The sequence below is a fragment of the Neolamprologus multifasciatus genome, chromosome 17 (genome assembly GCF_963576455.1).
Source record: "Neolamprologus multifasciatus chromosome 17, fNeoMul1.2, whole genome shotgun sequence".
NCBI classification, from domain to species: domain Eukaryota; kingdom Metazoa; phylum Chordata; class Actinopteri; order Cichliformes; family Cichlidae; genus Neolamprologus; species Neolamprologus multifasciatus.
Window position 1 is genome coordinate 2,512,325 of NC_140455.1, and position 72,089 is coordinate 2,584,413.

Below are 72,089 nucleotides of genomic sequence, written 5' to 3' on the forward strand. Positions count from 1 at the left end.
AAACTTGAATGAAAGCAAGACTGAAGTCATGATACTTGGACCCACTGCCATGTGTGGCTGGCAGTTAGAGGACCCAAACTGCAGACTCAGAGACAGATTCTAAACTCACAAAGCTTTATTACTGGAGCTCAGAAAACTAAACAAAACAACAGAACATGCTGTCTAAATAAATTAATAATAATATTTAAATACACAGGATAACAAGAGGATGGGAAGCAGGTGGAAACGGCATGGAACCAAGCTGGTTTTTTCATCCCGCAAATGTCATGGTTTGGGTGGCAGACCGTGGGGGTGTGAGGAAAAGGAGGACCCAGGCGCGGAGCTCTGTGTGCTAAGCAGTGCGTTTATTTACAGTGGTAAGGAAAATAACAGTAAATCCTCTGTGCAATCCCGACTCCTGTGACGTGTCCTCTTCCCAGTGTCAGTGTCCCTTCTCCCCGCTCCTTGGTGTCGTGCTCGCTGTCCTCTCGTCTCCCCGCTTCTCCTGGGGAGATAACAAACAGGCAGCCGTAAGACACACACAGTGCGGAAGAACAATCGTACTGACTGGCCGAGAGACTGACGTGACGAGACTGACGCCAGGCCTGATCAGCTGCTGGTGTGTCAAGGTCTTCAGGTGTGACCAATCACCTGCCAGGGCCACACCCACACACCTACACATATGTCTACAAGCAGGGAGAACGAGGGACAGCAATACAAAATACATACATTATAATATTAGTCCATAACTGCTCAGGTAGTGCGCATGATGTAAACACTTGTCGAATGCTGACTGGTTGACAAGTGTGTGTGTATATATAGAATATACCAAAAATATAGCAGGGGTCGATAGCAGGGGTCGATAGCAGGGGTCGATGGGAGAACAGTGAAAGAATGCTCAAAGATGAAAAAACAAACAAACATATACTTTCACTGTTTCTTTAAATCAGCTCTTAGATGTATCATATACCTTCAGTCCTCTCTCTGGCTGGTTACCTGATCAACAACAGCACAAACAAGAAAAGCCCACAGACTGGATGTACCAAAATGTTGCTGCCACACTAAAGAAACTGTTTGTTTATAGGTTGAGAAACACAAACAAACAGGACCAGATCCAATCCATGGAGCCCAACATCCTGGTTCCAGTCATCACATCACTAAGTTCAATGTCATTCCCCCATCAGAGCTTTAGCTTACCAGTACATATAACAGTGGATGCCTCTTTTGAAAGTTTCAGCTGCTTCAGAGAAAAGCTGTTAGAAAACAAATCCCATGCAGAGACACAACAATAAGAAAGTGCGCCAAGTGCTGGCACAGTAATTTATTAATATATTCATTAAAAGATTTATCCTTCCGAGGACTGAACCACGTTTGACTTGCAGAAAGGCAAACAGAAAGATGTGAATCTTTTAGTACTCTAGCTCTGTGATGTCTGAACTTGACTGAGTTAGAACTGCACATGGAAATTTAATTGAACTGTCATAAAGGAGGCTAAAGGTTATTAATGTGACTAAACTCATATTCCAAACAGATATCTCTAAATGTTGCCAAGCACATTTGTCACCCACTTTTATGTGTGATGCATGAAGGATGAGTCCTTGCTCTCCACACTTGATACTGTCTGTGTTGTGACAGCAGCCTTGTCTTTACTGAAGCACGACACACACCTGATTGCTCAAGCAGACAGAAGAACAGCTCAATACTGAAAGTTGGAGGGAGCTTTTTTTCCCGACCTTTCCTAACAGCTATTGCCTGTTAAACTCAACTACACATAGTTAAAGAACATCCCAAAGGATAATACGCTTCAGATAATCATTAATCATTCTCACTTTGTTCCACACACTGTGCATGCTGTATATGAAATGAGAAAATAAAGGTCTGTTCAAATGATCAGGGAAACCTAATGTGGGGTAATTTATTGAGGATTTTTTCATCTATTGTTTTTTATATTTTTTTCTTACATATAGTCATAATAAAGCTGTCTATTTTTCCATGTTGATGGGCTAAATTGTTATGATCTTTGGTGTCAGTGCTAACTGACACCAAAGAATCATTGCATCATTGTAAGGATGTATTTCAATATCGACTTTATTTCCTGTCAGAAGCACACATTTAGAGAAAACTGGGAGGTATCACCGTGGAAACCATAAAAAGAAAGTTTTAAAAGATATGGCTGTTATGTCCAGCCGGCTCGGAGGCAAGTGGACTCCAGCGCTAAACCCAAGCAGGAGCATCAGGAGAGTGGAATAGTCTTAAACTGTCTTTATTTGAGTATTGTGGCAAATAAAGGAGGAGGGGACATCTGGGGACAGTACAGGTCGTAAGGAGGACATGCTCTGAGGAGGAAGAGAGAAAAGTTAGTCCGGCCAGAGTTTTCCAGAAGTTTTCACAAAGAATTTTTCCATAAGTGATCGGTGAACAGAGGTAGGATGCTTACTCGTGAACTCTGTGTTATCCCGTCACTGAGCATGGTTGGTCACCATTGGAGGATGAGCAGTGAACAGTATTGCAATCTTTGCACTCATGTAAATAACCAAAACAGACAATAACGGCTGCATTTTACTTGCTGTCATAACAATGAAGGAAATGTTTGTATGGATTCCTGTTTTTTTAAACTGTTATTTTTATAGTTCCTTTTATTGCTCCTGTGCTTTTGTCTTTATTTTAAATCTATTTCTATCACTTATCATTGGTTGAAAGAAAGTGCATCCATCCATCCATCTTCTTCCACTTATCCGGGGCCAGGTCATGGGGGCAGCAGCCTAAGCAGAGAAGCCCAGACCTTCCTCTCCCCAGCCACCTCCTCCAGCTTGTCCGGGGGAACTCCAGGGTGTTCCCAGGCCAGCCGAGAGATATAATCTTTCCGATGTGTCCTGGATCTGCCCCGGGGCCTCCCCCGAGAGAGTCACCAAACACAATTTTGTGGTCTGTTTCTACAAGGACAAATAAAGAGTCTTAATCTTAATCTAATGTGGATTTTGTTCTGAGATGTGAATCATTGATAGAGCATGCCATTTTCAAGCCTGAAGGTATTGTTTTAGGCTATGAGCATCCTGCATGTTTTAATTCATAGTACATTTATAGTAAATGCTATTATGTGCCTGCTCAGCACGTTAAATCTACGGGCCACACAAACCTCTGAGCAGGTGTGAGCTCTGCCTACCCAAACATGTATGTTGCCCATCAAATCAAAAGTTTAAAAACTTCTGAATATCGTCTGTAGCTTCTGTTTAGGGTGGCAGTCTCTTTACCACTGTTCATGCCCTCCTCTTGCTGTATCACGAAATATAAGCAGCTCTAAAATAGGCAGAACTAATGAAACCTGACAGCTCACACTGAGCACACACTCCTGCTGCACATTAAAAATCACACTCAAATTAGTAACCTGTTCCAACTTCTATAAGAAATGGGACAAATCAGGCTTCTAATTATTTTCTGATTTAATCTTATGCATATTTCTGGATTTATTGGACAAACTGAAACCAGACCTCTCATCTGCAATTACACCTACCCCTCAGTTTTCTCACCTATTTTTTGTACAAGCACAGGCTATTACAGCTGGCTAAAATTGGCCCTGAAATGATTTCCATGCAAGATTCTGCTGGGTTGCTATGGGAATGAAAGGTGAAAAATTCATGGTGCGGCCACCATCATCCCCTGACCTCAACAATGCGAGAGCCTGTGGAGGCTCATTATAAGGAATATCAATGAAGGTGGGCGGCAGCGCTCTTCTCAAATTGTCATTAACCTTCAGCTAATTGTTTGTGAAGAAGGAAACAATAATGGCATCTGATGGGATAACAGTTTTAGTATACAGCACACAGAGCTTGTTGGTTATGAGGAAGCAAATACAGAATATAGTCTTGGCCTTTATCATCTCAGAAGTGCATCTGTGTTTAAAGAGACCTGATGCTTTATGACCGATAAAAGGATTTGTGCTTTTTGTAGTTGAGACATAAGCAGAAGAGGATAAATGGTAAACAGACTGGTTCTTATACAGCGCTTCTCTACCTGAGCACTTAAAGCGCTCTATACAACAGCATACTTATCTAACATCAATGTTCTCATGATTGCATCAGGCTTCAGTATCAATTCAATGCACTTTTATATAATAAATAAGCAAAGATTCTAAGCTGTGATTTTTTGATGGGGTTTTTGCTCTTAATGAGAAGTTTTGTGATTGGTTTCTGGGTCAGGGTAACTTGCATACACAGCTGCTATGTCTGCAAGGACACACTAAATGACTGGCCACTGCAAACACCCATATGCGACCACTGTATTTATATAGATGAAAGCACAGGCAATTAATGGAGCTGGTATCCATGGGTTAGAGGTGAAGATATCATGCAAAAACGTAAATACCCCTTTGGGCTTCAGAGAAGGCCAGTGTGGAGGTGATCCATTGCTATGCACAAAGCGCCTCTTGGTTTTTAATTAACTGAAACTGCACTGGAACGCGCTGTGCATTAAAACCCCGGCCTAACCTCACCCCCTCGCCTCCCCCACCATCATCAGGGAAGAATGATGCAATTCCTGCAATTTTATGATCCACTGAATGCAATTACTGGACCTGTCAGTGTTTTGGGAGGGGTTTTTCCTGTGATGTATGCACCACGCAGACTCAGCCTCTGATAGGCTGCCTCTCTGCCACTGATTGTCAGCAAAATGTGGAAATGCATAATGAGCACTATGTGTGCTTATGTGTGAATCAATACACGTTTTGTACGGTAGCTCCAGATTGTATTTATGTGTTAGTGATGTTAGCAGGAAACACTGATGTGAAAAAATCCTTTTTTGTAGTGACTCTCAATTCTCTTGAGACATAATTCACCAGGAGGGTGTGATGGACTAGCTGACTCGTATGGCATCGGTACTGGACTGGATTGTTTTGATTAATCAAACCAACCTCCAGTTCAACCATTGTCTAAGGTTATGAGCTTTTGGTAAAGTCTGGAAGAATGAAGCAGCTGAAATAAATATGTTTTCTCTGTAGGGTGGCAGAGATCAGTCATAGCGATAGAGTGAAGAGGATTTTTTAAAACCATTTTACAAGACTGCTACTGTACATTCAGTGGTGTGAAAAGGTCGTTGCTCTTTTCCTGATTTCCTATTTTTGTATGTTTTTCATACTTAAATGTTTCAGATAATTAAACAAATGTGAATATTATGCAAAGATAACCATCAGCCCTTCCTTGTTTGTCAGTGTTAGCGAGTGATAACTTGAATCAAATGATTTAGGTACAACATCGGTCACCAATCACAAAACTGCCTTTTCAAAATCAGGACAGGCACCAAACCATGAGATGTAAACAAAGGGCTGTTATTCAAGTGCCCAGAATTTTTTATTGAGCTCACTCAAATAAGAAAGATTGAAGAAGTGTAATACATTTACACGGAGTCCCATTGTCTACCACAGAGGAAAACATTGATTCACACATAAGCACACAGAGTGCTCATTATGCATTTCCACATTTTGCTGACATTTACCATAGGCAGGGTGGCAATCTGTGGCAGAGAGACAGCCTATCAGAGGCTGAGTCTGCGTGGTGCATACATAACAGGAAAAACCCCTCCCAAAACACTGACAGGTCCAGTTAACTTCATGTAAGAAAATTTTTTATATAAATGTTTTAAAATACATTTTTTAAGAATTTTAATTTGAAGTTCTCTGGTAGAGTTGGACTTCCACATGTCCTACAAAATAAAACTTTTTTTTTGGTTTGTTAGAATTCTATTATGAAAGAAAACAAGATTCTCTGCTAAATAGATGACATACATCACATCCTACAGTTTATTATTTAACATTACATTTGCCGTTTAAGGATCAAAGGGAACTGAGCGACGACATCATCCTCAGAAGGTCAGAGGGTATAAACAGGAGCATAGTGTGCTCTCAGTATTACCGCTGTCCAGCCTAAGAAAAGAGGGATGCAGCAAAACCCAAACCTTTGAGGGAAAAACCGGGCACCAAATGACACTGGGTGCTGGCAAACCAAAGGGTAAAAATATACAGAATATGCAGGGCCTTGCCAACATCAACCGAATCCCCACTTTATATCAAATGATGGAATACCTCCATCTAACACGAGAGATGAGATCGCTGCACTGAGATTCCAACTGGAGGACTATCAGCACATGCAGCAAACAAGTCACTACAAAATGGTAGCTGCAAATCCCAAAGTTGCCAAATACAAAACCCAGAATGATTAGCTTCACCTGCAGTTAAAGTGCTGCAGAGAAAATGTAGAAAAAGCCATTCTCGAGCTCCGAGAACAGCTGGATCAGGCTCACAGAAACAGACCCGAGTCCAGCACAGAGGACAAGAGCCCTGAGGCAAGTGAAGACAGCAACACAGCTGCAGAGCTGAGTGTGGAGGCTTCAACACATCTGAGCTACTATCTGGATCTACTATGTGAACATCAGTACAGATAGTAGATCCAGAGAAGCTGGCCATTTAACGTTTGGACTATCTAACGTAAATGGTCCAAACATTATTTTGTATGTCAGACACTTGACAAATGAAGTTTTCTACTTATACAGTGCTTTTTTATTCTACTTGAATTTGATTTTATGCCTTTCAGTACTTTCTAAATATTGCACACTCCAATAGCTGCATTGAAGGCAATTTGTGATTCAGCATCTTGCTCAAGAACCCTTCAACAAGCAAAATGGAGGAGTCAGGAATTGAACCACCAACCTTCTGAATCATAGAACACCCTTAAACTCTGGCTGAATTGTAAGATCCTGCATCTCCAGACTGATACTTATTTTATATTTCCAAATAATCGCACAAGCAGTTGTCACCTTCTCACCAAGCTTCTTGCTGATGGTCTTGTAGCCCATTCCAGCCTTGTGCAGGTCTACAGTCTCGTCTCTGTTCTCCATGGACAGCTCTTTGGTCCTGCCCATGGTGGTGGCAAGATTAGAATAGAAGAAACTGATTCTATGGGCAGGTGTGACACATAAGGAGTTGAGATCAGGATTGTGTGTGATTTACTGACTGATTGACTGAAATCCGTGTTTCACACAGCCAGTCGGTGGAATACCAGAATACTGCGCTTTGAGTTTTCCGGGTAGAAAAGCCCTATATATGAGTCCACATAAATCCATTTACCATTTATATATGGTATATATAGATATTAAAGACATTTAATTTCACACAAACATACCATATCACCATCACAGAACAGAGTAGGCATCCATAATACTGGATCTTCCATCGTTTAACTCAGTGGTTCCCAAACTTTTTTTGCTAGGCCCCCCTTTGTTTTACAAGAAAAATCTTCAATTCTGCAGGGAGACCTACCTCGGCACTTGTGCAGGTGAAGCCAAAGGGAAGATGCTTGCTATGCTTCACCATATTTTCTAGTCTTTGGCTTGGAAGTTGGGTTGGAAACATATTTAGCGATGGTTCAGCTCCTGCTTTGCGTTTGTGTGAGAGCCCTGTCAAGAACCTGTCCATGATGCTAGCAGTGTCCAAGTGTTCCTTTTTTTTTTCTTTTCATACCGCGCCCCCCCTGCAATGGCTCGTTGACTCATTTTCCTCAAAATCAGAAAAGTACACCAGAAAAGTAATTGTGAAAAAACGGGCCCAAGTGGACGCGCTGTTGATGTTTACTGCTCTTTTTATTGAGACCGAACACACTGCTGACAGTTCTTGTTCTCTGGTTTGGCACCCACGCATGCAGCTTGTCGGCTGCTCTCCGACATGCCTCTCCGTTCTGGGCTATGGCTTCACTATATATCCTAATGGAGAGAGAGAGAGCTGTTTAATTACATCCCGCATACCTGTTCCGCCAAGCTCCCCGACACTGCCCCTTGAGGTCACTGCACCACCCCTCCCCTGCAGCTATGCCCCTCCGCTACACACCCCGACTGTCCGACTGAGACCGAGGAGCCCTCCGGCCGAATCTTCTCCCCCAGTTGCAAGTGGGAGAGGAAATCTGGCACAGCCATCTGCGCCCCCAGTCTATGGACCACCTTGAACGTAAATGGTTGCAAGGCCAGATACCACTGGGTGATCCGGGCGTTGGCATTATTCATGCGGTGGAGACACTGTAGTGGAGCATTGTAAGAGCAGAGGGTGAATGAGCGTTTCATGAGGTAATAATGAAGGGGGTCAATCGCCCACCAGATCGCCAGGCACTCCTTCTCTACGGTGCTGTATCTCTGCTCCATTTCTGTCAACTTCTGGCTGATGTAGAGCCCTCTGTTCGAGGTGTCAGTCTGCAGGACAAAAGGGAGGGAAAAGTTAGGAGCGTGGAGCCAGCAGCTCCCTACAGAGAGATTTCTTTACCTGCATAAATGCTGCCTGGCATGGCCCCGTCCACTGGACCAGATCTGGAGCACCATTCCAGGTGAGATAGTAACCCGCCAATCCCAGGAACCGTCTCACTTCCTTTTTGGTCTTGGATGTGTGCAGGATGTGATCACGCACCTACCCGCCCCAAGTGGTACTCCTGATACTGTACCTCCCTCCATCCAACCGCACACTTCTTCGGGTTGGCCATGAGCCCCGCCTAACTCTGGAACTCCAGGACCATGGCCACCTGCTGCACATGATCCACCCAAGTGTCACTATAGATGATAACATCATCCAAGTGGTTGGTGGCATATGCAACTTGCAGCAGCAGCACCCAGTCCATGAGACGCTTAAAGGTGGAAGGCTCCGAACGGAAGTGTAACAAACTGGTACAAACCATACGGAGTGGAGAAGATCATTTTTTCCTTGGACTCTGCAGATAAGGGAATCTGCCAGTAGCCCTTGGTTAAATCCAGTGTTGTGAAAAACCGGGCATTCACCTTGCAATATTCGACACAGAACCATACAGACCCATCTTTATTCACTACAAGAAATATGAGGCTACACCAGGTGCTGTGTGACTCTTTTATTACTCCCATTTTCAGCATTTCAGCCAATTCCCTCTGAACAATTGAAGATTATGTATCGGAATTTCAGGAGCGAGACCACACCTCCAAACACGCTACCTCCGGTTCTCATCTATATAAGTTCCCCCAGTTCTGCAAGCTGTTCATTCTCGTTTACGTGCAAACAGGGTCCGTTCTCAGCAAATACCTTTAACACAGCTTATCTCTCAGGAGTATTTCCATTCACTTACAATTGCCCTCTCGTCTGTCGTCTTCCCTATCCGTCATTCACCAACGCAGCAACAAGCTTCCTACCACCGAACGGCCAGTTTCTCTGCAAGGGGAAAAAATTAAAATATAAATGGCACTGGGTTGCCAGGTTTTCCTTTAACCCTCATTTGCAAAAGCAGCACCAAGCTTTTCTACCATCGGGTTGCCAGTTTCTCAGCATAGACTGGGGAAGAAGAGAGAAAAAAGAAGGCACAGAGTTGCCAGTTCTCCATCCCTCTGTACCAAAATGCACCATGCTTTGGCACAGTGTCCAGCTTCCCTCTATATGACAAAAGGCACTGGTTTGCCAGGTTTTCCTTCATTCCCCATGTGCAACGCAGCACCAAGCATCTCTGTAGCCAATAAGAAGGACTTCCTGTTGAAGCTGGAAGAAGACTTTGGCATGCCTCACCCAGCCTGAGAGGGAGACCATGGAGAATCCTCCATCGACTCCTTGGCGGCCGGCATTATCTGTCCGTCATCATCTCCGGTGGGGGCATGTTTCTTTTTTGTTGACAAAAAGGACAAGACTCTTCATCCATGTATTGATTACCGCGGCCTCCACAAGATCACTGTTAAAAACAAGTACCCTCTTCCCCTCCTGAATTCCACTTTCGAACTGCTCCAGGGAGCCACTGCGTTCAGATCTTCGTAACGCTTACCATCTAGTGAGAATTCGAGAGGGGGGTGAGTGGAAGACCACATTCAACACACACCTTGGACATAGATTGTCATGCCCTTTGGATTAACCAATGCTCCCGCTGTCTTTCATGCTCTAGTAAATGATGTGTTGAGAGATTTCATTAACCGATGTGCATTCGTGTGATGACATTCTCATTTTTTCTAAGTACCAGGCTGAGCACGAGAATCATATGAGGCAGATCCTTCAACACCTCCTGGAGAACAGACTGTTTGTCAAGGGTGAGAAATGCGAGTTTCATGTTGACACTGTGGCCTTTTTAGGTTACATCATCATTCGAGGGGATCTGAAACCTGACCCGGAGAAAGTCCGAGCCGTGGTGGACTGGCCTCAACCTCCTAACCATCTACAACTCCAGCATTTTCTAGGATTTGCCAACTTCTAGCGGCATTTCATCAAAGACTACAGTAAGACTGCTTCACCACTCACCAAACAGACCTCTCCAAAGGTTCCTTTTCAGTGGGACTCGCCTGCGCAGGTGGCCTTTTCCCTGTTGAAGGAGAAGTTTGCCACAGCTCCCATCATCCGTCAGCCTAACCTCAAGCAGCAATTTGTGGTGGAAGTGGACACATCGGACACGGGGGTGGGAGCGGTACTATCCCAGCAATTTGAAGGTAAACTTCACCCGTGTGCCTTTTTTTCTCGTCACCTCTTGACAGGGGATTTCTAAAAATCACCCCGCAGTTCTTCAGCTGAGACACCTGAGTTAGAAAACACAAACACTGCAGTTGTCTTTTACTTGCGAGGACGGTCATAGAGCGCTCGTACTCCAGACTCGCGCTGTATCACTGTCTGCGTTCTTTATTTATACAAGCTTATGTCTGTGTGTACAAAGATAACAGAGTTATTCTAAGAACTCAGAGCTGAGGTTCCCCTTTTCTAAGTCTGTATGTTCTTAGAAAAGAGGAAGCTGTTAGTTGTTTATCACACAAGAGTTCATGTCAAAAGTCAAGTAGACATTTGCTTAGTGATCAATAAAAGAACACATTTCATAAAACTGATCACACTGTATACAATTTTCTTCTGACACCTCTCTTCCGCAGAACAAAATTATGGCATTGGAGACAGGGAGTTGATATTGGTCAAACTGGTCCTGGAGGAATGGATGCACTGGCTAGAAGGTGCAGAACATCCTTTCATTGTGTGGACCGACCATAAGAACTTGGAATACATCCGGTCTTCACTAGATTAAATTCCTCTATTACCTACAGACCAGGGTCCCGCAATGTGAAGCCCGACGCGCTCTCCCACCAGTTTACTAGCACTGAGGGATGCTCCGATCCTGAACCACTTCTTCTGGCCACCTGTGTAGTTGGAGCTGTCACATGAGAAATCGAAACCCTTGTTCGGGAAGCCCAGGGCACTGACCTCGATCCTGGCATGGGCCCACCCCCTGGTCAGCTGTTCATCCCTGCATCCGTCCGCGCTCAGGTTCTTCAATGGGGCCACACTGCTCAGTTCACCTGCCCGGGGTTCGCCACACCATCACCTTTCTCCCGCGTTACTTTTGGTGGCTCTCCTTGGAGAAGGATGCGAGGGAATATGTCACTGCCTGCGTGGCGCAGGCAGTGACATATTCCCTCGCACCCGGAACATATTCCCTTGCACCCGGAACAAACTTTCCAACCGATCGCCATCCGGACTCCTTCAACCTCTTCCCACGCCTGGTCGGCCGTTGTCCCACATAGCTCTGGACTTCGTTACGGGGCTTCCGCCTTCTTCAGGTAACACCACAATTCTAACCATTGTTGATCGTTTCTCTGAGGCAGCCCATTTTGTTGCCCTCCCGAAGCTCCCTACAGCCTTAGAATCTGCCCAGTTACTTACCACCCACGTCTTCAGACTCCACGGCATTCCAGCAGATATTGTCTCCAATAGAGGACCACAATTCACCTCCCGAGTTTGGAAGGAGTTCTGCACACAGATTGGTGCCAAGGTTAGTCTTTCCTCTGGCTTTGTTACCGTTGAGGTCTTGGACCTTTGTAAATCACAGTTATTACTGCTTCTAGGGGATGTCTTCTTTGGGGATCTGCCATTGCCAGTCCCCTTCAAGGCCTACCCCAAACTGCAGCCCAGTTCATGTCCAAGCATTCACCTTTACCTACTAAAACCCTGTCAAACCTATAATAAGGACGTGGGCCCAGCTAGTGAATTGGAGATAATGTATCAGAATTTCAGGAGCGGGACCACGCCTCCAAACATGCGCTTTCCAGTTCTCATCTGTTTAGGTTCCCCCAGTTCTGCAAGCTGTTCATTCTCGTTTACGTGCCCCACCCTCAGTCACCCTTTTCAATTCTTTAACTTCTTCACTTCTATTTAGTACACGGGGATCTGCCAGGCCCGGGAACCGTCACCAGTGCCCTTCGAGGCCTTCCCCAAACCGCAGCTCGATTCATGTCCAAGCATCACCTTTACCTACTAAAACGCTGTCAAACCTAAAATGAGGACGTGGGCCCAGCTAGTGGATGTTTTGTCCTGCTCACTTTATTTGGTTGAAATGAAAGATACTATATGTAGTTATTTATTAAGGCCTTCAGTAAATACATTTTTGTATTATTTTGTTGCTGGAAAACTGTAGTTCAAAAAATAGGGAGTGATGTCACAGTGTCTATGTCCATCTTTTATATATGTCACACTAAAACTGGGCCCTTCGACATGAAATACATGCTTTTCATCAGTGGCGGTCCTAGCCAGTTTGGCGCCCTCGGCGAACACTCCCTCTGGCGCCCCCCCCCACACACACACACACAAAACATATTAAGGATTGTACATTAACATAAAACTGTTGTACACACACACACATATATGAAGAGAGAGGGAGTATGCATAGTATGCAAACGGCTACCAAACAGCCATCATAATATGTCAATGAGAACAAGACGAATCAACAATTAACAATGACTAATTAATATTCAAATCTGTAACATAATGTATTGTTTGGAGTTTAGTCTGTTACTGTTACTATTGCTATTTTTACCATTTCTTCTTAGAGCAACTGTAACCCACATAATTTCCTTAAGGATTTCTAAAGTATTCTGATTCTGATTGTTTCAGGATACATAACCTGCCATTATCCAATGACACATCTGCTTACCTGCATCTTTTGCTCGTTTCTCCTCTTCTTCTTTTCTCTTTTTGGACCTGATGGCTTTTCTTGTCCATCTTCCATTGGTTTTAATTTTGCACTCCAGTATGAACACCCATCCCCCAACTCGAGGATCACCACAACATAACCTAATATACCTACACCTTAGTTCACAGATTCACTTTGTCTAGGGTGCATTTCTGAGATTTCAAACAACCCAGGATTCAAATCATGAATACATAATGGGCTTGGATCCACATCATTATGAATGAAATGTGCTCTATTTGGAAGCAGCAGCCCCCCCCCCCCTCCCCTTTCCACGGGTTGTGTGTGATACTTTAAATCATCAAACTGTAAATTTTAAATTGTTATTGATCCTTTACCCCGAGTCCTAAAGTGTATATTTATTTTCTTACTCTTCTTATATATATTGTTTGTTTACTTGCACTGCTGTAACTGGAGCCTCGTCGTCTCGTCTCTCTATATACTGGACTGTATGTAGCGGCGATGACAATAAAGTTTACTTTGACTTCAGCAGCGAGCAGGCACACCGAGGAAAAACATCGGTGCAAATTATAAGTCTGTATCATGATGTCTGGTGTTTTTGTGTTAGTTGGTTTGTTTTTATTTTGTTTTACTTTGCGAGTTGGTTATTAGATGCTGCTCCAGCCAGTCAGAAAATCCCCCGCCGCCCCGCCCTCTCCTCTCTGCACCGCAAGCAGCAGGCGCACCTCGCAAACGGAGGGCGCCCTTACTCCCAGCAAATGGGCGATAGAAAACCGATCTGTGCCTGTGCCATTCCCAATATGCGCTGGCTGACGTCGGGGCAGCATGAGTACGAGCATTTTTTTTTTTTTTTGTCGATGCCCGTGATGCCGCCCCCCACCACGATGCCGCCCCGGGCAACCGCCCGTGTCGCCCGTATCTAAAACCGCTACTGCTTTTCATTAAGGTAATAACTGTTTTATAAAATCAAACATAAAATTTCAGTTGTAACCTGTGCACGTGCTCTCTACTTTACACTCCAAATGTTTCTGAAATTATCCCAGCCTTTTTTATCAGTCCTTCCTGTCTGCCACTCATCTAACATTGCAGTGTGTCAATTGCTTTCCCTGAGAGCCATTCTGCTAACACACCATGACAGTCCTCCATTAAACCTCCACCTGTCTCATTAAAGTCACCCAGCTTTGGACAGTTTACTCTGGGGTCAAGGGGTGATGACTCCTCTGAGCTTTAGGTGTCCTTGTGCCTAAACTTTTCTTAGATGTTGCTATGGAAACTGTTTGATAGGCATGAGTGTTGGAGGCTGCCCTTCTGACACACACACAATCCCAGCAGGGGAGAATCAGAAGAAAACTTTCTGTACTGAATTCAATATCTTCAGGCAGAGAGGATGGAGGAGGGGCAGAAGGGTGGGAGGAGTGGGCGCTTTTTCTGTCTTTTTTCTTTCTCTCATTTTCACACAATCTGAAGTGTGAACACACTTGGAAGCAGAGCAGACTGGAGCAGCTGCCAAAGCCGCCCGTCACATCAACGCTTCCTTCTCGTTCTTCCTCTCTGTTGGGAAAGTGGAAATAAACCAGTGTGACAGAGTTAAGGGGATAAGGAGGAGGTGGGAAGTGGAAATAACTTGTTACTATCCATTCGGAAAACTGCAACAGAGTGACATTAATATTATACACAATGCTTTTTGTTGAGTTTATCCTCTTACTTCGTCTCTGTGTCTGACACTTCATCTCTGCCAAGTATGTCACTATCTTGTCTGTCTCTTTGATTTGTATGTTTCCTTGCACTCTGCAAATGGAAACCTGACAAATCACTTTGCAGCTGCTGAGCCTTTGCTGAGATTGAGCTGTGCTGCCCGCCTCATCTGCCGTAACTGTGGCACAGAGATTTTTCAACAGTCTCTAAATACACCAAAGGGTTTTATTGTTGTGCAGTTTCCTCCCTCCTCTTAATGGTTTCCCACCAGTATAAAATTTCAGTCCCCAGCTACATGTGTGGGGGTGGAGGTATTAAGTAACAAGGTAATGGATTGTGTGGTGGATACAGAAGCATAGGTGACTTCACCTGCAATCATTATTGTCTATCACTGTGCACATGCAGATCACACAGCTGTTTGGAGCACTTTGTAGGACTGACCTCAGAGTCAGGATTTACAATTTAGAAAAGTAAAGGCCTTCTACCATCATCTGGGCAATCGGGGCAGCCGCTCCTAGCTGTCAGGATCACTCCACCAAATGGCTTTTAGCTCTTTAGAGGAAAAGAAAACGAATAGATGCAAATTCTTTGAAATCATTGGCACATCTTATAGAATCAAGAAATTGTGTTAAACTGCAGCAAAAACATGAATGAAGGTCATCATTATAGTATCCCATTTGGGTATTTGTGTTAAAGAAGAGAAGGGAATGAATGACCAGTAAAGGATGGCTGCTGAGGAACTTTAAAATAAGGGGTGATCAAGTAGCAGGTTGTAAAAGACTGTGGTCTGCAGCTGTCAGCTTTCTGACCCCCCCAGGGAACCTTGTGTGAAGGAGGAGACAAAGAAAGGCTGTTGTTCACAGGAAAGCCACTTGGTTGCAGAAGGAAACATAATAATGTCTGCTGCTGTTTCTTGACTTGGAATGAACTTGGCTCATTTACATCAACACTTCAATTACCAATGTTTACTGTGGACATATGAACCTCCTGTGTTAAACAACTGCTCGGAGATCCTCAGCATCTCATCAGTAGCTCTTCAGTAAAGAGATAACAAGCACAGAAACAAACTGTAACACGACAATATTGTGTATGTTGTTAACCACGTTCACCTAGCATGTTCATATGCAAACAATATTAATTTAGCACTCATTCTAAAATTCTGTTGAGCTGAATAAATAACATTGGGTCATTTGTCATGAAGTGTGAACTGCTGCTTTATTACAAATTGCTCCAATGAAGGTCTCCACAAATGTTCATTCGATCCCTCTTTGCTGTATCTGAAGGTGGAACTATCACAGCCTATCCATCTGTTTGTCGTATATGATATCTCAGGAATGTTTCAAGGGAATGTCATTTAGATCGGTGTTCCGGTTACCGGTGTTTATTAAGAATAGTAATGGGCCGTAGCCAACGCCAAAACAACAAGGAAAAGTCTCTCCTATACGCAGTTGTACCCTATACACAACTTACCCCAGGCGTTCAAGAACTTTACAGGGTCCAACCCAGTCACTGTCCAGCTTAGGGCATCTGCCCTTTTTCCTCTGGGGGTTGTACACCCAGACCAGTTCCCCGACGTCAGAATGTCGGCCTCTGGAATGGACGTCATAGTTCCTCTTCTGCCGCACCGACACACTTATCAGTTTCCTCCTAGCAAAGTCATGAGCAGACTCCATGCGATCCAGGAGCTTCCTTGCATAGTCAGTGAGTGTCCCAGTCACGTTGATGTTTAGCCGTCACTAGCGCCAGTTGCTCTGCCAGTGTACGGTTAAATCTCTCAACAAGTCCATCACTCTGTGGGTGGAGGGCTGTTGTACGGGTCTTATGGGAGCCTAGTTTCTCGCACATGGCCGCAAACACACGGGACTCAAAGTTCCTGCCCTGGTCCATGTGGATTACTTCAGGCACCCCAAATCTGCTGAACATCCCCTCCACCAAAGCATCCACAATTGTCTTGGCCTCTTGGTCAGGTAAACTGTATGCCTCTGGCCACTTTGTGAAATAGTTCATAGCTGTGAGGAAATAGCAATTTCCCCTTTCTGTGCGGGGAAAAAGGACCCAGGATGTCCATCTCCACCCTCTCCATAGGGTACCCTGCCAGAAACTGTTGCAGCTGGGCATGGGATTTGGCTGTGGGCCCCTTCCGTGCTGTACAGCTGTCGCAGCAGCCGCAAAAGTCCTCTACATCCCGTCTATGTTGGGCCCAATAGAACCCCAGCCGGAGGCAGACCCTGGGGCCCCATGCACTGCGCGAAGCACCATCTCCTGCAGGGCCCGTGGGACCACCAACTGCCACCTCATCTCGCCCGCAGCTGGTTCCTTCCAGCCCCTTTGCAGCACTCCATCGTACCGCCGCAAGGCATTAAACATGGACCAGAGTCCCTTTTTGCCCCGTGACAACATGGTGATTTCCTCCCATTGGGGTTGTCGCTGTTCCTCAATCCACCCAAGCACTGGTTTGATGTCAGCATCCTCCTCCTGTTGATGTCTCCACTCTGTTGCATCCACAGCAACCAGCCTCTGACTGGATGGCCGTTCTTCTACCCCCATCACAGCACACTTTACATCAGTCCTCCTGCTGAGCTTCGTTCCTCTCACAGTAGTGGCATCTGTCTTGGGCACAGGGTCTGCGGGAAAGCGCATCTGCAGTGCCAGGTCTGTGTACAACCTCAAAATCATAAGCCTGCAGCTCCTCAATCCAGATGCTTGTTGCCCCTCTGGCTCCTTTAAAGACACGAGCCACTGCAAGGCAGCATGGTCAGTTCTGACCGTAGGGTGGAGGCCCCCGAGGTAGGACTTAAAGTGGCGTATGACACATACAACTGCGAGCAGCTCCCGCCTTGTGACACAATAGCGGCGTTCAGCTTTGTTGAAGACCCGATTATGGTATGCCACCACTCTCTCCCCGCCGGGTGTCACCTGGGCTAGCAATGCACCAGATCCGACACTGCTGGCATCTGTGTCAAAGACAAAGGGCAGATAGGGGTCAGGCGGAGAGAGCACTGGGGCCCCCACTAGGGATTCCTGCAGTGAGGTGAAAGCTCCCTGGCAGCCTGCTGTCCACTGGAAGGTCACACCCTTTTGGAGCAGGTGGAACAGTGGCACGGCTATGCAGGAGAAACCCCTTACAAACTGTCTGTAGTACAATGCCAAGCCCAGGAAGCGCTTTAACTCATGCACATGTAACCACGGTGACTTCTGTCCCCACTTCCGCCAGTCCCTTTATTGTGGCGGGAATGAACCCCATATAACTTCCGGGTCAATCAGCTGCATCTTCCCTGCTTCCCTGGCTGCTGTTGTCCCTGTGGTTGGCGTACTTGTCAGATACTGACAAACTTTACACTGCATACTAGTTGACAGCGTGCAATAACCCGGCCGATTCATTCATCTTTACACTACCTCACAATCGACTCAACGGTGAGTTATTTGTTTGTTTTGTTTGGTCGCAATCAATGTAAATGCGGAGCGGCGGTCGCACATCCTAAAACGCCGGTAAGCTGATGCTAGGCTAGCGACAGTAAGTGCAATTACTGGTTTTATTTATTGAATATTGTTGTTTTGTTTATTCTACTATGGCCGAATGTTGAATTAACGTATCTAGAGTTGAACGAGTGATTTGATTTCTGTAGTTTTGTCCGTTTTGGATGTTTTTTGTTACTTTTCTGATGAAATGCCAAAACGGCCTATGAGATTTTGCATTGAGTTTAAATTCCATTTAGATTATTGAATCTGTTGTGCAACATCTGTGATTAAATGAGTTTTGTAAATATATTTGAATAACTTTGGATAATGTTTATTAGCTTTATTGCTGATATACTTTGATGGGACCCATGATAATGTTTTTCTATAATAGTATTTTGAATGAGATTCATTATAAGAGATGATGGTTTATTGATTGTTGTATGACGCATGGCATTAATTACTTGACTTTGTTATTTATGGAGTTATGGATTTATTTTGTCACAGCAGTAGAATGCTGTTTCATTTTCTTCTGTGAATGATAATTTATGTTTTTGACCTTGTTTTAGGTCAGGTTTTTTTCCCCCCGCGATCAGCCCTGATCAGCGCGGGATGGCGAGCCACCCGACCACCGCTACGTTGCGGTAGGAATCGTAAACCTATGGACTGAATTAAAAAAACTGTTGACACATGACCTATCACAGGTCCATGGAACTGAAATCTCATACTGGACTAAACCTCATCCCACCTCCTTTTGGAACATAATAAGCTGTTTTGTATTGTTAGCTTTATTTTGTTTGTGATATATATACATATATATTTTTGTATATCTGTCTCTATATTTATCATAACATACACAATATATATATATTTTTGAGCTCTATTTTTGGTTTCCTGTGTTTTCTTCACACACTCAGGCTCCATAGTCGAGACTACTTCTGAGAGCTCATTGTCTATGTAGCTGCAGTCAGGCGCCCTGGTCCTTCAACCGCGTTACAAGTGGCGAGCCAGCCATGAGCCTTTGTGTGTGAATATTTTGGGGTCATGAATACAATTTTTCTTTACTTAATTGCTTCGTTTTGGCTGAAAATCAGGAATGGATTCAGTTGCACTTTCCGGCATAAATATATCACAGTCTGTGATGATCTCCGGTGTGTCTAACACAAAAGCTGATAACGAAATACTTGATTACTTGTGGTACTTATGGTAATCTTAAGCGTCATTTTTACGTAAATGATCCTGCGAGTACTTTCTTTAAAAACCTGATCGCTGAGTTTGTGGATACCTCTGCTTTTACAACTCTAGAGCCGCTTCTGCCTTACACCCACTGTTCTAAAATTGTTGCCGACCTTGTCTTCCGCGTCACAGCTTTGGCCTGTGAGTACACCGCCACAGAGGACAGCAGCAGCCCCCCTCCCAACTACCTCAAGGAGCTCAGGCATATTGCTGATCGTAGCGGGCACCGGTTTGAGGATGTCTTGAAGACAGTAATGGGGCAGATTGGTCAACATTTGCATGACGCAGGAGCAGGTGATGATGGAAAAAGTGAATATGATGAGGAAAATGGAGCAGACGAGGACATTGGCGTAGAGGAAGAAGAAAGGGAACTGGAGCAGCAGAAATTGTCTTCACCTCCTGCCAGACAGGTTTCCACTGACCAGCAGGGGGCACGACCTCGTCAAAGCCAGACGGGACCAGCTCCAAGAGTATCACTCACAGCACATGATCTCAACCCACCACAAATACAAAGGGTTGTTGTTGAGCATGTGGTCCGAAACCCAGACATAAGCGCCACAACTTCACTACGTCTCCGTGCTTTATCAGGAAGGATTCCTAAGCCAAGTAGTGAAGCAGATTTTGAATCATGGCATTCCCAAATTGATCTACTGCTTGCCGACCCCAGTTTGTCAGCTCTATACGTCACCAGACGTATTATAGAGAGCCTGTTGTCACCTGCTGCTGATTTGGTTAAAGGTCTAAGTCCCAACACATTGCCTTCAGTCATACTCAGTGTACTTGACTCAGCTTTTGGAACAGTGCAAGATGGTGAAGAATTGTATGCTCAATACTTAAATATTCTTCAAAATCCAGGTGAACGACCATCCGCTTACCTCCAAAGACTGCAGCTAACCCTCAGCACTGTTGTAAAGCAAGGAGGACTTGCAGCTGCTGACATGGATAAACATCTGCTGAAGCAGTTTTGTCGTGGGTGTTGGGATAACACTATACTAACCAAATTACAATTAGAACAGCAAAAGGACAACCCACCACCTTTCTCTGACTTATTGTTGTCGTTACGGACAGAAGAGGACAGACAAATTGCTAAGGAGTCACTTATGAAAAAATACATTGGTTCATCAAAACAAAAAGCCAACATCCAATCCCAAAGTACTTGTTCTTGTGGGCACTCTACAGCCAATGAAGAGCTAAAAGAAATGAAAAAACAACTCCAAACCCTCCAACAGCAAATGTCCCAACTTTTGTCCCGAAAAAGTCCAACTGAGTCAAAGTTTAAGCCACGACAAAACAAGTCCTGTCATTCTTCACCTCAGTCAAATACCAAACCCAAGCCATGGTACTGTTTTAACTGTGGAGAAGATGGCCATGTTTCTTCCACCTGCAACAACAGAGCAAACCCCAGTCTCGTTGAACAGAAAAAGAAACAATTAAGGAAAAAACAGCAAGAATGGGATGCTAGAAATACTTCATCTTTAAACTAGAAGGAGCTTCTGCGGTGGGACACACAGGAGCTGCGTGCACTAACAGTCCCAGAAACCACAAGAAAGTTCCATTGCTGCCAAAAGGGCTTGTGGGGACCAAAAGCACAGGACAAATTCAAATCAAGGGCAACCATTTCAGCTGTCTTCTTGATTCTGGCTCTCAGGTTACTACCATTCCTTATTCCTTCTATAATACTTATCTTTCAGACCATCCAATCAAACCATTAAATGATCTGTTGGAAGTAGAAGGAGCAAATGGACAAGCCGTACCTTACCTGGGATACATTGAGATTAACATGACGTTCCCAGCTGATTTTCTTGGTTCATCCATTAATGTTGATACACTTGCTCTTGTCGTGCCTGACGTCCAGCAATCACACCCAATGATACTTGTTGGTACCATCACTCTTGACGTTGCGTACAGCAAACACTGTGATACCCACTCTGAGCAGTCATTCCTGCCAACTGGTTCCGGTTACATTGCAGTTTATAAAATCCTCCAGTGTCGCCATGTCCAGAATTCAAATGACCAGTATGCTCCTGTGATCTTGAAGTCAGACCAACCACATACCATTACTGCCGGCCAAACCACTGTCCTTGAGGGATCCCTGGTCACAAGGCTATTCCAAGGCGAGAAAGCGGTTCTTCTGGAATACCCCACCTCCAGTTCTCTGCCTGGTGGACTCCTAGTAAAAACCTGCCTTGTGGACTTACCTAAACGTCGGCCATGTTTTCTGCCTGTTGTAGTAAGTAATGAGTCTGACCATGAAATCCACATTCCAGCTCGAGCTATTATTGCAGAAATCAGCACCTTCCAGGAAGTCATTTCCAAAGAGCAACACATGCATTATTCAGACCCGTCTACAGAGTCATTACCTCCATCTCAACCACAATACAACTTTGGAGATTCCCCTTTAACTCCAGACTGGAAAGAACGCATTGTTCAAAAACTCAACAGTATTCCTGAAGTATTTGCCAAACACGATCTGGATTTCGGCAGGACCGACAAAGTTAAACACCAAATCAAATTGTCTGATCCAACTCCTTTCAAGCAAAGACCACGACCAATTCACCCTCAAGATCTTGATGCTGTAAGGAAACACCTGCAGGAACTTCTTGACTCTGGCGTTATCAGAGAATCAGACTCCCCATTTGCCTCTCCAATTGTGGTTGCACGTAAAAAGAACGGCAGTGTACGTCTTTGTATTGACTACCGCAAACTCAATCTGCAAACAATCAAAGATGCTTATGCTCTGCCCAAACTGGAAGACACCTTCTCCGCACTTGCAGGATCAAAGTGGTTCACGGTGCTAGACCTCAAGTCGGGATACTACCAAATTGAAATGGAGGAGAAGGATAAAGCAAAGACTGCCTTTGTCTGCCCATTAGGATTTTGGGAATTTAATCGGATGCCTCAGGGGATTACCAATGCACCAAGCACATTCCAACGGCTAATGGAAAAATGCATGGGAGAATTAAATCTAAAAGAAGTCCTGGTTTTCACTGATGATCTCATTGTTTTTGCACCAACTCTTGAGGAACATGAAGCCCGCCTGATGAACGTTCTCACCAGACTCAAAGATTTTGGCTTGAAGCTTTCACTTGAGAAATGCATGTTCTTCCAGACATCTGTGAAGTATCTGGGCCATGTAGTGTCCCAGGCTGGTGTTGAAACTGATCCGGACAAGATTTCCACACTCACTTCTTGGCCAGTGCCGAAAAACTTGAAGGAATTAAGATCTTTCCTTGGTTTTGCTGGGTACTACAGACGTTTTGTCCGGGGATATTCAGCCATTGTCAAGCCGTTGCATGATCTCACTGCTGGTTATCCACCTTCCCAGAGGAAACTGAGACGAACAGTAAAGCCAGAGAATTACCTCAACCCCAAAGAGCCATTTGGAGGACGATGGACGCAAATGTGCCAACAAGCTTTTGAGTCCATTATTGACAAACTAATTTCTGCCCCAGTTCTGGCATTTGCTGATCCCAGAAAACCATACACACTCCACACTGATGCCAGTGCCACAGGTCTTGGTGCGGTGCTGTATCAAAAGCAGGATGGAAAAAACAGAGTTGTAGCATATGCCAGCAGAGGTCTTTCCCAGAGTGAGTCAAAGTATCTCGCCCACAAATTGGAGTTTCTTGCTTTGAAATGGGCGGTGACTGAAAAATTCCACGACTATCTTTATGGTGCTCAGTTTACAGTTGTGACAGACAGCAACCCATTAACATACCTCTTATCATCAGCAAAACTTGACGCTACCGGTTACAGATGGCTTTCAGCTTTGTCCACTTTCACCTTCAAATTAATCTACAGAGCAGGAAAGCAGAACTCTGATGCTGATGGTTTGTCTTGCCGACCTCATGGTGAATTGTCTGATGATCCTCTGTCACAGAAAGAACGTGAGCGAATCTGGAGATTTGCATGGCAATATCTCAATGAACCAGATCATGTTTCTATTGACCAGCATACCATCAACGCAGTTTGTGACCGTCATCTGGTGTACAGTTCAAGCACTGATCCTGATCTTGCTCTGGTGTTATCCATGTCTGTCAATGTCAACAGTCTGCCTGACAGTTTCACGGATGACATCCAGTTCACCTCCATGGTACTCCCCCAAATCTCAACAGCTGACCTTGCAGCCAAACAACGCCTTGACCCTGTCATTCGGCATGTCATAGCTCAGATTGAGCGAGGAGAGTCACCACCGCCATTCCTGAGGGAAGAACTTCCCGATCTACCTCTATTACTGCAAGAAGTAAATAAACTGGAGCTCCATAACACCCTTCTCGTCAGGAAGAGACAAGTGGGAAGTGACTTCACATACCAGCTAGTGCTACCCGAGGAATATCGACCAGTTGTGCTACACCACCTACATGATCAAATGGGTCACATGGGAATTGACAGAACGCTGGACTTGGTCCGTTCCCGGTTTTATTGGCCTAGGATGACTAGTGATGTGGCCAATAAAATAAGACACTGCGAAAGATGCGTGAGACGCAAATCCCCATTTGAACGAGCCGCACCTCTGGTCAATATCAAAACCTCTCATCCCATGGAACTGGTGTGTATGGATTTTCTCTCTGTGGAACCAGATCGTGGAGTCAAAGACATACTTGTCATAACTGACCATTTCACAAAATATGCCATTGCTGTGCCAACACCAAACCAGAAAGCCAGGACTGTTGCCAAATGTTTATGGGACAACTTTCTTGTGCATTATGGTATCCCAGAACGCTTGCACAGTGACCAAGGCCCTGACTTTGAATCCAGAATCATCCGAGAGCTTTGTGAAATGGCTGGGATCCACAAAATAAGAACCACTCCATACCATCCAAGAAGCAATCCTGTTGAACGGTTTAACCGAACATTACTGGATATGCTAGGAACACTGACAGCTCAACAGAAATCTCATTGGAAAGATTTCGTAAAACCCCTGGTGCATGCATACAATTGCACAAGAAATGATGTTACAGGTTTCTCACCATATGAGCTTATGTTTGGCCGCCAACCTCGCTTACCGGTGGACTTGGCCTTTGGACTACCCCATGCCAAAGAAGGAACAACCTCCCACACACAATATGTGGAAAAACTAAAGTCCCACCTGGAAGAAAGTTAAAAGCTGGCCATCGAAAACTCAGAAAAGGTGACGAAACGTAACAAAAACAGATTTGATAAAAATGTCACTGCGTCACAGCTGAATGTTGGAGACAGAGTTCTTGTAAGGAATGTGTGGCTAAGAGGCAAACACAAGCTTGCAGATAAATGGGAGTCATCTGTGTACATTGTAGTGAAGAAAGCCGGCACTCTTCCTGTGTATACAGTTCGACCCGAAGGCCAAGACAAGCCCCTGAGAACTTTACATCGAGACCTCCTACTGCCCTGTGGGTATTTACCACCTTGTGAAAAGGACATGCTTACTAAGCAGAAGAGAAAAATGCCTGCCTTACCTGTGTCTCCTGTACATGCTGATGATGATGATGACAAAGACGAAGAGGAACCCATCTCATACCTACCTGTTCCTGTCTGGGCTGAACCTGTTACCTTCACAACAACCATTGACTTACCCAATACTCCGCAACCTGTTCCAGTTATCAACCAGCCAGACGTCCCTGTAGTATTGGCTACAGAGGAAGAGAACGCTATTCCCTCAGAGGAACCTATACTTGTACCTGTTGAAGAGGAACAAGTTATTGATAACGAAACATTGGAAGCTGGCTCTGTGCCAGTTACTCTTGCTGAAACTTCTCCCGATGAAGAAAGTCTGTCTGCTGATTCAGAAGCATCCAGAAATAACTTGTCACAACACTCACCTACTGAATCAGAGCCTCTCAGTCCTGAGGCAGAACCACCCTTGAGGCACTCAACCCGCGCCAGGAATCCTCCTGATCGGCTGCAGTACATCAAGCCTGGTAAGCCTCTGTTAAAGAGCGTTCAGACCTTTCTGCATGGGTTAAGTTCTGTCTTCTCCTTCGCTCTTCAAGACGATGAAGAAGAGGAGACGATGCCTTCGCACCCCAGCCAACCAGTCATTCGCTGCCAGCCTAGTCCATGTACGAGGACGTCCATGAGATTAGGAGGGGAGAGTGTAACCACGGTGACTTCTGTCCCCACTTCCGCCAGTCCCTTTATTGTGGCGGGAATGAACCCCATATAACTTCCGGGTCAATCAGCTGCATCTTCCCTGCTTCCCTGGCTGCTGTTGTCCCTGTGGTTGGCGTACTTGTCAGATACTGACAAACTTTACACTGCATACTAGTTGACAGCGTGCAATAACCCGGCCGATTCATTCATCTTTACACTACCTCACAATCGACTCAACGGTGAGTTATTTGTTTGTTTTGTTTGGTCGCAATCAATGTAAATGCGGAGCGGCGGTCGCACATCCTAAAACGCCGGTAAGCTGATGCTAGGCTAGCGACAGTAAGTGCAATTACTGGTTTTATTTATTGAATATTGTTGTTTTGTTTATTCTACTATGGCCGAATGTTGAATTAACGTATCTAGAGTTGAACGAGTGATTTGATTTCTGTAGTTTTGTCCGTTTTGGATGTTTTTTGTTACTTTTCTGATGAAATGCCAAAACGGCCTATGAGATTTTGCATTGAGTTTAAATTCCATTTAGATTATTGAATCTGTTGCGCAACATCTGTGATTAAATGAGTTTTGTAAATATATTTGAATAACTTTGGATAATGTTTATTAGCTTTATTGCTGATATACTTTGATGGGACCCATGATAATGTTTTTCTATAATAGTATTTTGAATGAGATTCATTATAAGAGATGATGGTTTATTGATTGTTGTATGACGCATGGCATTAATTACTTGACTTTGTTATTTATGGAGTTATGGATTTATTTTGTCACAGCAGTAGAATGCTGTTTCATTTTCTTCTGTGAATGATAATTTATGTTTTTGACCTTGTTTTAGGTCAGGTTTTTTTCCCCCCGCGATCAGCCCTGATCAGCGCGGGATGGCGAGCCACCCGACCACCGCTACGTTGCGGTAGGAATCGTAAACCTATGGACTGAATTAAAAAAACTGTTGACACATGACCTATCACAGGTCCATGAAACTGAAATCTCATACTGGACTAAACCTCATCCCACCTCCTTTTGGAACATAATAAGCTGTTTTGTATTGTTAGCTTTATTTTGTTTGTGATATATATACATATATATTTTTGTATATCTGTCTCTATATTTATCATAACATACACAATATATATATATTTTTGAGCTCTATTTTTGGTTTCCTGTGTTTTCTTCACACACTCAGGCTCCATAGTCGAGACTACTTCCGAGAGCTCATTGTCTATGTAGCTGCAGTCAGGCGCCCTGGTCCTTCAACCGCGTTACACACAGATTTTGGGGTGGGCCAGTCCTTCACAACTTGGATCTTATCATCCATGGTGCCAACCCCCCTGGCCCCCGGTTGGTGGCCCAGGAACGTGACCTCACGGCGCATTAAGCAGCATTTACTTGGGTTGCAGTTTAGCCTTTTAAATGGCTTTTTAAATGGCAAGTGCCATTTAAAATTTCCTCAGAGGTCAATGTGCCATATGATTGCATTAGCAATAAATTTAATAACGCTCTATATGAAGTTACACAATATAAACAAAAAAAATACACTTTTTATCCATAACAGCAAATGAAGTGTACAACAGAAAATACAAATGCTATTTATGGTCTCCTCACAAGAATGATAAGAAAAATAAACTGGGCCAATTTGGCATGTTTGTTAATACAGAGACACACATGTTAATGTGATCTCTGGTCTCCCAGAGACGCAGGTCTCAGAGTGTCCAGCATTCAGAGGCTACCTGAGGACACTCATGTGAGAGAAAATCTGCTCACACAGATATGTAGAGCCAAATACTGTCAATAAGGCCTCTGCAATGTTCTGAAGACAGTTAAACTTGTCAGGTAGTGATGTCCAGCAGGTGAAAAGGCAGCTCCATGAACACGCACAGCTGTGGATTCCAGCTGCTTCGATGTTACATTAACTCAGCCAGTTAATGCCAGTTAATGCCAGTTAATGCGAGACAAATCCAGCTGCTCATTAAAGATTTCTGGTTTGATCAGAAAATAAAACATTGGTCCAAACACCTCAAAGTCCCAAAAATGCATTGTGTCTCGAGTCTATGGATGTATCCGTGTATCTCCGTGGTGCTGATGCTGCGCTGAGCGGACAGCTGCTGAAGCTTTTGAAGTGTCAGAATGTAGAAAGCTAACAACGTCCCTCTCACCAGTAGGCTAAGTTATTTTAACCCAATTACAAGTTGAATCTGATTGTTAGGTTTGTTAGTTAAGATCCCGTCATTAAGAAGCGGCACAACTAATGTGTGTATGCGAGCTGATTTGCGTTGTGCACCGCTGGTGCGGCCATTTATTTTTTAATGCACCTTCTCAGATGAATTCACTGCGTGTCGTGCCCAGGGCTGGACTGGGACAAAAATGGTAAATGGTAAATGGCCTGCATTTATATAGCGCTTTACTAGTCCCTAAGGACCCCAAAGCGCTTTACACGTCCAGTCATCTACCCATTCATACACACATTCACACACTGGTGATGGCAGCTACATTGTAGCCACAGCCACCCTGGGGCGCACTGACAGAGGCGACGCTGCCGGACACTGGCGCCACCGGGCCCTCTGACCACCACCAGTAGGCAACGGGTGAAGTGTCTTGCCCAAGGACACAACGACCGAGAGTGTCGGAGCCGGGTCTCGAACCGGCAACCTTCCGATTACAAGGCAAACTCCCAACTCTTGAGCCACGAAAAAGACAGCCCGGGCTTGACTAGAGACCGGCCCACCAGGTATTAAAACCATAAAGCCTTTGAATGAAAACAAATGCTGTTGTGACAGTGATGTACAGTCTTGTTGGTATATGTATGATTTCTATACATTTTACATCAGATAAAAACTTTGGTTGTAAACTTCAGATAATTATTTAATAACAGCCAGACATTTTAAATGAGAATAAGAAAGTATTTCTTTGTGCCCCCCTCTACCTGTTAATGCCCTACCTGGCCCCCCTGGCAAAACTTTGCTAGATCCGCCCCTGCACAGTTACCAGCTGTCAGCTACTTAGAAAAGGATCCTGGTGTTATTTGTCTCTCAGAAACAGTTCATAACTTCAACTCATTCATGTCACCTAAAAGGTAAACCTGTTTCTTCATCACCTGTTCAGCTCTGATGATTCAGTAAGGACATCTCCTGGTTTCATCTTCATGTTTCCCTCTCACCACATATCCAAACCGACATCATGACCAGCAGCTTTACAGCTGTGGCTCCAGCAAACATCAGCTGATACTAGAAATTATATTAAATAAATTCTAACAACAGCTGATCAAGCTTAAACGTGCTGCTGTTGTTTAGCGCGACATCCGCTGTTTTCCTCTTTCTGGCGCAAAGTGGGCGATAAACAAACAAGAGAGAACAGCTGATCAGCTGATCATTGATCAGATTCATGATTAAAGTAGCAACAGAAGAGAGAGGGGAGAGAATGAGGGAAGAAGAGGCAGCTGTGCAGCAAAGACAAAGAATAAATCCACCTTTGTGTCTTTTTCCATCCTAGACAAACTGCGTCCCATCTCAGCTCAACACGAATAATTTCTCTGAATGCGGGAGGATTCCGTCTTTTTACGGGACAGTTGGCAACTCTACTAACTAAACTTATGAATAAAATAAAGTTCACTATCAGTAACATCATAGCACCCACCCAGCTGTATAGAAATGCTAGCTAGCACGCAGTACGAGTTATTGTAACTGACTGTAAAAAGTCAGCACAATGAAAATAAACTCCACCTAAACTTGGTTTATATCTGACCCAGATAGACTGCAGGTCATAACTTCTTACCTGAAGTTCAGTTCACCTCGGACCGGCGGCCGCCTCGGGTCTCTGCTCCTCCTGCCTCCCCTTACCCTCATCCACCTGCTGGCCTCCACCACTTGTTAATTTTACTGAATCTGTGGAAGCTACGCGATGCCACCACCAACAAACAACTGAGTTATTTTTACACACCGGCCAGCATCTGGCCAATCCACCACCTTTCATTGTTTATACCGTTTCAAAAAAAAATAAAAAATCATCGGGCCACCGAGCAAATGCCCGGTATGCCCGATGGCCAGTCCAGCTATGGCCGTGCCATCAGTTAACCCTTCGCGTGCCAACTGTGGCACGCGTGCCTAGGGTTGCCGACCCCTGATCTAGAAAATATTCCAGGAGATGAAAAACAATTTTCTCTAAGCCCTTTGGAAGTAAAGGGAGTTTGGAAATAGGCCTATAATTTACTAATACTGTGTGATCAAGGCCAGGTTTCTTAATCAGTGGCTGCACTACTGCATGTTTGAAATTTGCAGACAACACACCAGAGGACAGACTGCTGTTAATAATGTCAAGGACAGACTGCACTACGCTAGGAAAAATGTCTTTAAAAAAATCACGGAGGAAAACAATCCCAGGGGGAACCTGCAGGCATAATATGGCGAACCGCATCCTCTAAAGTGGAGAAGGTCACAAGATCAAACTGAGCAAAAACAGCAGTGCGAGGGACCGACCCAGAGGGGTCGGAGTCAGGAGCTGTGATAAGAGCCCTGGTGGTGACAACCTTTTCAATAAAAAAGCTCAGAAAATTAGCCTGGGAGCGCATGGACAGAGCATCATCGAAGCCGACCATGGGCACCGAGCAGGCATCAACAGGATCCAGGAAACGGCGAGACAAAAACGATGATGCTTTTGCTGGGAAGGTAGCGTGGGAACCCAGTATAGGTAAGCAAGGGGGTAAACTGGGGGCAAGGGTTGCTGCCCACCAGCTCCAAACGCGACAATATTTTCAACCAAAGGTTGGAGTTCCAGTAGTGTCTGGCGATCATACCTCAGGAGAGACTTTGTTTCATGAATGACGGAGGTCAGAAATAATACAAACAGAAACAACCTGGGAAGTGACAGACGAGTGGAAGTCTACCACCAGCCTCCACTGCAACCATTAAACATTCGAGGTATGGACATTGAGGCTGAGGACAGCTACAGGTACCTTGGTGTTTATCTGAACAATAAACTGGACTAGACTCATAATTCAGGCGCCCTCTACAGGAAAGGGCAGAGCAGGCTGTACCTGCTGCAGGGACTTAGGTCTTTTGGAGTGAAGGGCCCTGTTGAGTCTGTGTTTCCAAAGGATCCGCTAGTTTAGAGACTTATTCCTCATGAAGAGCGAAACCAAGACAGAACATCTTCAACCGGTCTTTAACTCGCTAACCAGGGAAGTTTTGGTCAGAACCAGGTGGTGGAGCATAATGCTCATCACCTGTCTCTAGCCCAAATCCTTCAAAGAGCAGCTCTCCTCACAGCTATTTATTCCAATGACAGTTACAGTTTACACAATACAACACAACACAAGCACCTCCCAACGTAAAACCCCCCTTGGTTACAAAGATAAGGCACTGTGTGTGTCTGTGTGTGTGTGCACGAACATGTGTGTGTGTGTGTGTGCGTGTGTGTGTGTCTGTGTCTGTGTGTGGAGGTGCATTTGTGTGACCTCCTGCTCACCAAAAGGATCATAAAAGCAGGAAGCTTACAACACAAGAAACAGATCTTTCAGATAGGATGTATCTACAATAAAACCCACGTCAGCCTCCCCCAGCACCAAATTGGCTGGAGAGGTGGTCAGAGACAAAGGAGGGTCTTTGATCCTATAGTTTGAACTAAGACTTTACAAATTTAAGAAACACAATGACAACATTTGACAATTTGACTTAACAGGCCCCCTCCTGAAGACCTTCTATGGACTGGTGCCAGCAGAACTACCTCCAGATCAACACTAGTAAAACCAAGGAGCTGGTGGTAGACTTCTGCAGGCACAAACACCCTCCACTGCAACCACTGAACATCCAAGGTATGGACATCGAGGCTGTAGACAGCTACAGGTAACTTTGTGTTCATCTGAACAACAAACACCCTCTACAGGAAAGGGCAGAGCAGGCTGTACCTGCCGTGGAGACTCAGGTCGTTTGGAGTGGAGGGCCCACTCCTGAAGACCTTCTATGACTCTGTGGTGGCCTCTGCCATATTTTACGGTGTGGTCTGCTGGGGCAGCAGCATCTCTGCTGGGGACAGGAAGAGACTGAACAGGCTGATCAGAGGTCCAGCTCTGCTCTAGGATGCCCTCTGGACTCAGTGGAGGTGGTGAGTGACAGGAGAATGGTGGCTAAGCTGTCATCCCTTTTGGACAACATCTCCCACCCCATGCAGGAGACTCTGACAGCACTGAGCAGCTCCTTCAGTGGCTGTGGCACCCACGGTGTGGGACGGAGAGACTCCGCAGGTCTTTCCTCCCCACTGCTGTCAGACTCCACAACAAAGACCTCAACAATAACAATAACACTAAGGGCAATGCTCTTTTTTTGACAATGTTGTATCTTATTCAGTTGTATATAGTATTTGTATTCTATTTTATTCTATTGTGTACAGTTGTGTACAGTATGTTATTCTTCTCCTATTCCAGTGTTTTTCTCATTTTCGCTATGTAATTTTGCACTGTCCACTTTCTGAAGTGAAAATAAATTTCCCATGTGTGGGACTAATAAAGGTTATCTTATCTTATCTTAAATTAAAACTAACCAACCTTGGAACTCACTAACTGTGACTTTGGCGACAAGGTCGACAGTCACATTTCCTCCAGCCTTCCCCTCCAGCTTCAGTTCCACTTAAGCTCCTGTCTGACAGAAAACACCACGACATGGATCAGCTGACACGGAGCAAACCTCTGCAGCCACAGCTGCATGAAGAGCTGAATGTTTTCTGTCAGGACATTTCATGATCATATTGGATAATCAGATGGAAACGATCTCATCATGAGAAATTCAGAATCCTCTTCTGAAGCTCAAAAGGAGTCTAATGGCACAACGTACCCATGATGAACTGCTTGCTGCTGTGGAACAGCTGGACGTTTTCTTGGGTCCATAGCAGTACCAGCTTCATCCTCCATAAGTCTATCACAGACCATGTGTACACAGACCTTGTACATAGACAGTGGCGCTGTCAGGAGGACAAACCCTGCAGCAAGTTCGACCTTGATTGAACTTATAGATTCACTTTCTTCTCAATGTTAAACTTTATTGTAGCTTGAGAACTTTCTCCTGCCAGTCTTTCACTCTTCAGCTTCATCCCCTGAGGTCTGAAACTGTCTGATTTGGCTGCTTTTCTCCAGTTTTCTGTTTATTTGCTTTGATTGGTTCTCCACACTCTGGGCTCTCTGCTCAGTTCAGCTAAGGTTTCTCCGCTGCTTTGCAGAGCAACAATCCACTCTGTTCTCCTTGAGTGTTGTGCCAAAAAGTGATTTTTTTTATGTTTCTGTGTTTTTAAAGTCTAATAGGCTGCAGTCAACAACAGCTACAACATACTGTATGAGGTTCACCAGTGGAAATTTACTATTTGTAAATAGGCTGCACTCATTTTAGAAGGTCCTACAGGACCATCTTTGGCACAAAATATCATCGAGTCACTTTGTGACACGGTGCTGACCACCTCTGTCTTTCATGTTAGCGTAACATTGTTTTTATTGCAGCCCTCACTCGGTTTTGTGGAAGTGGCTCAGACAGCTTTCTGATTTCACAAAGCTACTGTATATGATTACTTGAGGCACAGCACTCTGTGGTATGTGCAGAACAGTTTGCATCTTTAACAGCAGAGATATTAAATTGTGCTATAGCTGTTTTCTAAATCACAAAGATGACTTTCACTGGTTTCTTCACTTACATCTCCTAACTCTTTCGGCATGCAACATTTGCTTTTTGCATCACTGTCACAGAATTACAACCATTTCTAACTTGAATCTCTTCCAGTTGTTTTTTAGTCCAATGTGTGTTGAAAGCGAAGTGACACCTCTTTCAAAGTTAGTCTTTCTGCGGCCACGTGACTTTATGATTTACTTTGATGTGCAGGTGGGTAAAATAGTCAAGAAACCCAAACGACAGACGGTCTCCTTTTTTTCCACACTATTTAACTTCACTATCGCTTCCAGACATGGAAGCGATAGTGAACCCACAAAGAGAGATGCTGTAACCCCCAATCGCCAGTATGTTCCCTCTAGTGTCCCTTCACAAGGTATACTGTGCACACACCAGCCATCCAGGTAACAATCACACCATACCCTCCCCTTCAGTTTGTTTTGGTGGTTAATTTTAGTTCAGGATGCTAAGGATTATGTGTATGTCTGTACCACATGTGCTCAAAACAAGTTTTCCAGCTCTCCCTTTGCTGACCTACTCTCCACATCGACGCTCCACTTCAGCTCCTGTCTGACTCGCTACTGGTAGAAGCCCTCCGCCCCTGTTCACACAGAAACCACCACAACACAGGTCAGCTGACACAGAGCAAACATCTGCAGCCACAGCTGCTCGAAAAGCTGAATGTTTTCTTTCAGGATGCTTCATGATCATATTGGATAATCAGACCTTCACCTTCTCACCATGAGAAAAACAAAGACCTCCTCAGAGGTTCAAAGCAGTCCGGCAGCACCGATGACGACATACCTATACTGAACTCGGGTCCACAGCAGAACCCAGTCCAGCCTCCATCACGCTGTCTCTGCGTCCTCCTGGACAGCGTTCTGTCAGGCTGTGTGCTACAGCCCCTCCCAAACCACCACCTTCGTGTAGTGTTGGCAGTCTTACTGTTGGCAGTCAAAGAAATCTAAATTTGGAAAAAATGATCAGGTAAAGCCAGAGCTGCAGGTTTAAAAGCCGGCTGAGCGTTTCACCTGAATCTAGTCCCTCCACCGAAGCACCTGCTGTGCATGCTTAGTGGTGAGTGTCTTGGTGTCGAGACAGTTTTACACGGTGACAGTTTGAGGTTCCTCATGATGTTGAAGACTTTGACCGGGCAGCAGTTTTGGTGCATCTTCACACAAAGGGAGGTTGTGCCAGGAGCGCTCCCTCACCGAGCACCTGTCCTGCACCACGTCAAGCAGGAAGCCTTCTGCTCAAAAAAATGAATAATTAAAATTGAAAAGAGTTGAAAAAAACATCACAGAGTAACTTTATTCTAAGCAAAATTTTCAAAGAGAATATGAAGAGCACTGCGGACACGGACTCGTCACACAGATTTGAAGTGTATTACAAGCAAGTGGACTGTCCTGAGTAGAAGAGACCAGGAATTGTTATTGGTCAAAATGGACCAGTAATAACACGGCCTGCACCTGAAAGAACACCTTTGAAATTGATTAGAGCAGAGACTACAAATGGCCTGTATTTATATAGCACTTTTACTAGTCCCTAAGGACCCCAAAGCGCTTTACATATCCAGTCATTCACCCATTCACACACTGGTGATGGCAGCTACATTGTAACCACAGCCGCCCTGGGGCGCACTGACAGAGGCGAGGCTGCCGGACACTGGCGCCACCGGGCCCTCTGACCATCACCAGTAGGCAACGGGTGAAGTGTCTTGCCCAAGGACACAACGACCGAGACTGTCCAAGCCGGGGCTCGAACCGGCAACCTTCCTATTACAAGGCGAACTCCCAACTCTTGAGCCACAACCGCCCCGCCAAGCCAGGGCTTCTCCTCCAACATTGGTGTCTGACCTTACCCGCTCACTTCTGAAAGAAAATTCCCACAAACACTCAAACCTGTAGCTGCACAGGGTAGGTATGTATGTACTTGCGTTACATTGTAAAATAATTAAACTTGCTGAAAATCATTATTTAATTTCAATAATTTATCTTCTAAAGGTAAAAGTAAACTCTGCCGCTTTAACATCGCTGTAGTGCAGCTGCGTGTCATTTCGCGCCAGTTTGCTGCATAGTCGTATTCTAAAGTGTAAGATGTCGGACTCGGCTGAAGCGAGTGGCTGTTTTATGAAATGGACATATTCCCGTCTCTTCACAGGAAACAAGCAGACAAGAGTATTACAGTAATATGTAAGCTATGTCCTGGGGAGAAAAAAACATCGTCTGCTGTTAATAGCACGAGTAATCTACTGAAGCGCCCGACATGAGAGCATAGACGAACACTTCTGAGTGATCCTTGTTCATCATCCATGGATATCACCGCGGCAACTCCTGCTAAGCAGCAAAACCTGATTTTACTTCAGCGGCACAGAAAGCGTCTGAAGGTGAGCTAAAAAAATGATTGCAGGCTACGTTGTGGAAGAGATGCTACCGCTGCGTACTGTAGAGTCTCCGTCTTTAAAAAAAATAAAATAAAATATTTAAAGAGTTTAATTTCTATTGTTTGTCCACTCAAGATTTAAAGGGATTTTAAGAAGTATTTAGTTAAATTTTTAGAAGTATTTAATTAAGTTATCTAATTACTGTGTCAGAAAAGTAAGTATTTTAAATACAATATTGACTAAGTAATTAGCAATTAATTACTTTTTTTAAAGTAACTTACCCAACACTGTTCACAATGACAGCACCACAACACATGTTAGGTGACATGGAGCAAAGATCTGCAGCCACAGAGGCACAAGAGCTGAGTGTTTTCTGTCCGGACTCTTTATGATCATAATGGAGAATCAGATCCTCACAATCTCATCATGAGAAAACCAAGACCTCCTCAGAGGCTCAAACAGAGCCTAACAGTAATGACAACTTACCTGTGATTAACAACTGGCTGATGTTGAACAGCTGCAGGTTTTCTTTGGTTCCACAGCAGCACCAGCTCCAGCCTCCAAAAGTCTTTCACACCGACTCGTGCCTCATTAACAGACTAACACTGACCCTTCCAAAGCATCTCTACCACAGACTTGTAACACAATAAAAAACAAAGAAAACAAGAAATAAGGACTTTAGGTGGACTTCAGGAGCACCTCCAGCAGGCTTAAAAAGGGAGCTGCCCAACCTTGGATATTCTAAGCCCGAATATCCTAGCAAACCAATATAAAGCCTAGTAAAATAATATACAAAAAGGGCACTGATTCTGACAAAAGGAAAATATGGCAGGAAGTCTCAGAAACCTGAGTTGGATGCCACAACGAAAGCGAAGCGTTACACATTATGAAATTCCATTCTTTTGAATTCTTTTGGCGACAGAGAAAGACTGAACTCAGAGTGGTCAAGCTCAAAAAATAATCTTTATTTTTACATTTCTGGAAATGGAGAACTGCAGAGACGAAGACGTACCCCAGTTCTGACAGCCTTGCCAGGCAAAATACATATCTATAGTTCTGCTATACGTCACACACAGTTTACTTAGTTCCACTTTTTCTGTCTGGTTTCCTGTGTTTTATTAATGTACCAAACTTCCCCTTTCTTTACTTCCCCTTACTGAAGCCTCTGTTGCTAGGCGACCTGTCACCCTCTGACCTAGTTTTTTCTTATGCCTTTATTACAAAGTACAAAAGACGATATAATCAAAAAATAAGCACTAAAAATATATATTGATCTTGTAACAACATATTTTTGAAAACAGATATTTTCAGTTTTTGTTGAAAAAAAAAAATCAGGTCCACACGTGCAGTTTTGGAAAATATCTCCGTCCACATGTAAATGCAAAACACAAAGTCAAATGCCGTCAAGAACATGCAAATCCTAACCATATAGAAATGTTGGCCAATCAGAAGTCTAGAAGCCTGGGAGGGAAAGGGCAAACAGGGTGAGGCAACAAAACCTGAAGTACTTTTGTGTTTTTTGCAAAGGCAACTAATTTTATGTTACATTTCAAGTGCCTTCATCATTATTTTGGATTTTGTCTCACTGGCTTCTTGGCCAGAGTTTATTCAATAAAGAAAGAACCTCACAACATAAATGGTAAATGGACTGGTTCTTATATAGCGCTTTATACAACTTGTGCATTCACCCATTCACACAAGCACATTTTTCCTAGGTGCTTTCTAACTGACATTCACACACATTCATACTCCGATGGATGCATCGGAGAGCACTTTCATATCTTGCCCAAGAATATTTGGCATGCAGACTAGGGAGTCGAACCACCAACCTTCCAATCATGATCTGCTCTACCACCTGAGCTACAGCCACCCCTAAAAAAACAAAACAGAAACTGGTAATTTTCTACAAAAAAACAAGTTTTTTTGTGTACAGTATGAAATGGCCTGTATTTATATAGCGCTTTACTAGTCCCTAAGGACCCCAAAGCGCTTTACACATCCAGTCATCCACCCATTCACACACACACACACATTCACACACTGGTGATGGCAAGCTACATTGTAGCCACAGCCACCCTGGGGTGCACTGACAGAGGCGAAATCAGCCTAAAATTGCAAGTATCAGTTATACTTCCCACTTGGACATATATACGTTGTACAGTATATACACGCAAATGAAACACTGCAAGTGCAGTCTGCAAGCTGTTTATTTAAGCACTGGAATGTGACTTTGGTGTCGTCCAAGGCAGGACAAGAAAAATCTTCCAAATCCAACACGCACCATTAAAAAAACCCAGCAATAATAATGGTGGTGATCTCGTAGGTACGGCCAAAATTTTTGTGCTGTACGAGAGGAGTATTCTTCACAGTTGGGGCAGTTTATCAACAGGTGTATCAAATGTTAAATCTGGGGGGAAAAGCTCTGCAGCCCGTGGGTAGATGAGTCGATACGACTGTCTAATCGCCACATGTGAAACACCGGCGATGTCTCCAATTTCTTTCTGGGTCTTCTTCTCTGCAGAAGCTTTGGAAGCCATGTAGATGGCAGCTGCAGCTACAGAGATGGGGCTCCTGCCAGGCACCAAGTCAAGCTCCACAGCCTTCCTGGCGATGAAGGTGGCTGCCATTTGCACCTGTTTGGGTAAGCCGAGGTTGGAGCAGAAGCGGGGCATGAAGTCCCCGGGGGTGATGGGGTCTACGCTGGTCTCCAGTGCCTTCAGAATCAGCCTCAAGCACCTCCTGATCTCTTTCTTTGAGATCCGGGACAGCGCAGATCTCTTTAAAGGTTTGCGGCACACCCTCTTGTCTGCAGGCGATGTAGAGACAGGCTGACGCAATGGCATCATTGGCTCGGCCCTTCACGATCTTCTGTTCATAAACATGCTTAAATAAGTTGTTTATTCTCTCTACGATGTTCCTCGGCAGGTTGATGCGATCCGCCATGGTGCTGATCTCTTTGAAGGCGTTGAGCATGGCCCGGTCAGAGCTGCTCATGGTTCTCCTAGGAATGGGAAAAAATGCATACAGCATACATAAATTTAATTTAAAAAAATGTATTCAACCCCAACGACAACATTGAAAAGATGAATAAAAATACTTAACAAAAAAATCCTGATTGAGGTTGTCATAATTCATGCATGAAAGGGTTAAATCAGCGGCCCCCAACCTTTTTGCGCCACGGGCCGGTTTGTGCCCGACAATATTTTCACGGACCAGCCTTTAAGGTGTCACGGATAAATACAACAAAATAAAACTAGTACCGGTACTGAAAAAAAAGAAGATTTATTCATAACACACCTGGACCCAGGAAAACCGAGTTAACGAAAAAAAAAAAAAAAAAAAAACGATAACAAAGTAACGCTAAAAACCGATAAAAACCCTGAAAACCATACATTTCACACCCAAGTCTCACTCTCGCGGCCCGGTACCAAATGACTCACGGACCGGTACCGGTCCGTGGCCCGGGGATTGGGGACCGCTGGGTTAAATAACAATGAAACACGTCATACATCTATAGTAACATTAAACGACCAGGATAAACCATCCTACCCGTTGTTTCTGCACATGCGCACAACATGAAATTAAGTGGCAAACCGTACTACCTTTGTAAATATTAGCTAGAAAAATACTCTGTTGGGTAAAATTAAGTGGCAAACCATCCTACCTTTGTGAATGTGACCTACAAGCTAAAATTAAGTGGCAAATTGTCCTACCTTGGTTAATCTGAGCTAGAAGCATACTTTAACAGCTAAAATTCAGTTGCAAACCATCCTACCTTTGTGAATATGAACTAGAAGCATACTTTATCAGCTAAAATTAAGTGCCAAACCATGCTACCTTTGTGAATGTTACCTACAAGCATACTTTAACGGGTAAAATGAAGTGGCAAACGGTCTTGGCTTTATGAATATGAGCTACAAGCACACTCTGATGGGCAAAGTTAAGTGGCAAACCGTCATATCTACTTAAATTTGTGCTGGAATTATTCTGTGACAGTAGAAATGTGCATAAACTACTTAAGGTAGGACGTTTTCCCAAAGTAGGATGGTTTGTCAGATGGTTTGTGTGACGATAGAGCAGTATTGTCACATAAGTACAGAGTTCCCGCAAGCCAACCAGATAAACTCAGCTAAAACACGAATTAAAGCTTGAGACAAAACAACTTTGTAATATGAGGGGAGGGACAACAAAAGCAAAGAATAAAAAAATCCCCAGAAACCCAAGGTAAAGACAAAAAACACCTGAACAACAAGGACAAGCAAGCACCTGAAGCTAATATGGCTACCTTTCAAAACGGACTGGACTGTATTATTATAACAATGTATGAGGGGCGTACAGGGAGATGCATAACAACAAGTTGGATTTAAGGTTTGTCTGGTAGGATTATATGGAAACCAAGTTGGCTAGGGTTGGCTAATTTTTAAATAGATACCACTATGATCTGATACATCTGCCACTCCAATCCAACAATCTCTTATTATATCTGTATTAGGGGTGGGCGATATAAACGATATAAGATAGAAATTATATAAATTTGGCCAACGATAGAGATTTTGACTATACCGCTCTACCGTGATAGCGCATGTTGATGATGTCATTAAGCTGTGCCTGTTTTGGTCGAAAGCATCGCAGCGGCTACAACCATTATCATCTGCAAATTATGGCGGGCGACAGTCATAGCAAAGAGATGAAACACTTTTGAAATATGGGGAAAGCCAAAAACTGTGTTTCCTGCACTTCCGTAACATTGATTCATTAATGTTGAATTCTCTCACAGCTGCTCTATTCCCATGTTGTTGCAGTATATTAATAACTAACCTCGTATTGTGGATGAATAATCTCAGTTGTTCTCCTGACTGAAGTTTGCCCCGTGTATAGCATCCTGCTATGCGATTGCATTTGTCCCTGACCACCAGAATCCCTCACGTTAACTAAAAAAAGTTGCCGTTCATCCTCCAGCTTCACTGTGCTAATGTTATGCTAACATAGCTGTGTCGCTAGCAATCATGTAGCACAACATTATATACCAGGTAGTCCAACTTCAGTAACCCTGCAAATGCCACTGCTGTTTAGTTTTCTGTCTTCATTCATGTTGGAAGTAGTAGCAGAGCTGTACGTTTGAATTAGTTTCAGAAATCTCATGGTATGAAATGTTTAGGTGGAAACTAGCGAGCTAACTTCCTGTTAACTTGTAACTCCGTTAAATTTAATAAATTCTGTTTTCATGGATGCCTGGATGTTAAACTTAATTGTTACACCTGGTAAAGCAGCAACACTGATGATTTTATTAAAGGAGTTTTTTTGTTTCCTGTTCTCATGCTGCCCTACCATGGAAGCACAGCGGGAGTAGAGGTCTATTTTTTCCTCTTGTACTTTCCCATTGTAGTGTACATTTCAGTGTTTTTCTGTAACGCTACCGATCTCCGACTTGTATCCCCATGTAATGTCTGTGTTGTGTGTGTAAAGTCGGGGGGGTCCCATTTCACTGCAGGGCAACCTGCATGTGGCGAATAAAGCTTTGATTGATTGATTGATTGATTGATTGATTGATAAAGATGAAAGAATTTAGACTGTTTTTAACTCTCAGTGTTCATTTGACTTTGGGACCTGACGGTGCGGCTTACCAAAGTTGTACTAAAACATTTTTTAACAGATTTCTGCGTGCCCAAATCGGTTCGAGGTCAGTAAGCACAACCAGAATTCATACATAAAGGCACACTCTCGATTTTTGAGAGTGTGCCTTATAGTGGTGGAAAATACGTTATACAGAAGAAAAGAATATATCACGACATATATCGTTATCGCACGTGCTTCAAATTGTACCGCGATATGGATTTTAGGCCATATCGCCCAGCCCTAACTTAAATGATATTTAAACGTTTTTAGACTCCTTAGATGTACCCTCTATTGGAACAATACAAAATTATCACATGACAGCACAGATAACAGTAGAGGAAATTCAGAAAGCGATTGCAAAGTTAAGAACAAACAAGGTGCCATGCAGTGATAGGTTTCCTGCTGAATGGTATAAGAAATTTGAAAAAGAACTGATACCCTTACTCCACTTTTAATTGGATTCACACTAAACATGTGATTCCCCCCTCTTGGAGGGAGGCAGTTATCACAGTACTACCAAAACCACAAAAACATATAGAATACTGCCAAAATTACAGGCCTATATCAGTGTTAAATGTTATTATAAAATCTACGATACAATCTTATCAAATAGGCTCCAGTCGTTTATACCAGACCTGATAGATGAGGACCAAGCATGTTTTGTCAAAAATAGACAGGCACAAGATAATATTAGAAAGCCTTTGATCGAGTCAGCTGGGACTTCTTGTACCTAAGCATGGCAAAGTTTGGGTTCAATACAAAATCAATTCAATGTATCAAATCTCTCTATGACAAACTGACTGCAAGAATAAAAGTTAATGGCTCATTGACAAAGAGATTCCAACTATTTGCCTTGTAAATTGAGCCATTAGCGTAAATGATTAGACAAGACTCCCTGATAACAGGAATAGAAATTCCTGTTGTTTTATTTTGAATGTCTGTCTCATGTCAGTATTTCTACTTTTGCTTTCCTAGTCTCATTAGCCCTGATTTGTCCCAGCTGTGTTTCCTCCTGTCTCCTATTCCCTTATTATTCCTGTGTATTTAAACACTGTTTTCCTTGGTCTGTGTTGCCATCTCCATCTTACCATGCTGTGTGTTCTGCCTGTCAACCTGTTTGTGCTTAGTTTATATTTCCAGTTTAGTTAGTTCTCTTTTTTGCTTTCCAGCAATAAAAGTTGTTTTGAATGCACTTGTGCCTGCCTCCTGCACACTGTACATGACAAGGTTGCTCAGAGTTTAAAGGTGAAGGTGAAGGGCTTGAGTTTACAATACTGATGTTTATTTATTTATTCTGTTGCCCACTAAAACCCTTTAACATAAAAAAATAAAATAAAAAATTGCACTTTGCGGCAAATTTTCTTGTGTGATTAAATGCGATTAATTGAGATTAATTAGAAAGCATCATTTTTTTTTAATCAAGTCATACACTATATATGAGAGGTGTGTGTGTGTGTGTGTGTGTTTGTTTGTTTTTTCTCAATGGATCGCGTCAATCACATTGCTGCATTTGGTAAGAAGTGCGTTCATAATTCAACTTAGGCACTGGTACTGAATGTACGATGACATCGTGAAATTATTCTGCTTGACCTCAAACACAGCTAGATGCTGCTCCAGGTCAGTCGGCTTTCTGCCTACTAGGTTTGTAGCAGAGACACTTCAAATGAGTTTCAGTCAGGTTTCAGAGCCCATCACAGCAAAAAAACAGCTTTATTTAAAGTTACAAATGATCTTCTTATGGCCTCTGACAGTGGACTCGTTTCTGTGCCTGTTCTGCTAGACTTCAGCGCAACATGCATTACTGTCAACCATAATATCCTATTAGAGCACGGTGTAGGTGGTTTGTACTGCAGTGGTTTGTATCATATCTAATAAACTCCAATTTGTTCATGTAAATGGAGAGTCCTCTTCACACAGTAAGGTTAATTATGGAGTTCCACAGGGTTCAGTGCTAGAATCAGTTCTGTTTACATTATACATGCTTCTCTTAGGCAGTATCATCAGAAGGTATACATAGCAGACAAACTAGGCTTTAGGAGGGACCATCGCTGAGTAATATTTAATTTTCTCATAAAGATTAATCGTTTTGTCAGCTACATACACTGCAAGACACAAAAACCCAGAGTTAGAGATCGTAAATTGTAGATTTTCAGGCAGATACTCTTTTGCCTGTTAACAGAAAACACCTGATTCTGATTTAGCTTATATCCAGACTGAATCCATCTAGGACTGACAGGGCTGCAGGGATAGAGCACGACAGGTCGGACACAAAAGGACACCAGAATGTTAGAAAACCCTAAAATAAGGGGTATACAGTACACACAGAATACACAGAGTACTTCAGCTCCACACCATGTCTTGTTTTTACCCCAGTTTGGTCAACGGAAATACCAGAATCAGGATTACATTTCAGCAGGAATTCACAGCTGCTATGATTGGTCTGTTCAGCACTCTCGATTCCTCCTGTGCATTTCTAGTTACTTTTTAATTGCCTTTTCAAATTTATCAGCGAGAGAATAGTTATCATCAACTTAGTATAAGGAACAATAATCAAGGCATTACTTTAATGACTCACACGTCAGCAGATCTCTGGAGGGCCATTTCTAAAGCTAAGAGAATGGATGTGAACACAGAAAGAAGTGGAAAATCTCGAGGGACAAAAACAATGACAACTGAAAACAGAACAGCGGGAGTACCCAGTAGGGTAAGAGCTTCTAACTCACTGTTGCTGAAGCAGCACATACATTTTTTGTTCATAACACTAAAACTGACAGCGAAATGTCAGTTTAAAAACAGAAGGATAAAAATTAACAGCAACTCAGACTCTAATTTGAAGTCAACATTTAGCGAGCAAAAGACCTTTGGTCTTCATTAACAGCAGTGAGACACAGGCCTTCTCAGGTTTGGGGACTGTTCAGAGTATTAATGCGTAATAATCTTATTTAGCAGCAAAATGTGCGATCAAATTCAGCTAGAGGCCTCTGGGCTTTCACCGCTGCTTTACGTCACTGACAGCGAAGTACGGTAATATTTCAATGACATTACTTTGTTATATGCATAAACTTATCCATGTTACCAGTGGTTTAATTAGGAGAAAATCTAACTCGACAGCTCGCTGATTCTGATCTGTCGGCGGGTCCGCGCTTTGTGTTCACGCCCAAGCTGTTAGTTTTATCTCTCTCCAAACAATATTGACCGAACCAGCAGCAAAAGAAGATCCAAACTACGCTTCACATAAACATCGTCATGAATTCCCGCTGACTTTTGCTGTTTTGCTTCCACCACGATGCACAGCTCTCTCTCTCTCTCTCTCTCTCTCTCTCTCTGTCTGTCTGTCTGTTTTCTGCATTATTCGCTTGCTTGTTACGCACAAGTCTACCGTTGTTTACAGCGCTGTCGGCCGCTGGTTTTTTTTTCGTTTTACATAGGCTACTTCCGAAAAGAAAACCTAATTTCTGCCGTTCAATACTGAACAAATTTAAACTTTTTAAAATTATGCAAAATGCAAAACGCCATAATAATGGATTGGATTTATATAGCGCTTTACAATGCCACTATTCATTCACTCTCACATTCATACACTGGTGGAGGCAGCTACAGTTGTAGCCACAGCTGCCCTGGGGCAGACTGACAGAAGTGAGGCTGCCATATCGCGCCATCGGCCCCTCTGGCCAACACCAGTAGGCGGTAGGTGAAGTGTCTTGCCCAAGGATACAACGACCAGCACAGAGAGCCCAGGGATCAAACCGGCGACCTTCCGGTTACAGATGCAATTCCCAACCCCCTGAGCCACGGTCGCCATGTCTCTAATAAAACCGCTGTAACTTCAGAGGTAATGTTCATAAGTTGATTAATGGTTTTCTTTTGTTTTTGATGTACTGCAGAATATTTTTATAAAATCCAGGCCAGGAAAATCACCTTCATGTTTTTCTGTGTTTTATCTTCAGCTACTTTGACACAAAGGCATCTGCTGTGATGCTCACACCTTTGATAAAGTCTCGAAAGTGTCAGCTTCCTTTTTATAGATACAAAAATATGTAAATGTACTGATCTGAATTATAATATTTCTGACTGTCAAAATTTCCCAGATTCAAATCGAATTGAATTGAATCGAATTGTGGATCGAATCGATTCGGGACCTTGTGAATCGGAAACGAATCGATTCTAGAAATCAGTGACGATACCCAGCCCTAGTTGAATGTACTGTTACAGCAACCGTGTGATTATTGTAAGAATAAATGATGCTGCGAAGCATGAAAATGCCATCGGGTCTGCCGTGGTGGCGATCCTTTATTTTTTATTTTTTTCTTAATCTTAAGTGCACGCAAACCAGTAAACAAATTAAAACAAATACTGTTGATAAACTATAATACAAAAATTACAATTAAAATTCTCAACAACAAAAACAATTGTTAAAAATATAGTTAATATGTAAACAACTTAATAACCCCCAAAGTCAGCGCAACACCAAAACATAAGGGGGGGCAAAGTGTGCCTGCTCTCCGCTGACACGGGAGCGGCGAGTCCAGCGACCTGGCTGTTTTGTTTTTGCCGAAAGCACAGCATAGCAAACAAGCAGAACTCAAAGCAAAGAATCGATCTAACCAGGCTAGTATCGATCCGATACCGATCCCGACTTGGGATCGATACTATCGATATTTGGATCGATCCGCCCACCACTAGTAGGCATGGTAACTACTGGTAAACACATGGCTACCGGCGAAAATAACGGAGGAAATCGGGACAGTAAGCCAATTTCTGTCTTGTGTGTTTTTGTGGTCTTCTTTTGCGGCTCATTCAGTGAATTTGGGTCAGAGCGTGGTGAAACTTGGTGTTTGGAGTCAGTAATAGCCCTGGAACCAGCCTATCTTTAGCCGGTTACACAAAGTTTGGAGAATTTCTTGCTCGGTTTTGTTTGTTTAGCGGTCATCTGCGCATTTACGTAACTGCTCGTTTAATCATAGCTTGTTTTCGTTGAGTTTGGTGGTTGTAGAAATGGTTTATATGACATTTTAGCTGAGATTCTGAGGTTTCTGTGGATACCACACATATCTGGACTTATATTTCTCACCCTGTGTTATAACCAGTGTAATTTTCCAATAAACCAAGTTCAAAAAAGGGGAGTCTATGGCTGACGCGTGTTCCTGGTTTCCAAAAGAAATGCTTCCAGTTGCATTATGATTTGAAGACTGTTTATTTATTACAAACTGAAGATGTAACAATGAACTCCTTCCAAAATAAGCATGAAAATTCCAAAAAATAGCAGTTATCCAGAACTACCTGTGCACACGGTCAGAAAACTGTGAGACTCCTAACCTCTCTGTCCATGCTCCTCCCCTTCCCTCCTTTTAGGTTCCAATCCCAACAGTGACTTAAAATTACTTTATGTAAACACATATATTTTCACATTCATTAATCCTGAAAAGATGACTTGAATGAATGAATCTATGAATTATAAAACAAACATGAACTCAATCGTAAATAAAAATATAAAGCAGACGTCTGGCCAGTAGCGGTCCTAGCCTGTTTGGCGCCCTGGGCGAACACCCCCTCTGGCGCCCCCCCCCCCCCCACACACACACACACACACACGAAGAGAGAGACAGAGTATGCATTGTATGCAAACGGCTACTAAACAGACATCATAATTCGTCATACAATGAGAACAGGACAAATCAACAATTGACACTGACTAATTAATATTATATCATTGTATATATTGTTTGGAGTTTAGTCTGTTACTGTTACTATTTTTACCATTTCTTCTTGGAGGAACTGTGACCCAAATAATTTCCTTAGGGATTAAGAAAGTATCCTGATTCTTAATGTTTTAGGATACATGACCTGCCATTATCCAGTGACACATCTGCTTACCTGTGTCTTTTGCTCGTTTCTCCTTGTAGGAGTCATAATTAAATGTATTGAATTTTAATGATCACTCGGTTTTCATTTGTTTGGTTGCTATGGTGATGTGTAACGGGAGTCACGTGGGTGCTAGCGGCGACATTAAGAGGGCGTTGTCAGTCTGTCTTTCACTGGTTTGATTTTGACAGAGCAGGGCTGGGTAGCCGTAGTTTTTGTTGACCGCAGCACAACGAGTTTCCCCTTGTTGCATTAGAGCCTGTGATGTTTTAAGAGTTTGAATCGCGAGCCGATCACATTGCTCTGTAAACTTTTCAAGCACTTTAATAAACAAGCAAGCAATTCCACCTCTCGCATTATTGCATAAAGTTGAGAGGCAAATAGACAGGCTCAGTCCCCGGCCTCTAGCGACTGTGGAAGTTGCTACATTCCTCTTCTTTTCTCATTTAAAAAATGAGAAAAGAAGTTTAAAAACGGGTTGTGTGTGAGACTTTAGATCAACAAAATATAAAATATACATTTTAAATTGTTATTGATCCCTTTACCCCTGGTCCTAAAGTGTATATTTATTTTCTTACTCTTCTTATATATATTGTTTGTTTACTTGCACTGTTGTAACTGGAGCCTCGTCGTCTCGTCTCTATATACTGGACTGTATGTAGCGGAGATGACAATAAAGTTTACTTTGACTTCAGCAGCAAGCAGGCGCACCGAGGGCTCTCGCGCTCACTTTTCGCGTATAGAATTTTGAAAAAACATCGGTGCAAATGATAAGTCTGTATCATAATGTCTGGTGTTTTCGTGTTTGTTGGTTTGTTTGTAATTTGTTTTATTTTGCGAGTTGGTAATTTTTGCTGCTCCAGCCAGCCAGAGCATCCCCCGCCGGCCCGCCCTTTCCTCCCTGTGCCGCAAGCAGCAGGCGCACCTCGCAAACGGAGGGCGCCCTTACTCCCAGCAAATGGGCGATAGAAAACCAATGCCATTCCCAATATGCGCTGGCATGATGTCGGGGCAGCATGAGAACGAGCCGCGATGCCGCCCCCACCACGATGCCGCCCCGGGCAACCGCCCGTGTCACCCGTATCTAAAACCGCTACTGCGTCTGGCGCTTACAACCAGTGTTGGGAAGGTTACTTTAAAAATGTATTCCATTACAGAATACCGAATACATGCCCCAAAATGTATTCTGTAACGTATTCCGTTACGTTACTCAATGAGAGTAACGTATTCTGAATACTTTGGATTACTTAACATATTATCATGCTGTTTACAACTACATGAATGTACTATTGCTGTGATTTATTACTGTTACTGAAGGTCCGCGGCTCCAAACCGTAGTAAAGGGACCTCTGGCTAATACAGGTTCCGTGTCGGGCTCGTAGCCGAAAACTAGCTTTACTTTGTTGTCTGGGTCAACTTTGCTTGCGAGAGACAGAGAGAGGCGTTGAAAGGCTGCTCCAACGGAACTTATTGTTTCAGAGGAAAACATAAACAAAGCATACAGTCGAGTTTTAATAGCTTACTTACAACTGGACTCTCCTTTTTCTACCTCCTCGCGCTCACAGACACATAAGGAGTATGGCAGTCCATTCTCCCTGCAGCACGGACTACACTGCCCATGATGCTACATTCTGCATTCAACTATTAGCTTAGCACAACAACAACAACAACAAAAAGGCGCTCTCTCACCCAGGAAGCACGAGCGTCACCCTGTAACCATGGCAACCGCAATGCTGCCGCCTGGAACTACAGAACGTAGCTGTCAAACAAAACCCAAACAGTCCTGACCCGCCACAATATGAAACAGGAAAGTACTGCCACGTAATCGATTTATTTCAACAAAGTAACTGTATTCTGAATACCACCTTTTTAAACAGTACCTGTAACGGAATAGTTACTCATATTTTGTATACCGCCGTTATGTATGGTACATGTATTCCGTTACTCCCCAACACTGGTTATAACCGAAATTTGTGTCTTCAAACCGGATAATCTGGTTTTGGCTAACAGACTGATGGTAACGAAAAAAGTTAGCTTACCTAACAGGTGAAAAATATCCGCAATATTATTAAATATCAGGTTATGCTAACAGTGCCAGAACCCCCAAAGACAATAAAAACTTTATAAATAATAAGGTTCCTACTTTTTTCCGTTTCTTGTCGGGTTTAGTGGACCGCTGTACCGCATGCGTCTTTGGCGCCCTTCTCTCTCCGGCTTCTGCCGATCGGGAGCTTTGATGCACCCTGGAGGGTGGCATGGGGTGGCAAGTGCCACCCCAAGTGCCACCCCAAGTGCCACCCCAGTTTTGCATATGACAGTGTTGTTTACTAAAATAAGATAGCATTAACAGTTTGAGCGTAGTTACAGTCAACAGTGAATATAAATGCTAAAACTGAATATATTGCATAGTGCCCCCCCCCCCCCCACACACCATTAACAAATGGTTCTGCCCATAGCAGGACCGGCTTTTTTCTTGTTTTCAGTAGCAAGCGATGTTTATGATTATGCCAGAGCACAATTTGAACAACACCATGGGAATTTCGCTTTTTACACAGGTGGTTGGATGTTACACTCTGGAAATGTAAGGAAGGTGAGTGTTATTAACCCTCCGTGGTCCACGGACACGCTGCACCTCCAAATCACATGACTGATGTACAGTAGCGGTTTTAGATACGGGCGACACGGGCGGTTGCCCGGGGCGGCATTGTGGTGGGGGGCGGTGTAGGAGCCATATGAGTTGTTCCTTTTTGGACTAAGTGGGTTGGTTTAAATTGGCTCACTGTATTGGTGCACGGGTGTGGGGCGTGTCTCATGGGTGTGGTATATAATAAATGTGGTTGCACTCACTTGTACACAGCACCTGATGTTGATGAGCAGGAAGGTAGGGTGAGCATGAGGCAGAACTTTCTGTTGACCGCAACTTGATCGCAGCTTGAGCGCAGCTTGAATTATTATGATGTATTATATCTGTGCATTTGTTTAATAAGTTAATCCCAGGCACTGATTTGTATATGAGACAGTTGCATGTGGAATAAAAGGAGCAAAAGGTACAGAAGTGTATTTTATGTGTTCATTGTTGCGCGTCATCTGTGTCCTCATGTTTAGCCTGCCGCGGCCATAGGTTGAAGGAGCCGCAACAGGCGGCATAAAAAAATAAATAAATACAATGAAGTAGAAGAAATGCTCGTACTCATGCTGCGCAACGTCATGCCAGCGCATATTGGGAATGGCACAGGCACCGATCAGTTTTCTATCGCCCATTTGCTGGGAGTAAGGGCGCCCTCCGTTTGCGAGGTGCGCCTGCTGCTTGCGGCGCAGAGAGGAGAGGGCGGGGCGGCGGGGGATTCTCTGGCTGGCTGGAGCAGCATCTAATAACCAACCAACAAACACAAAAACACCAGACATTATGATACAGACTTATAATTTGCACCGATGTTTTTCCTCGGTGCGCCTGCTCGCTGCTGAATTCAAAGTAAACTTTATTGTCATCTCCGCTACATACAGTGCAGTATATAGAGAGACAAGACGACGAGGCTCCAGTTACAGCAGTGCAAGTAAACAAACAATAAATATAAGAAGAGTAAGAAAATAAATACACACTTTAGAACTCGAGGCAAAGGGATCACTAACAATTTAAAATTTATATTTTACAGTTTGATGATTTAAAGTCTCACACACAACCCGTCGAAAGGGGAGGGAGACCTGCTGCTTCCAAATAGAACACATTTCATTCATAATGTTGTAAATTCAAGCCCATCATGTATTCATGATTTGAATCCTGGGTTCAAAGCCATCAGGTCCTCAGTTTAGAAAAAAGAGAAAAGAAGAGGAGGAGAAATGAGCAAAAGATACAGGTAAGCAGATGTGTCATTGGATCATGGCAGGTCATCCTGAAACAATCAGAATCAGACTCCTTTATTAATCCCTAAGGAAGTTATGTGGGTTACAGTTGCTCCAAGAAGAAATGGTAAAAATAGTAACAGTAACAGACCAAACTCACACAACTAACAAACAATACATTATGTTACAGATTGTAATATTAATTAGTCATTGTCAATTGTTGATTTGTCCTGTTCTCATTGTATGACGAATTATGATGGCTGTTTGGTAGCTGTTTGCATACAATGCATACTCTCTCTCTGTCTTCATATGTGTGTGTGTTTCTCTTGCGAAATTCAGTATGGGTCTGACAAAAGTTCTATGTTAATGTACAATCCTGTGTGTGTGTTTATGGGGGGGGTCTTCGCCCAGGGCGCCAAACAGGCTAGGACCACCACTGCTGATGTAAGCTGACGCTAGCTGTGTCCCATTTCAGGGTCTGCACGCTTGAAGTACGCGCACTACGCGTACTACGTACGGTGCGTACTATAAGTACGAGAAGTGCGGAAGTGAGAGGCGTGTGAAATGGGACGGTATATGCTTCGTCGCGCTGTTCAGGTTGCCTAGCAACCATGATACTAACCGCGAGACGCGTTACATACAGCTTTGTTTGACAGAAATGAAGGAGAAAAATGTTTTGTTGGTCATTCATTTTTGTTCTGACATCACTTTGATTAGTTGAGTATCTGAGGCTGAGACCACAGGACTGTAAAACATGATTGTTGGGCTTCATTTCTGTACTGAACAGTCATTTAAGATTAGCTAGTAAATAATAATTAGTTAATGTTGTTCATGAGACTAAAGTCATCTCACTATGGTAATGTAAATATAATATGGCCAATGTTATAGTATTGTCAGATTATATATATATATATATATATATATATATATATATACACATATATCACTGACTTTCAGCTTGCTGTGTTTGTGGATATATGACTGACTTTGATTATCCATAAAATCATCAGATTCTCTGTAAGATTAAGGTCGACTATACATATATTTAGAAGTAGAGGCTTTAAAACCAAGTTAATGCTGAAAGTACAAACATCACTAATGTCACAAAACTTTGCCGACATGTGGCGAACAGCAATGTTTTAATGTTCTTTGTTATTAAACATTCGCACATAAATAAGTGACGTCATATTCAGTACCTACTTTTGACAGTTCACTCTTCGGTCGCTCCCTTCTGCCGTATTTTGCGGCAAAATTATCCACACCCACCGCCGTGCTATGAATTGTGGGATATATGGGACCACGAAGCGTGCACCGGACCACGCTTGATATTTGGGGAAATCGACGGCGCATTTGGAGTATGCATTTGCAGTACACTTCGAATTGGGACAGCCGTCGTCGCGTGGCGGTGACGTAATCACACTTAAAATGCGTACTTCAAGCGTGCAGACCCTGAAATGGGACACAGCAGCAGCAACAATCTGCAGCCACGCTGAGTCTCTATTTCAGCCCACATTGAAAGTTCGGACTTCAAAGTTTTTTAATTTTAATTACAGGCCAGTAAATCCAGAGTTATGATAATATATATAAGCCACGATTTTTTCTAAATACTGTCATCATATTTTTGTGTGTGTGTGTGTGTTAAGCGTTTTCTAAGGACACCGCGAAAACAGTAAAGAAAGGGGGGGAAAACACCTCTTTCGTATCGGTGGAAAAATGTACCATGTCGACCAATTTTTAAAAAAAGTCAACATGTGGGATTTGGTTGTTTAGGAAGAGGGAGAGTTTTGGGAGTGTCGGTAACGGCAGAGACAGAGCGAGAGAGAGAGAGAGAGTTTAGATGTGGGAGATTTGTGACGTTTAGTGTGGAGTGTTTACTTAGTGTGTTGTGTTGTCTTGTGTGGCTGTTCTGTTGTGTAGTCGTTTTGTTTTGTGTGTCAATGAGAGCACTAATGAATGTCACAAAGGCACATTTGCAACGTAAACACTGTCACTAAGTAGAAAACCAGCGGAGTGATACACCTGCTGTTGTCAGGCCTGCAGGTTTATCCCTGTGCTGTTCTGTCTTTTGGTGGACAAACTTATTTTTTACTGGCACACATCATTTGTGGGGCATCTTATTGCGACACCTGATTGTTCTCTCATTTTAGTTTTAGTAATATTCTTTAATTCATATACAAATGAAAAAAAAAAGACGGCAGGTGTATTGGCTGCATTTTTAGATAAATAGTTGTATATGTTTACAAAATGTACATTTTATATTTGCATTTCAAGTTGTAAAACTTTGCCCAACATGTCTGTGGGTTTTTTTACAGTAAAAAAATACTACTAGGATTTTAAGTTATTTGTGTGATTTCAGGTCAGTAATACTAATGCAGTATGTCAGTGAAAAAAAACAACTAAATTCAGTTGAGCTGAAAGGATACCAAACGAGGCGGGGGGGGAATTAAACAATTTGAGGGTGAAATACAAAGGTAAACTCAAAAGGAGTCAAAAATGACCAGTTGTATTTCAGACCTCAGAGGGTTAATCCAACAAATCATGAAAAATTAGGTTTAAATTTTTGTTCATGACGGTGCAGATTTCTGACATTTTGTGTAATTTAAGCTGTAATAATGTGACTGTTTTCTGACAGTAAAACTTAAGTTAGACTTGCGTTTGTAAATGAACCGCCCCATGTTGTGTAGCTTTCTGGATTTTATACTTATTGGGCTACATATTTATTTATTATACAGGCTATACAGTACATAGCATCAAAACTCACATGTTTTATGTAACTAAAGTGTTTAATTATGTGGGCTACAGACAATAATTTAGTTATAGACTTTATCTATATGAAAAACGTGTATACTTACTGCATTTGAACTATGTTAACCGTATATAACCACCTGCATATGTGTATGAAAAAAAAGGCTTCGATTTTGCCACCCCATTTGATTCCTTTGCCACCCTAAGAAAATTTCTCTAGATCCGCCCCTGCACACACATACAGTGACACTCGTGATTTCCATGGTAAGGGCACTGCAACAAACAGCATCAGACTCCAGAGCGAGCATTGACACAGGCAAATGTAATGTGTTTTGATAGAAGCTCAGGGCTAAACAGGAAGGAAGGGCGAGCAGTGTGTGAAAAACACTGCAGCCACACTCACATAGTTGGCTAGTTTCGGAGAACAGTCATCTGTTTGGCTTTCTGTCAAGTGAGTGAGCTTACATGTGCCCCAGCTGCCCATTTTCAGGGAGCAGAGAACTAAATGACACCATAACTAAGTTATATACTGCTCCGTAATATACTGCATATGCAGTAGGGTGACAGGATTAATAATAATAATTAAGAGTGTGATAATGAATGGTTTCTGCTGCCTACCATCAAAGTCCAATGCTTTGAAAAGAAAAACAAATTTATATCCTTTCACAGTACAGAGGTCCCTCACTATATCACGGTTCACCTTTTGCAGTCTCACAGATTTATTTTTGTGTGTGTGTGTGTGTGTGTGTGTGCAATTTTGCATGCTTTTTTTTTTTTTTTTACAGCGTATTTTGCTCTGCGTCCTGATTGGCTGTAGACCACTGTCAGTCTCGTGCCGTGTCTCCTGTCCAGTACAGAAGCGTTCAGCTTGTCTAATCTACATAAATCTTCAATCCTAGCAGTGTGACTCTGAAGTGCTGGACTTTATGTTTGTAAGTTTTCTCCCCAACAAACAACCGTGTCGACAAAACGTCGTCACCTGCGGGTTCCTTTGGTTTCTTTGGTTTCTTTCTATAATACTGGACTTATTTTTCTACAAGGTTTGAACTTTGAGAGTTTAAACAAGAGAGAAAAGTGTGAAAATGTTCATGCCTGTCTGACAAAAGTGTATAAAGTGTGTCGTGAGGGGTTATACAGCCTTAAAACATCTATAATAATTGTAAAATATAAAGTTGGCTACTTTGCAGATTTCTCTTATCGCGGGTTATTTTTAGAACGTAACTCCCATGATAAACGAGGGACCGCTGTACATAAAATGTGTTTCATTTTCATCCATTAAATATGAATACAGTACCATTTTACAGCTGACCCTTAAGTGTTAAGTGACTGCCTAAATACAGTGGATAAATACAATTTTAAAATATATATATTTACTTTCAGTTTGAACTAAAATTTGCATTTTAATGCTTATAGTTATGGTTATATCAAGCTGACATTTTGCTGTAATAAATAAAGTGGAACTCCGCGTCTTTCAGGACGTGGTGGAGGACTTGCTGCTGTTTACCAGGACAGACTCATATGCAAACTGATGACCTCGGACTTCTTTTCTTCATTTGAGTCACAGATGATGAAGGTCGGTTCTCTGAAAACCTTTTACTGTATTTTAATCTATCGACCTCCTGGACCTGCTGGGGTCTTTCTAACTGAATTTAACGACCTTCTGACATCGATCATTAAACTGGAGAAGGTTGTAATATTGGGAGACTTAAACCTTCATATTGATGACGCTTCCTGTAACACTGCTGCTGAGCTCATCACTATCACTGAGTCTTTTAACTTTAAGCAGCATGTTTCTGGCCCCACACATACAAAGGGCCACACTCTTGATCTTGTTTTCTCCCTGGGTTTAAATATACATGATGTATGTGTGGAAGATGTCCATGTGAGTGACCATAGTTGCATATTCTTTAATTTGTCATTTTACGTGGATCCTTCACCTCCTAAATTGATGATCCAAAGGTGGATTATAAACCAGGATGCTGCTAGAAGGTTTTCTGCCATGTTTGACCCTCGCATGGCTCAAAATGTTATGGATTCACTTATTTTGTCTTTTAACAATCAATGTAAATCTATTTTAGATACGGTGGCACCTCTGAAACTAAATGTTGTCCATCCTTCAAATTTCTGTCCTTGCATAAATGAAAATATTCGAAATTTTAGGAGATATTGTCGCAAATTAGAACGTTTATGGAAGGCTTCCAAGCTTGGGGTCCATAGGGTACATCTGAAGGAATCAATTTTCTCACTTAACGACATGATAAAAAATGCCAGAACGGAATATTTTGCTAATCTAACAGCTTCAAAAAAGAAAAATCCCAGAGTATTGTTTGATACAATTAAAAACATCATCTCTCCTGATATTCCTCATGTACCAGTCTATACTAAATCTGATTGTAATGACTTTTTAAACTATTTTGTTAATAAGGTCGCTGCTGTCAGGTCTAATATTTCTCCATCATCCTCTCAGTATCACACTGACACGTTGCTGATACCTGCTCCTCTTTTACTCCTGTTACCTTACAGGACATCAGTGCTCTGCTTGGTCGAATGAAACTGACCTCAAGCCACCTTGATGTACTTCCTCCATCATTTTTCATTAGTGTGTTTGACTCTATTGGCCCCTGTATTCTGGAAATAATTAATACTTCTCTTTATACTGGCTCAGTTCCCAGCTATTTTAAACAAGCTATTGTTGAACCAATATTAAAGAAACCAAATTTGGACCCATCTCTTCCAAGCAGTTACAGGCCAATATCAAAATTACCATTGGTGTCAAAGATCTTGGAAAAAACAGTTGCAGAACAACTTAACAACTTTTTGGAGAAGAACAATGTTCTGGACATTTTCCAGTCTGGTTTCCGCAAATTGCGCTCTACTGAAACCGCTTTGCTTAAAGTGTCTAGTGACATTCTGATGGCAGCAGACTCTGGAGAGTACACCGTTCTGGTTATGTTGGATCTCAGCGCTGCTTTTGATACTGTTGATCACAACATCATGATAAATAGGCTGAAGGACTTGTTTGGGATTACTGGTGTTGTTTTAAAATGATTTATGTCGTATCTATCTGAGAGATCCTTTACTGTCTGTATAAATCATGTGCTGTCGGAAACATCAGTTCTGCCTTCTGGGGTACCTCAGGGATCTGTTTTAGGTCTGATTCTCTTTTTGCTGTATATCCTCCCTCTAGGCCACATTATCAGACGTTACAATAATATTTCTTATCATCTTTATGCTGATGACATTCAGTTGTACTGTTCTCTCAAAGCTTCTGAGTTGCATAAATTGTCTTGTTTAAATAATTGTCTGTCAGAAATCAAACAATGGTTAAATGACAATTTCCTTCAGTTAAATGCAGATAAAACAGAAACTTTGATTATTGCACCTGATCACATGCTCTCAAAAATTAGGCAGCATATCAGTTTTTTAGACCCTTCATTTCAGTCGAGTCTCAGAAACTTGGGTGTTATATTTGACAGTCCAATGTCTCTTGAGAAACACTCTAAACAACTTGTCCGGAACTGTTTTTATCATCTAAGAAACATTTCTAAACTCAGACTGGTGTCAAAGGTAGAACTTGAGATGATTCGTGCTTTTATCTCTTCTCGTTTGGATTATTGTAACGGTCTTTTTACGTGTCTCAACAAATCAGCTCTGGATCGCCTTCAGTCTGTACAGAATGCAGCAGCAAGACTTTTAACTGGTACAAACAAGAGGTCACACATTACTCCAGTTTTGGCTTCTCTTCATTGGTTGCCTGTAAATTTTAGGGTTCATTTAAAAATTTTAGTTGTAACTTCAGGGCTCGCAAAATCGCTAGCCCGACGTCTCGGGGCTAGCGATTTTTCCAGTCGGGCTACCAAAATCTAACTCAGCCCTGCCCGTCGGGCTATCATAGGAAAATATATGTCAGTGCTTTTGCATTCTTTCGCCAATGTAGCTGGGTAATTATGTCATTGGCATCGATGAGCCACTGTCAATATGTGACATATTGAAATCGTGTTTGAGTTTGCGCTTGCTTTTTGCTTTCATTTTCATTTTGCGATCGCGCGAACGGTGTATAGAGAGCGGCAGCACTGATTGGTGAGTGACGATTAATTGCACACCAATTCCTCTGACATCGTCTTATCACTCATTAGCTTACTATTCAAATGCGACAAGTGAAATCTCTCGCAGCAAGCTTAAACATGTGAGAGGTTGAGTGCGCAAAGAATCGCTGATCATTATGTAAGTACGTGTGTAAAAGCAGCAGGATTTACGCTGGTATTTTAGTTCTGCAGAGCCAAATAAGACAGGTCAGGGTGAAGAAGGAGCAGCCAAAGAAAAGCCGATCACAAAACGGAAAAGATATGACAAATCGAGCCCGTTCTCACTCCCGAGGCGTAACATGGCGACGTTTTGTCACGTCCCGCGGCGTTCCTGAGGAACGCGAAAGGAGACTTTCGGCGTTCTTATGGTACGCGGCGGGTTATGGCTGAAATCCAGTGCAATGACGCTCCCACGGTAATCAACGTTCCAGCCCTGTATTCCAGCTCTAAACCTAACCTTATCCCTAGCCCTAACCATAACCTTTTTCCTCACCTTAAACAGGACTTAAATGATGTTAAATAGCGTGTTTCTAAGCTATTTGAAGGAAAAGAGCGAACATGTGTAGATTGAGTCCATACGGTTCTCATATTTCCTCATTTTTCCGAGGTCGTCATTTAGGAATGTGGTGGGTAGCCGAAAACGTAATATGTTGACGATTTGTCACCTAGCCTAAAGACTATGAGGCAAAAAGAAAGCGCAGCTTTTTTGGTTTCATGGACAAAAGAATTTCTGTGGCTGGAATATGACGAGCTAAATAACATGATGCTCTGCCAGGTGTGTTGTGAGTTTCATTTGATTTCTGAGTCGACAAGCGCCTTTGTTACTGGGACCAGTCATTTTAAGAAAGACCTCATCAGAACCCATGAGAAATGCAAGAAATGCATTATTGCCCAGTCTGCAGTATCTTTCCCAGAACAAACAGCAATTGCAAACAAACATACTACAAATAAACCAAGCACAACAAGAACTCCTGAAAAAGCTGTTTAGAACAGCGTGCTATATTGCAAAGAGTGAACTACCATTGGCAGAATTTAGCAGTCTTTGCAAACTTCAAAAAGCAAATGGCCTAGATCTTGGTTCCACTTGCCTCTTACCCGTGACTTCAGTGGAAATTTCAGATTCAGGATCTGACACAGACTGATTCATGTCCTACACAGTTCTTACAAGTTCATAGAAATTTCTGTTCAATTAGAACCAAGTATTTGAGTTGATGATTGTAATTTTTATACAGTTGTTGTGATTTGTATTTTAACAATTTTTTTGATTAATTTTTGTTTCCGTTACAATATTATACTTTAATGTATAATATTGTAAAGGAAACCAAACGTAAAAAAAATTTCTTTTTTTATTCGGGCTACTTAAATTTATTTTGGGCTACCAAAAACTGAAGAATGCCTGCCCGAAGGGCTACCAGAGATTTTGAAATTTTGCGAGCCTTGAACTTTTAGAGCTCTGCACGGTGAAGCTCCCCAGTATATCTCTGACCTGTTGAAACCTCATGCTTCATCCCGAGCACTTAGGTCTTCAGGTCAGAGGCTACTGGTGGTCCCACGTAGGTTTGAAACACGTGGAGATCGAGCTTTTCAGGCACCAAGGCTGTGGAACTCTCTGCCGTTATCTTTACGCTGTCTAGACTCTACTGACTCCTTTAAAAAGCAGCTGAAGACATTTTTATACAAACAGGCTTTTAATTAATTTTAACTTGTATGTCTGATCTTATTGTGAAGCACTTTGTGATTTTTATCTGTGAAATGTGCAATATAAATAAATTTTACTTACTTACTAAAGAGACAATGACTTACATCTAGCTTACCCAGTTGTTTATAGTTTACATTTTGGTAACACCTTTGGTAATACATCAATACTTCAAAAATAATAAACCACCAGGTGCACCAGATAAATGCGCAATATTTTGAGATTTGATGTATAGGTATGCACAAACTCTTCAGATTCAGATTAATTTGTTGTCATTTAGTTCTTACATCACAGATGTATTGCTGAATGAAATAATGTAGACAGAGAAAAACACAAGAAAAAAGACGATGGTGTTGCATGTATGAGAACAGTAAAATAAATGTTTAAAAGACAGTACATACCAACATAAAATGTAGGCTGTGGATGCCAATTCAATTCAAACACTACCTCACTAAACACATCACTGGTGTTCAGTCTGATTCACTGATCTGTGAAATAAACACAAACAAATTTAGCATAGAAAACATTGGGTACATCTACCTCGTGCCAAATTACCTAATATAGATGGTACAACATATAAGACGCCACTGCACAAGGGTTGAGTTTAGGGCTGCCACGATTAGTCGACTAGTCACGATTACGTCGACTATCAAAATCGTCGACGACTGATTTAATAGTCGACGCGTCGTTTGAAGCTTTGTAAGATCACAAAAGACGCAGGAATAAGTAGTAGGATTTAAGAGTGTAATAACGGACTGAAACAGAAGATGGCAGCACTGCATGTACAAGGATGCCAGCTGCCGTTAAACCCCGAAGAAGAAGAAGCTGTGTCCCAGAATTCATAGCGCAGCCCAGCTCAGTTTCCAACAATGGCGGCAGCTAGTTAGTTTTAATATTACTCCTATTATCTTTCTGGGTCACAAAATAAACATTTAACATATTTTCAGGCGAGAATGTAGCTGTGTAAACCTCAAATATCTGCTCAGTTTATCAAGACACCACATATTTTCAAAAGCGCTCCGACGTTTTCGGAGACGTCTGTTACCCACTAGCTCGATAGCTAGCCGGGGGCTAGGCTCACTAGAGCCGTGAGAACACCGGACTCCCGACAAATCGTTTTCAAACCCACCGCCGTCTTTCGCTACTCAGGTTAAACATGATATATAAGTCACTTAGATAACTTCAAAATGTTATTGTTTGGCTTTTTTTCAGTATTTTATTTGTTCCTGAGTAAATCGGTTTGGCTGAGATTAAAGTTTTAGTTTTTACACAGCTGAATAAACGTCAAGCAGACAGCTGATTATCAGAAGTGTGAGATGCTCCAGAATTTACTCCGGTGTCCTGTTATATTTTAGATATCAAGGAGTTTATTAAACTTCACAGAAACAATCTGCAAATGTCATTAAAATTCAATAAACTATCATCTTGTCTTTATTTTTAGTTAGCACATACCTTAAACACTTAAAGCTGTAAGCTAATGATAGTTATATAAGAGCAGATGCTGCTGGTGCAATAAGCTGTACGTTTTACGTCCAATGGATGATGATCTGATTAGTCGACTAATTGCAAAAATAATCGGTGACTAGTCGACTATCAAAATAATAGTTTGTGGCAGCCCTAGTTGAGTTTATTGAACAAATGGTGAGAAATCTTGAAAAAAATGTCAAACAGAAGTAAAGAGTACAGTGGTTAATGACATTATGATGCAGAGGAAATGTCTATCAGTTGAGTCACGACTGTCCCTGCAACCAGCCAGCTCCACAGAACTGCAGATTACTTCAGCTTGAGGTTTCCATTCAGCACTTGTGCTAGACTGGTTTATAGGATGAAGGGCTGGGGCATCCAGCTCCCAGCAGTGTCCCTCCTGCTGTGATGGCAGTAATTAGATGGAAGGTCATCTTTGAAGGTCAGGGTGGTTACATGCAGGATGATAGTGAGAGTGTTGCCACACCAGGCAAGCCACAACAGTATAAGGGTTTCTAGGAACAGACTGGGTTCTGTGGGAGCTGTACTAGTTTCCCGTCAGTCTTCATTATTCTCTAAACTAGCGTCTTCTTCTAGCTTCTTTTAGTTCTTCTTTCTCCTCCTCTTTGTGTGACTGACAGCGTCTGTCTGCTTTTATGCGCACATCAGTCACTTCATAATGAGCTGGAACTGCACTGAGTGGGTGGGCTGTGGAAACTGTCAGTCATTTCAAGCTACAAAACAATATCTTTATTAAAATATGCAGCTGTTCATTTCTAAACAATTTATGGTTTTCCACTCAATCCTTTTGTTGCCAGGGGGCAAAAACTACAGTTAATATTCAAATGAAGTCTGATTTCTACTCTTCTCGGCTTGTTTCTGTATATTGCCTTACTATTAAGATGGGCTGGATTGAGCCTTAGAGAGACTCTGGATGAATTTAGGAGAGACAATTCCAACAAGTATAATGAAAGCACTATTTATTTTCTTTCAAATCTATGCTGAGCTGTCACTATCTCTCTGTATCTGCCAGTGATTATAAGAGTTTTTGTTGGGAAAACTGGATAATATTCAAATTGCAGCTGAACTAACATACGGTAATTTTACTGGAGAAAACGTGTGCCATGATTCTCTACTCAGAGAATATTTCTGTCAGAATATCCTTGGAAAAAATCACAAACCAACAACAACAAAAGTATAAGAAGGTCAGAGGTGCAGCTCCAACCTTCTGATTAATATAACGTTCCTTGAACAAAACCAGAGCTTATCCAGTTTTTATTTTTGAGTTTTTGCACTTTTTTAAAGCAATTCATTGATGGAAAATGTACTGTGCATGCAATTTTTTACGTTTTTTTTTAAAGGGGAAAAATCATACTGATGATGTACAGGTCTGAAAAACTCACAAATGTATCAAACTTAATGCACTTGGCATTACAGGGCTACACACAGTTAGCTTTAGTGTAGCAGTTCTCCTCAGTACCATCCTAACTGATGATGAAGAATAACAACCAACGCAAGTCCACATGCAGAGGTGGGTGGGATGAGAACAGGGTTTTAATAGTTTTGCAATTTTCATTAGTTTTTATTTTTATTTAGTTTTGACTTCAGATTTTCAATTTTATATCAGTTTTAATTAGTTTTTACCAATTGTTTGCTAGTTTAGTTTAGTTTTTATTTTTTTGAAAATCCTTAGTTTCAGTTTAGTTTTGATTAGTTTCAGTTATAGTTTTAGTTGTGTTTGCAATAATTAAGTGTAACAAAATCCCAGTTTCATCATATCAGTCATTCTGCTCATCCTTGGGTATGTTGCTATTCCAGCTACCATACTGCACCCTGGACAGGTCGCCTGTCTGTCGCAGGGCTAACACGCAGAGACAGACAACTCACATTCCCACCTATGGGTTCTTTAAATAAATAAATAAAGGCAGATGAACAACCATTGATACCAGGCAACTATAAAATGTATATCTTGGCCCCAATGAGACTATTAACTCTCGCAGCACCGGGTGTTCGTAATTTTGGTTCAAGTGAATTGATAAACTTTTTGAAGGTAACTGACTCACACAGTTGTGTAGATATCCCCGTCCTGTTGTCTCGGGATGCATCACGCTGCCTTGCCTGGGGTTAGCTTCTGTTTTCTGGGGATGAGGGTTGAGTGTGCTCCCTTACCTTCTCAAGCTAAGCTAGGTTAGCCTTCTTGTGTGAGCTTTTCAAGTGCACTTTAAGGTTTGTGGGATTTTTTTCCCTTTAGAAACGTCCCTCATAATTTGTCTCTTTCCACTACAAGACATTTGCTTTATCCAAAACACAGTCATATTCAAAGTAATCCCAAATTGGACTCTGGCTCCCGACTTTTCCTGACATGATTCTGCGCGTGGACGGAGCAGCAACACAGACGACTCGACTAACGTGCTGCCACCTGCTGGCATAATGAGACACAGCAAGAAAAAAATCTGGAAACTAAACTTCATTTTCACCCTTGACTCTTGTATGACACGCACACATCAATGAAAACTAAACACATTTTTGCTATAAATTCACTTAATTTTAGTTAGTTTTGTGAACACTCATTATAGTTTTAGTTAGTTTTCCTTTTTTTGTTTTTATTTTTATTTCCGTTAACGAAAATGTTTTTTCACTTCTAGTTTTCGTTATTTCGTTAGTTTTCGTTAACGATAATAACCTTGGATGAGAACAGCCGATAACATTTTGCATTTACATTTTTGATATTGTTTTCTGTCACTTCGGTTAGGTTTGGGTGTCCAAACTAATTGGTTAGCTTTAGTAAAAGATCCTAATTAAGTTAAAATACAAAATTTCACAGTGTTTTCCCATCTGAAACAAGCTTCTCCAGCATTTCATTTGGTTAACATAATTCCTCATGCCCTCTATCTATATCAAGACAGTTCAATCAAACTAAATCAAATGATGTTAGAGGGATACCTCACGTGTTAAAATATGATACCAGCAGGTTGTGACTAGGTGTCAGTTTGTAGGAGAGGTTCGAGGATGGTGTTGAGTGATCTAACAAGCTAACATAATGATGCCTACTTTGTCCCAACCAGAATAAACACGAAGCACTTTGAGAGAACAAACCTCCAAAAAACAATACTTGTACAGTTACATGTATGCAAACTGTATTTAGGCTCAAGCCTCAATTGTATTTAAATGGTTGTAATATGTAAATGTAATGTAAATAATAATATGGCGCCTTATTACTTAGTTGATCTCCTGTGTGACTCTCTCCACTCTGTGGTCAGCAGACGGCAAACGCAATCTCTGAGAGCCCTTCTCCTAATATCAGGAGACTTTACTCATGTCTCACTGAACTCCACACTACCCAACCTCACCCAGTATGTGACCTGCCCAACCAGAGACAATAAAACACTGGACTTACTGTGTGCCACTGCTGAAGAGGCATACAGTTCATCACCTCTCCCTCACCTGGGCAGATCTGATGATCTGAACCTGGTGCACCTCGTCCCTGTGTATGAGCCCTTAGTGCGCAGGGAGCCACCAGCCACCCGCACAGTGCAGAGATGGTTGGAGGAGAGCGAGGAGGCTCTTAAGGATTGTTTTGAGTCTACTGTATGGGAGGTGATCTGTGAGGACCACGGAGGACATCGACAGCCTTGTGGCATGCATTACGGACTATATTAATTTCTGTGTGGATAACACCGTACCCACACCTGTGCGGTGTTTCTCTAACAACAAACCGTGGATTACCCCAGAAATTAAAGCTGTCCTCAAGCAGAAGAGGAGGGCCTTCAAATCTAGAGACAAGGAGGAGCTGAAAAGGGTGCAGAGAGAGCTGAGGGGACTGATAAGGAATGGGAAGGACAGCTACAGGCAGAAGATGGAGAACCAGCTTCAGCAAAACAACGTTGGCGAAGTCTGGCGAGGCCTCAGAACCATCTCGGGCCACAAAGGTCAGAACTCTCTTCCCGGGAGGGATGTGAGGCGGGCAAATGAACTGAATCATTTCTTCAACAGATTTGATTCATCCATGAGGCAGTCTCCAACATCGGCTGCAGACTCAGACACTTCACACCTCCTCTACTCGCCCTGATCACTCCTCCCCACCCCCAACAACAGCATCCAATACACACTCAACACAAGGCTCCAGCCTGCCTCTCTCAACCACCCAGGTTAGGAGGGAACTGAGGGGGATTAAAGCCAAGAAGGCAGCGGGCCCAGATGGCATCAGCTCAAGGGTGGTCAGGTCCTGCGCAGACCAACTGTGTGGGGTGATGGAGCGCATCTTCAACCTGAGGCTGGGGAGAGTCCCACAGCTCTGGAAAACCTCCTGTGTTGTACCAGTGCCAAAGACATCACGCCCCAAGGACCTCAACAGTTACAGACCGGAGGCTCTGACATCCCACCTGATGAAGACCCTGGAGCGGCTGGTCCTGGCTCAGCTTCGGCGCATGGTGAGCTCATCACTGGACTGACTTCAGTTTGCCTACCAGCCTGGCATTGGAGCGGATGATGCCGTCATTCACCTCATGCATCGTTCCCTCTCTCACCTGGAGACCGCTGGAAGCACTGTGAGAATCATGTTCTTTGATTTCTCCAGTGCCTTCAACACCATTCTTCCCACAGTCCTGAAGGACAAGCTGGAGAACTCTGGAGTGGACCATCACCTCACTACCTGGATTTTGGACTACCTCACCGACCGACCACAGTATGTGAGAACTCAGGGCTGTGTGTCAGGGTCATCTGCAGTATGGGGGCCCCACAGGGAACGGTTCTGGCTCCGTTCCTCTTCACCATCTACACTACAGACTTCTCCCACAACTCCACCCAGTGCTTCCTGCAGAAGGTCTCTGATGACTCTGCAATAGTCACCTCATCACTGATGGGGATGACAAGGAGTACAGAGAACTGACCCAAGGTTTTGTGGACTGGTGCCAGCAGAACTACCTCCAGATCAATGCCAGTAAAACCAAGGAGCTGGTGGTAGACTTCTGCAGGCACAAACACCCTCCACTGCAACCACTGAACATCCAAGGTATGGACATCGAGGCTGTAGACAGCTACAGGTACCTTGGTGTTCATCTGAACAACAAACACCCTCTACAGGAAAGGGCAGAGCAGGCTGTAGCTGCTGTGGAGACTCAGGTCGTTTGGAGTGGAGGGCCCACTCCTGAAGACCTTCTATGACTCTGTGGTGGCCTCTGCCATCTTTTACGGTGTGGTCTGCTGGGGTGGCAGCATCTCTGCTGGGGACGGGAAGAGACTGAACAGGCTGATCAGAGGTCCAGCTCTGTTCTAGGATGCCCTCTGGACCCAGTGGAGGTGGTGAGTGACAGGAGAATGGTGGCTAAGCTGTCATCCCTGTTGGACAACATCTCCCACCCCATGCAGGAGACTCTGACAGCACTGAGCAGCTCTTTCAGTGGGAGACTGCGACACCCACGGTGTGGGACGGAGAGATTTCACAGGTTTCCCCACTGCTGTCAGACTCCACAACAAAGACTTTTGCAGCTGATCAAACACACACAAACCCACACATGTGAAATAAGACTAAGTGCAATACTCTTTTCTGACAAAGTTGTATTTTTACTCAGTTGTATATAGAATCTGTATTCTATTTTTATCCTGTTGTATATTTTATTCTATTTTATTCTATAGTATTTTATTTTATTCTATTCTGTTCTGTACAGTTGTGTACAATATATTATTCATATTGTATTCAAATTTTTGCTATATAACTTTTGCACTGTCCACTTTCTGCTGTGACAAAACAAATTTCCCACGTGTGGGACTAATAAAGGTTATCTTATCTTATCTTATCTTATCTTATCTGTCTAGCCCTAAATAAGACGTTTTATGAAATTTTGACTACGTGACACTGACGCAGAGGTCAAAGGTTCAAAGTAATGTGATATTTAGAATCCTCCATGTGTAATTTCCTATATGTCTATATGTTGAGCTATGTTTAAATAGCTCTATGTAGCATTAGTGTCACTGTGACCCTCAGATAAATCTGTTGATCTTGAAGATGACGTCAGATTTGACATTTTATCCTTTTTACATGTGCAAAACTGACATTTCTGAACATAGGTACTTCATAATAAAATACTGTGGCCAGCCACTGTGGCTACTCTGCTCCTGTGGCTACTCTGCTCCTGCCTCTCTGTTTTTTATTAAAGTGGTCCAAAGCTCTGCACAGGTATGTCAACTCTGTTGAAGTCTGGATATCATTCTTGGTTGTTTTTCTTTTCCGTGGGCACAGCTTAATTGACAAATTTTCACAAACTACAAATTTATTGCATTTCACTTTCAAATATTTTGGCATTACAGCTTTTTTGTGAAAAGCTTTTTCATGTTCCAAATAGCTAACATTTATTAAAAAGTTACGTTTGTAAACCAAACCCAAACCGTACTACTCCTAATGGTGGATGAATGACCAATGGCATGGACACGATCTTAAACATTTAAGTGTTTATAGACCTGACGATTCATACGTTCATAAGGATATTGGAAAGGAATATAGATAGCTAAAAGGAGCCTCTTTTTTTTTCCAAGCAACCACTTCTGCAACCAAGTCCTGAAGCTTTCACCTTTCCTTCTTCTTCCTCTTTCAGTTGTGCTTTTGTGATTATCTGCCTCCATATCATCCTATCCCCTATTATATCCTAGTATACCAACCTTTTGCGTGTCTTTCTTCACTTAGAGGGGGCTATAGCTCAGAAGCTATTTTAGTAGTCACAATGTTGGTGGTTGGTTTGATCCCTGGCTGCCTCAGTCTGCATGCCAACATATATTTGGAATACTGAACGCCGAGTTGTTCTCTGATGCATTCTTCAGATTGTGAATACTAGAAAACACTTAAATAAGTGTTTGTGGGTGGATAATGCTTGTAATCTAAAGTATGTTGAATTAGGGCTGGGCGATATATCGAGTTTTTTTAAAAATATCGATATATTTTCATACGAGATATAAGATGTGACAATATATATATATCGATATAGTCTATGTTACGTTATAATTATACTTGTGGAGCCGCAAGTTTGCCTCTCTTTCGTCCACTTTTGTCTCTATGCAACATTACTCGGCCTCGCCTCTCCTTCACTGAACACAACTCCCCCTCCTCCCCCATCGCTTCACCTGCAGGCAACGACAAGATGGACACGGCAAATCTTCGTTAACGAGTTACCGCGGATCACCCTGTGCGTGGGGCTGGACGGCGTCAACGTGTTAGCGAGCTAACCGCGCTAACAAGCTAACTGCGCTAACAACATGCATGGCCTAAAATCCTTTCTGAAAAATCGATAGTGCGCCTTATGTATGAATTCTGGTTGTGCTTACTGACCGCGAACCGTTTTTATGTGGTACACAGCGCACGGGCAATCTGTCAATAAATGTTTTAGTTCGACTTTGGTAAGCTATGGAGCTGCAGCGCTTGATGGATTGTCGGAGCATTACGGCTACCATAGTCCGCAGCCTCGCGGAGTGATACGTACTGTGCTTCAACGTAATATTACCGTACTGTGTGTGTATAAGGACCATAAATGGCACCTGTTAAGAGACACGGTTACGAAGCAGACTTCAAACTGCAGGCTGTCAGTCACACAGTAGAACCTGGGAATAGAGCAGCTGTGAAATCTGTCTCTTTGTTATTATGCTCAGCGGCTGTTAGTTTACATTTTGACTGCACAATTGTGGGCTCTTATGCACATGTTAATAAAAGTGCCTGTGTGACATCTGGGACACAGCTTTGACTAAGTGCTCTCTTTTGGTTTTTACCTTATGGCTTAAAAAAATATTGAGATATATATCGTATATCGCCATCCAGCTAAAAAATATCGAGATATGAATTTTGGGTCATATCGCCCAGCCCTATGATGAATGCTCATGTAGAGTAGAAAAGCGGTATGTAAGACCCAGGCCATTTGCTATTACTACATTCATGAATCTTCTCTGTGATGTTCCTCTTGTCCTCCTGCCTCACTGTTCCGTCTTCACCATCATATCCTTCCTCTGCACATATTCAAACCATTTCAATCTTGACTCTCTAACTTTGTCCCGAAAGCTTCCCCTCTGATGTTCTAATTTCCAATCTCAATGTTAATCTTAACATATTGAGAAATGCTATCTCCAGCTCAGCTTCCAGTCCTCTAATTTCTCAATAGACAAAAATGAGAAAATATAAGTATATTTGCAAGTTTACAGATGAAATACAGCTGTTGCATTTGGGCTAATACACAAACATGGTGCTCCAGTCAAAATTTGCTGCACTGGTTCATGTCTCAAGAGGACTAGATAAAAAGCATGAATCACTGCAAAAAGAACCAAACATTAATTAATAAAAATTCCAGATCATGGTGTCAGCAACATTGTTTACTCCTAAAACACTTGCATTAGTTTACAACGGTGTGCAGAGGCAGTAGTATGTAATAATTTGACAGACACTTAACCCTATATTAAAACACTTGGAGAGAAATGGTGAATACAAATGGAGCAGTTTTGCTCTGACTGCAATTCATTTGACTGAGTGCTCTAGAGAAGAAAGATCTGAGTGGCCAGCAGGTTGAGGCGAGATGAGGAGCTAATACTTGTTGACAGATTGGAGCATTTGCAGGTCATTTTCATTCAACCTCAAGGAGAGGGCCACAGCTGTTTGGACTCGGTATTAAAATTCTGTGCTGCTCTGAGTGCTTACTGACACGATTATTCCACATAAAGAGGAAATGGCCTCATAAACTAACTTTATTTCAGGGTCCATAAAACCCACCGGCCTCTGGGACTGTCACTGATGAGCAGTGCAGTTAACTTAAGGAGCAGCCAGGTGCACCTTGAACTGTCTAGCCCGTCAGCAGCGCAGCTCCGGGCTCCTGGATGGGACGATAAATTTACTCAACACAGCCAAACCTTTTGGCTTTGCCGCCTCCCTTGTCCATCTGTGCTGTTCTTTTATAAACTGCTAATGACAGTTGCATCAACATCCAGGACAGATCTAAACTCTGAACACGTAACTGAACATTCGTCACTGGATTGGTTTTTGGTAGTACATTTACTCTGTTTTGCCATTTTGTTCTAGACTTTTAAATAGTAACAGGAATAAACGAGTCATAAAGCTCTGTGTTATTTGGAAGGTCTGTGGTGTCATCATCATTGAAATGAATGCCTAATTGTGTTAAAATGCCATTCTTGTTTTGACATGCTGCAACAAAATTAGTACCTGCTACAAAGCAGAAGGAAGCCTCCAAAAATTAATGTAAAAGCTAATTTCATGCTTTGAGATAGAATAATCTCAGCCTGTTCAGTGGGATTTCACAGTTGGTTTGGTTGTCTGTTCGTTTATTTTCTGCTTTAGTAATCCTGATAGAGGATTACAGGATAACAGAAGAAAATAGGAATATTTGTCTCATTCCTGGGGAATTTACAGTGACTGTGAGAGGTCAAATGCACTGCAACATAATAAAAATCACAAACAGAAAAATGCAGCAAAGGCACATAAAATAAAATTTGGGGGGGGGGGGGGGAGGCAGGTTTCTTCCTGTTAAAAGATTTTTTTTTCCTTTCCACTGTTGCCAAGTGCTTACTCATAGGGGTTCATCTGATTGTGCAACTGTTGTAGGATCCTTATCTACAGTATAAACTGTACTGAGGTAACTTTGGTGATAAATAAAACTGAATTGTGACTTTCACGATTCTGTTCAGGTTTTTTGATACTTTGACTGATGTTATAATTCTATTAATTAGAGGTGGGAATCACCATACATCCGACGATACAATATTATCACAATACTTAACACACGATACGATATTATTGCAATTTTTAAAAATATTTTGCGATATTCAGATTCTGTACATAAAGGTAAACTTTATCAATATTCATTTTATCTAATATCAAAGTCTCACACTCAGTCTTTCTCTCATTTCAGTTTGATTGTTGACAAACTGAACGGTTTGTATTACAGTCTAGTCCAACTTAACTGAATCAACCATCTGGTACAATTATAGCTATTCTGAACTATGCAGTTTATGAAAACTATGCAGCCCCTTCAGCAACTGAAGAATTTGAAAGTAAATTAAAACAAAATAATTTAAACTTAATTAAAATAAAACATGTCTTAAATTAAAATAAGTAAACTGTCATGTTTATTGCTGCCAAAACAAGTTAAACACATTTAGACAGTGAAGGAATGTCAGGATTCTTGCTCAGAAAAAGGATCAACATGCTCTGAAGTCAGAGCACAAAAACCTTTTTTGTAACAAAATATCAATTTCTGCTGTCCCTGTATCGATACATTATTAGCAAACAAAATATCATGATACTACACAGTATCAATTTTTCCCCCCACCCCTAGTATTAATGCTGTGTTTTGCCTGCTTATGAAGTGTTTTTCTAATTACTGGTGTTTTTTGAAGTTGCAATTCGTTTGACCTCTCGGGTCACCGTGGAAATTAAGTTATAATAATGGTAGCAACAGTAGCTATAACAGTAGCAGCAACAATCATGTTAAAAGCAGTATTAATAATACCAGTAAGTAACATTACTAACATGCATGCACTTGTTTTACTGGGGGAAATGAGGCCAAGAAGTGTTCCCTTGGAATAACTACAGTAAAATATCTGTCATAGGTGCTACTTTGCTAAATGGACAGACTTAGATAATAAAAAAAAACACTACATAAGCGCTTAAAGCCCTTTTTATTACAAGCTACATTCATACAGCACTTTATTCTATGCTTTTAAGAAATATAAAAACGCTGTAGAAACCAGGGATCAAACAACCAACCTTCCAATAAGTAGGCGAACTCCTGAGCTGCAGCCGCCCAGTTTGTATTTTTCATTAAACTCCCCCCAAAAAATAACGACAGCTAATTGTTATAAGCCAGATGTATGTAAATGTACCAGGACATTCCACACTCATAAAGACTGAAATCAAAGACCAGCATTGAGGCTGTGTACAAGGCTCTATATCCTAAGGAAAATCAGATTCTTTGATGTGTTGTTGTTGCAAAATGTTGGAGATTTTGTAACAGTGCATTTTCCTGTGGTGTGCTGGGAGAGCACAAGGTGACAGCGACAGACTGGATGAACTGATTGGGAAGACTGGCTCTGTGATTTTCTACAAAATCGACTCTTTTGAAGCTGTGGTGGAGAAGAGGTCACCTGATAAGCCTGACCACCCTCTGCACCACCTGCTGGACAGGCAGACAGATTCAGCTCACCCGCCACAAGGTCAGGTACATGATATCTTTCATACTTCAGACAACAACAGAGACTCACTATGTATTTATACACCAATCTCCATTTAATCATTAGTTGTTATTCATCTCTGGCTCTTTGTCTTGTCTTCTTCCACTCACCTCCTACCAGTCATTGTAGATGACCCCGCCCATCCCTGAGCCTGGTTCTGCGAGAGAT

At 42.6% G+C, this 72,089-nt stretch overlaps 1 protein-coding gene, 1 long non-coding RNA gene and 1 pseudogene across 3 annotated transcripts; 1 reads left to right on the plus strand and 2 right to left on the minus strand.

Moving 5' to 3' along the window:
• Positions 1-17,354: 17,354 nt before the first annotated feature.
• LOC146498698 (uncharacterized) lies at positions 17,355-20,779 on the plus strand. The gene is made up of 2 exons (XM_085138274.1): positions 17,355-17,486; positions 19,229-20,779. Exons 1-2 carry the CDS (start codon positions 17,355-17,357, stop codon positions 20,777-20,779), a joined length of 1,683 nt encoding a protein of 560 aa, XP_084994400.1.
• Positions 20,780-29,347: 8,568 nt separating this feature from the next.
• Positions 29,348-34,524, minus strand: LOC146498699 (uncharacterized). The gene is made up of 4 exons (XR_014870312.1): positions 34,048-34,524; positions 33,821-33,980; positions 32,198-33,617; positions 29,348-32,005 (listed from the first exon to the last, which is right to left on the minus strand). It is a non-coding gene; the product is annotated as an uncharacterized LOC146498699 (long non-coding RNA).
• Positions 34,525-36,275: 1,751 nt separating this feature from the next.
• On the minus strand, positions 36,276-49,111 carry LOC146498700 (transcription initiation factor IIB-like; annotated as a pseudogene). The gene is made up of 2 exons (XR_014870380.1): positions 49,021-49,111; positions 36,276-38,400 (listed from the first exon to the last, which is right to left on the minus strand). The product of XR_014870380.1 is annotated as a transcription initiation factor IIB-like (transcript).
• Positions 49,112-72,089: the final 22,978 nt, after the last annotated feature.

Coding starts and splice junctions, on each gene's coding strand:
- LOC146498698 (XM_085138274.1), top strand. CDS start 17,355: ATGGTCAGTTCTGACCGTAGGGTGGAGGCCCCCGAGGTAGGACTTAAA. Junction 17,487..19,228: donor TTGTTGAAGACCCGATTATG/GTATGCCACCAC, acceptor CTAACACAAAAG/CTGATAACGAAATACTTGAT.